We start from the raw sequence: 71,619 nt of genomic DNA on the forward strand, positions 1-71,619 counted from the left end.
ATTTCCTTGTCTTTGTAGGAAGGAAGGGAGAAAGGGAGGGAGGGAGGGAGAAAGAAAAGAAGTCTACAGGTCTCATATCCTTACCTCCTATTATCTCTTCAACCCACCCCAACTCCTACTGGGTTTTTTTATTTTTTGTTTTGAGACAGGATCTCACTCTTTTGTCCACACTGGAGTGCAGTGGTGCCATCACAACTCACTGCAGCCTCAATCTCCCAGGCTCAAACCATCCTCCCACCTCAGCCTCCCAAGTAGCTGGGACCACAGGCATGTGCCACTGTGCATACATATTTTTTTGTATGTGTATAGAGATGGCGACTCACTATGTTGCCCAATCTGGTCTCAAACTCCTGGCCTCAAGCCCCAATTCCTACTTTTGCCAGGCCCTGATCTTATCTGACCTCTCACCAGCATTTCGCATTGTTGGCAGATGTCTCCTTGAAATACTCTCTTCAATCAACTTCCATGGCATCCTGCTCCCCATTCCTGCCTCTGCAATCATCACTTCTCAGTCCTCTTTCCATCCCTCCCATCATCTTCCTCTGGATTTTGTCCTCAAACCTGTCCTTTTCTCAATTTAATTACCATCTAGATGCTAATGCCTCCCAAGCTGCTGTCGTGAACTCCAAACAAACATCTCTAATTGGATGTCCCACAGATCATCAGACTCAGCATGGCCAAAACTTATCTCATCATCTTTCCCCCAAAAGCTACTGCTTCTTCTCCTGCAGTCCAATCTCAGAGAATGTCAGCATCGCCACCTGCCACTTGCTAAAGCCATAATCTTGGATATCATTACTCTCTCCTACTCCCACATCCAGTCGCCCACGAAGTGCTGTCAGTTCTGTCTCCCAAGTCTCTATCCATCCATCCTCTTGTCTGCATCTCCCCTATCCCTGCTTTGATTCGAGCACCACTACATCTCTTGTAAATGACTGAAGCAGCCTGTTCATTCATCTTTCTGTTCACTGCCCCCACTTATCTCCCATAGATGACAGAGAGATTTTTCTAAACCACAGATCTGACCTCATCGCTTACCTGTTTAAACCTCTTTGAGGACTTCCCATTGCTCTTAAGATCAAGGTCAAACTCTTTTAAAAAAGAAGGAAGGAAGGGAGGGAGGGAGAAAGGGAGAGAAAGAAAACTGGCCGGGCATGGTGGCTCACACCTGTAATCCCGGCACTTTGGGAGGCCGAGGTGGGCAGATCACCTGAGGTCAGGAGTTTGAGATCAGCCTGACCAACATGGACAAACCCCGTCTCTACTAAGAATACAAAAAATTTGCCAGGCGTGGTGGCGAGTGTCTGTAATCCCAGCTACTTGGGAGGCTGAGGTAGAAGAATCACTTGAACCCGGGACAGGGAGGTTGCAGTGAGCTGAGATGGCATCACTGCACTCCAACCCAGGAGATAGAGAGACTCCGTCTCAAAAAAAAAAAAAAAAAAAAGTATTATTTATTTTTTATGTTTTTGGTTTTGTTTGTGTTTTTGTTTTTGACAGGGACTCCCTCTGTCACGCAGACTGGAGTGCAGTGGTGCTATCACAGCTCACCATAGCCTCCATCTCCTGGGCTCAAGCATTCCTCCTGCCTCAGCCTCCTGAGTAGCTGGAACCACAGGAGCAGGCCACTCCACCCAGCTAATTTTCTGTTTTGTTTTTAGTAGAGATGAGGTTTCACTATGTTGCCCAGGCTGGTCTCAAACTCCTGGCCTAAAGCAATCCTCCCATCTCAGCCTACCAAGGTGCTAGGATGATAGACGTGACCTACTGCAACCGGCCAAGATCAAACACTTAAACATGATACGTTGGTTTAAGGATATACTCAGCCTCCCCCAGCACATGCCATCTCCAGACCCTGGCCTTTCTCTTTACCACGTATCTAAGAAGCAAGAACACTGCTGTGGGTCATCTTCAAGCGCGAGGGGCGCTGGAACATTTGGCAGAGGTGAGGATGCCTTTTCCTTTTTGGAAAACTACTCGCCAGGTTACTGGAGAAGTGAGAGGATTGAGGTTGCTTCCCCTAGGGTGACAGCCTTCCATCTCCCACTCATCCCTCTGACTCTATTATTCTCAAGAGGTTGGGGCAATGAGCCGGTTGGAGATGACTGACCACAGAGAAGAAAAGCCCGGAGTGGGGATAAAGCCCACTTTTCTTTTGCTTTAGGGAGAAGGTTCTGCACTGGTCCACATTCATAGTGCCCTCCATTTTTTTTTTCCTCGCTCTTGTTGCCGGAGCTCAATGGCAGGATCTAGGCTCACCGCAACCTCCGCCTCCCAGTTGCAAGCGATTCTCCTGCCTCAGCCTACCGAGTAGCTGGAATTACAGACACCTACCACCACGCCTGGCTAATTTTGTATTTTTAGTAGAGATGGGGTTTCTCCAGGTTGGTCAGGTTGGTTCAGTAACCTCCCACCTCAGGTGATCCACCCGCTTTGGCTCTCCCAAAGTGCTGGGATTACAGGCATGAGCCACCGCGCCCAGTCACCCTCCCTTTTTTTTTTTTTAAGACAGTCTTGCTCTGTCACCCAGGTTGGAGTACAATGGCTCGATCATAGCTCACTGCAGCCTCTAACTCTTGCACTTAAGCGATCCTCCCCCATCAGCCTCCTGAGCAGCTGGGACTAGAGGTGTACAGCACTGCACCCAGCTCTCCATTTTAATTCTTGATACCTTGATATAGAGCTCAGGACCAAGGCGGGAGGGCTCCTCTGTTAATAACTGTCCTCCATGCATACACAGCATAGCACTGGGCACATTACTCTGTATTTTAATCTTTTTTTTTTTTTTTTTTTTTTTGAGACGGCATCTCGGTCTGTCGCCCAGGCTGGAGTGCAGTGGCGCGATCTCGGCTCACTGCAAGCTCTGCCTCCCAGGTTCACACCATTCTCCTGCCTCAGCCTCCCCAGTAGCTGGGACTACAGGCGCCCGCCACAGCACCCGGCTAATTTTTTGTATATTTAGTAGAGACGGGATTTCACCGTGTTAGCTAGGATGTATTTTAATCTTTGTCAGTGGAGTCTACAGTACACTTTTCCCCTCAACTTCAAGCTCCCAAACCAGAAGGTGAGTCTTATTAAAGAAAAAATTACTCATGACACTTGTTAAAGACAATAAGGCACACTTTATTGACGAGGGGCCATGACCATAAGTATAGGGACCACTGCAATGGGGTCCTGCAGCCAGGGAGACAGACTGGACTCAACTCTGACTGCAATCAGCTCAAGTAGAGATTTATCGCCAAGGAGCAGGGGGAGGAGTCAATAGAATTTTTGCTGGAGGCAGGCCAGGGTGATAAGATACCGAGGGTGGGGGGTTTTCGCTAAACTGACTTAGCAGGATTCTTGTTCACATTGGATTCTGTGAGGACAGAGAGAAGCTCAAGCTCAGGGCTAGGTGAGCAGAGGGCTCAGAGGAGCCCAGCGATAGTTTTGGTCTAAGAAGAGAGTCTTTGTCAGCCTCAATAGGCAGAACTAAGTAGGGAGAGAGGAGAATGTGAGATTGCAGGCTGGTCAGAGGGCCCCCTCTCCTTGGGGGTACCCCATAAAGTAGCCAAACACTGGCTTTGGGGTCCACCTATAGGTTTTAAGCGCTAGTCCTGAAATAAGAAGCAGGACTTGACTCTGGAGGCAGGGCTCCGACACCAGACCGAATTGAACACTAGCGAAAACAGGGATGGAGCGGAAGCAGCTTTCCATAAGACACGCCCACCAGTGTGCCAGGTTTACTGTTGCCATGGCAACACCTGAAGCTTACCGCCCCTTGCCATGGCAGTGACCCAACGAGCCAAAAGTTACTACCCCTTCCCTAGAAATTTCTGTATAAACTGCCCATTCACCTACATGTAATTAAAAATAGCTATAAATATAACTGCAAAACTGCCCTGAGCTGCTACTCTGCGTATACGGTAGCCCTGCTGTGCAGGAGCAGTCATGGAGCTGCAATCAGCCCTGCACATTACTTACTCTGTAACCTTAGGCCTCAGTAAGACAAGGAGACAGAGCGGTGCTAGAGTTCCTGTGTGTACTCAGGGTTCTAGGTGCTGGTGCCCGCTTTCCAGAAGGTCCCAGCTGGATGTTTCCTAAAGAACTAAAGCGAAGTCTCTTCGGCAACTTTCACATTTACATATAAATTGATACCTAATGGTTCTGCCCTCCTTTATCTTAGCCCCACATTCTAATGAGCTGGAAAAAATGGTCATGTGCCTGGGAACAACGGAGCTTCCAGCCTGAGGGTGGGAGAGAATAAGTTTCTTCGCTTGCTGTGCCTTGGGGAACGGCAGAGAGGGCAGGGGTGAAGGAAATACCATGTCCCTTCTCCACTGGGACCTATGCCACAGTGTCCTAAAGTAAGGGGGAAAAAAGGTTTTGTAACAGTTTGAAACATGGTGGTAAATCAAGCATGAAAGTATGTGAAATCCACTACACAATTTGTGAAAAGTGACTCATAATTCTATTTGTTCTTTCCGGTGTACACGTTGCAGATATTTCACCCAGACAGAAACTGGAAATAAAGATAGCCAGGAGCGCCATCTGGGATGTGATCTGTCACTAAGGCTAAGGCTTAGCCGCTCAAATCCAGAGATCTCTGCAGATACCAGGGATGGGGAGAAATGATAAAAGCGCCTCCAAACACACATTACCGAAACACAACACACACACAAACACACACAAACACACACACAAACAATAAATACCACACACAAACACACACACAAACACACACAAACATACAACTGGAAGCGGCGCACGAAAACGCGAAAAGGTTTCACGATAAATGCGAAACGGTTAAACACCACCTGATCGAACGAAGGTGCCTCCCCCAAAACACACACACACACACAAACACAACACACACACAAACACACACACAAACACACACACACAAACACAACACACACAAACACACACACAAACACACACAAACACAACACACACAAACACACATACAAACACACACACACAAACACAACACACACAAACACACACACAAACACACACAAACACAACACACACAAACACACACACAAACACCACACACACAAACACACACAAACACACACAAACACAACACACACAAACACACACACACAAACAACACACACACACAACACACACACACACAAGCACACACAACACAATAATACACAAAACACAAATAACACACACACACACTCTACTGGTGTCAGGTTCCTCTTAAAGCACTTTAAATACATCCTTTTGTTTAATTCCAACAACCTGTGAAGCTGAGGTTCCCATTTTAGAGACTGAAGAAACTAAGGCTTGCTCACCTAAGTGACTGGCAGACTTGGGCTTCAAAAACCCAGGTCTGATTCTTTTTTTTTTTTTGAGACGGAGTTCCCCGAGCTGTCGCCAGGCTGGTGCAGTGGAAGGACCTCAGCTCACTGCAAGCTCAGCCTCCGGGTTCACGCTTTACTCTTTCCTGCCTCAGCCTCCTGAGTAGCTGGGACTACAGGCTTCACCACCGCACTCCGCTAATTTTTTGTATTTTTAGTAGAGACGGGTTTCACTGTGGTTCATCTCCTGACCTTTGTGGATCCGCCCCGCCTCGCCTCCCAAAGTGCTGGGATTACAGGCGTGAGCCACTGGGCGCCTCGCCCAGTCCCAGGTCTGGATTCTGGGCCAACGAGACTTTATACAATACTCACCAATGTGTCCATCTGAGCATCTGAGCCTGCCTTTCGCCTTCCTTTCTTTCTTCCTTCTTTCCTTTCTCCCTTTCTTCCTTTTTCTTTTTTTTTTGTAGAGACAGGGCCTCACTATGTCGCCTAGGGTGATCTTAAACTCCTGAACTCAAGTGATCCTCTCACCTCAGCCTCCCAAAGTTCTGATTGTACAGGCATGAGCCACTGTGCAAGGCCTAAAGCACAAGTTCTTAATTGAGGTCCATGGACAGAATTCAGGGAGTCCACGGATGAAAAACAAAACTACATCTTTATTTTTTCCTATTTCTAACTCAAATTTAGCATTTCCTTCAAATCTGAAAGTGGGCAACAAAGCAATATCAATAACTTTGCCTCCAGTGGAAATCACTGATTTTCATACTGATTTACAGTTGTTGATATCTCAAAATATCATTTATGGTCATCAATATTTCAAAATAATAGTAGTTAACTGACTCACCACAAGATCTTGTCATTTAGTGCATTAATAAAGAAGCACTACGGTAGCCAGGTAGCTCCCAGAAAATAAAGCCCTTCTATGTAGCATTTGCCAATTTCCATGGTGTAAATATTCCTACAATTGCCAGTTTCAAGGATGGCTATGTTTAACAACTGGTTTGCAAATTTCCTCAAAATTTAGCAATCAATGTTTGGAAGCACAGACAAGACAGCTCCAGTACACCATGGGTACTAGAGTGAATTTTTCTGGGTCTGCAAGTCTTCCCTGAAAGTCCTGTAGCCTTCAATGTAATGACATTGGTAATAACAGTAATAGATTTTAAATATTGATTAAATCCTTCCTCTGTGCAAAGCATAATAATAAGCACTTAACATGACCTATCTCATTTAAACTACCAATAATCCTGTAAGGCAGGTATTATTGGAGTGGTTTAAAATGGGGGAAAGAGGAAGGGAAAAGTTGTGGTTTTGCCCCCTGGGGATGTATGGCAATGTCTGGAGACGTTCTTGATTGTCCTAACTGGGTTTGCTACTGGCATCTAGTGGGTAGATGCTGCCAAACATCCTTCAATGCACAGACACACACACCACCTGAGAAAGAATTATCCAGCCCAAAATGTCAGTAGAACTGGGGTTAAGAAATCCTTTATTACTGTTATTCTCTTTTTAAAAATTGGAAAATTGACACCCATTGAGATTAAGTTGTCCAAGTTCACAGGGTTTTCACAGAGTCAGTTCTGAGTGAAGTCTAGTTCTCACTCCCTGACTCTCCCTCACCAAATGTAGGGAGAGTTGCTTATTAGAAAGGAAGCAGGCCAGGCACAGTGGCTCACGCCTACAATCCCAGCACTTTAGGAGTCCGAGGCGGGTAGATCACTTAGGTCAGGAGTTTAAGATGCTTCTCACAATATGGTAAAACTTTGTCTCTACTAAAAGTTAGCCAAGTGTGATGGCATGTGTCTGTAATTCCAGCTACTTGGGAGGCTGAGGCAGGAGAATCACTTGACTCTGAAAGGCAGAGGTTGCAGTGAGCTGAGATCACACCATTGCACCCCAGCCTGGGCAACAGAGCGAGACTCTGTCTCAAAAAAAAAAGAAGAAAGAAAGAGAGAAAGAGAGAGAGAGAGAGAGAAAGACAGGAAAGAAAGAAAGAAAGAAAGAAAAGAAAGAAAGAAAGAAAGAAAGAAAGAAAGAAAGAAAGAAAGAAGAAAGAAAGAAAGAGAGAGAGAGGAGGAGAGAGAGAGAAAAGAAAAGAAAGAAAAGAAAGAAAGAAAAGAAAAAAGAAAGAAAGAAAGAAAAGAGAAAGAAAGAAAAGAAAGAAAGAAAGAGAAAGAAAAGAAAAGAAAGAAAGAAAGAAAGAAAGAAAGAAAGAAAGAAAGAAAGAAAGAAAGAAAGAAAGGAAGGAAGGGAAGGAAGGAAGGAAGGAAGGAAGGAGGGAGGGAGGGAGGAGGAAGAGAAAGAAAGACAGAAAGGGAAAGAAGGAAAAATGGAGGGGAAGGGAAGAGAAGAGGGAAGAAGGAAGGAAAGAAGGAAGGAAGGAAGGAAGGAAGGAAGGAAGGAAGGAAGGAAGGAAGGAAGAAGGGAAGGAAGGGAAGGGAGGAAGGAGTTTGAAGGAAGGTGGAGTTCAGGGATCGGAAGGAGGTGGACAGAGGTGGAAAGATTCAAAGGGATGGCAGGGACACTTAAATAAATAAATATGAGGAAAAGGGACAAATTTCAGAATTGTTCTCAAATTGAGTCAATGTGATGACCCATTGGGCTGCCTGCAAAATTCATATAGGACAATAAAATGAAAAGGAACGTGGAGACCACTGATTACATAAATATTTATTAACCACCTAGTCTGTGCCAGCACTCTTCTACATGGTTCTTCAGACGTACTCTGTGCCTGCACTCTTCTAGGTGGTGGTGGAGTAGTGAACAGAAGAAAATAGCTCTTGCCCTCATGGAGTCTACAAGGTGGTGGGGGAGCAGAAAAGCAAATGAAGACGTGGGTTAGAAAAATTACAGTTGTGTATAGCCCGGCGTGGCCTGCCTGTAATCCCAGCACTTTGGGAGGCCGACGGGCGGATCACGCAGGTCAGGAGATCCAGACCATCCTGGCGTAACACGTGAAACCCGGCCTGTACCAAAAATACAAAAAATCCAGCCGGGCGCCGTGGCGGCCAGTAGTCCCAGCTACTCAGGAAGGCTGAGGCAGGAGAATGGCGTGAACCCGGAGGGGAGCTTATGAGCTGAGAACTGGCCACTGCACTCCAGCCTACAGATGCAGACTGGCCTCAAAAAAAAAAAAAAAAAAAAAGAAAAGAAAAATTACAGTTGTGATAGATGCTATGAAGGAAGGAAATGCGTGAAGTGCTGTAATAACTAATCTCTGTAGGGTCCTCTTTAGAGAGGATAGTCAGGGAAGACTTCTCTGAAGAAAGGATATGTGAGCTAAGATCTGAAGGATGCAAAGCCAGCCACAGGAAGAGAAGAGAACAGGCAGGGCAGGTGATGAGGCTCTGAGCAGAGTAAGTTTGGTGTTTTCTAGTCACCAAAACGAGGTTATTGTGGCCTGGTGCACTGGCTCATGCCTGTAATCTCAGCACTTTGGGAGCCCAACGCGGGAGGATTGCTTGAGGCCAGGGGTTTGAGACCAGCGTGGGCAACAGAGTGAGATCTCCCACCTCTACAAAAAAGGTAAAAATTAGCCATGCGTGGTGGTGTGTGCCTGTAGTCCCAGCTACTCAGGAGGCTGACAAGGGAGGATTGCTTTAGCTTGAGTTCAAGGCTGCAGTGAGCTAGGATCAAGCCACTGCACTCCAGCCTAAGCAACAGAGTAAGACCCCATCTCAAAAAAAAAAAAAGAGAGAGAGAGAGAGAGATTATTGTGACTGGAGCACAAGGACAGAGGGAAGGGGCAATTGAGGACCGAGGTAAAGAGATCAGCAGTGACTATGCCACACTGAGCTTTATAGGACTATGTTCCACTCATCTGCTTGCGCTCAGGACTCAAAATAGGTGTGACAAAAAGGAAGCCCCAGGCTATAAGGGCTGTGCAGGTAAGTGGCTAAGGAGGGTATATTAGTCTGTTCTCACGCTGCTAATAAAGACATACCTGGCCAGGAGTGGTGGCTCACGCCTGTCATCCCAATACTTTGGGAGGCCGAGGTGGGCATATCACTTGAGGTCAGGAGTTCGAGACCAGCCTGGCCAATATGGTGAAACCCCCGTCTCTACTAAAAATACAAAAATTAGTTGAGCATGATGGCCCATGCCTGTAGTCCCAGCTACTCGGGAGGCTGAGACAGGAGAATCACTTGAATCCAGGAGGCAGAGGTTGCAGTGAGCTGAGATTAAAAAAAAAAAAAAAAAGACATATCTGAGACTGGGTAATTTCTAAAGGAAAGAGGTTTAACTGACTCACAGTTCCATATGGCTGGGGAGGCCTCACAACCATGGCAGAAGTCCAGCGAAGAACAAAGTTAGGTCTCACATGGCAGCAGGCAATAGAGCTTGTGAAGGGGAACTACCATTTATAAAACTATCAGATCTCGTGAGACTTATCCTCTACCAAGAGAACAGTATAGGGGAAACCGCCCGCATGATTCAATCATCTCCACCTGACCCTGCCCTTGACACGTGAGGATTATTACAATTCAAGGTGAGATTTGGGTAGGGACACAGCCAAACCATATCAGCGGGTGGTGGGGAGGGGTAGCTGTAGGTGCCTAGAGGGACTTCTGGTCTCTCCTGTGCTCCCCCACTCACCTCCCTTAACCCGTCACCTCTGCTGACCCAAGATTCCCAGATGCCAGGACCCAAGATGTGAGTGTGTGTATGTATGTATACAATAATGATGAAGATCAGATGGCACTGGAGAAATCCTCAGCTCATGGGACTGGAGGACCAACACGCCTGGCTCTGTGCTGAGAATGTCACACTAATAATTAGTCATTTGATTAGCAGCTGCCCACTTAACCACTGCACTGTTCAACAACAGTCCAATGGACTGGTGCCCAAGAGCTGGATTAACTTTGCAGAGTGGGTGAACAAACTATGCTGTGCTCAGGGAAGCCCAGAATTCCAGAACAGTAAGACTCGTCTCAGAAAGCAGAGAATGGCAGAAGGTGGAGAAAGAGAGGAGGAAACAGACCCTGATTAAATTATCTGTGCCAGCTGCTACGTGAAGCTTCACTATACAGGCATTATCTCATTTCATCCTTCCAACAATACACTTCGGTGGTACCCTTTTCCCCATTCTCCACTCGGGAACTGTATTAGATCCAGTCAAGTCCACGACTGGAATCCAGGTCTCCCTTTTCCTCGATGAAGTGCCCGCCCAATGTCTGGATTTCACCATTAGTGATTCAAGGAACTTCTTTATCTATTCAGAACTTAAAGAAGAGAGCTGAGGAGCCATTGGTGTGCGCAAGACAAAGATGGCCTCTGAAAGGAGAGAAAATATGGCCCCAATGAGAGGAGGAAACGCTAAACAGAATTTGCCGGAACTCTCCAGAAATAATGACTGCCCAGGGGAAGAGCAAAGGTAATGGGAACTTGGGGACCCATTTGACTGTGTAAAGGGGGTAATATTTTTGAAACTATCAAATAGATCCATCTACTTTTCATTCCTGTGAGTCATGATACTCTGTGTCTCTTCTCTCCACCACCCCCAGCCCCATTAAATCAAGAGGAGTGCAGACCCCACCTGAAATAAAGAGGCTATCCTTTAGCTTTGAGTCTGTGCAGAGATCATAGTCTTAAAATTTAGCCTGGTGGGGAATATGGAGAGGTTCTTAATTTCAAAAACTTCCCTTTCCATAGCAAAGGCAAAGCTGGGAGGTCTCAGCTCTGGCAATATTATAAGCAGTCATGATTGGGATTCAGTAAACGAGCTCAGAAGAAGGTGATCTCTTCCAAGCCCAGAGGTGGAACCAAGGAGACAGGGACATTTAGAGAAAATGCAACCAAGAGAAAGACATTGCCTGGGATGCTCAGGGATTCAGTGCCCCCACCTCTTTCAGCCCTTGCCCCAGTGTGGGATGGAAAGAAAGTAGGAATCCGGGGCCGGGCTTGGTGGCTCACACCTATAATCCCAGCACTTTGAGAGGCTGAGACCGGAGGATCACTTGAGGTCGGGAGTTCGAGACCAGCCTGTCCAACATGGTGAAACCCCATCTCTACAAAAAACACAAAAATTAGCCAGGCATGGTGGCGCGCACCTTTAGTCCCAGCTACTTGGGAGGCTGAGGCAGGAGGGTCACTTTTACCTGGGAGGTGGAGGCTGCAGTGAGCCAAGATCATGCCACTGCACTCCAGCCTAGGCAACAGAGGAAGACTCAGTCTTAAAAAAAAAGAAAATAGAACTCCCAGAAGGTGAGAGGATGAGGAGAAATCAGAAGGGGTTTTGCTTCGTTGAAGCTCTGAGACTGTGCCTCTGGGTGCCCAAGGAGCTGCCAAGGCAGCAGAGAGAGATAGTCACAGCCTTGGGGGATCCATCAGGGGCAGTCACAAAAACAGAGCCTCTACAAGCACTGTGGGAATCAGATTTCACATTGAAACAAGAACTCACGCAGATGTGGGAGGACTTAGAGGTGGAAATCAGAGGGCAAGACAAAGAACCTATCATGTCTGCTGGAGCCACTGATGTGAGTGGACACACCAGAGCTTGCAGGATAATCCAACAAGCTATTCCTGTCTGCCCAAAGGAGGCCACGAATGAGGTCCTTAGAGAGGGGTTGTAGCAATGGAGAAAAAAAAAAGACAAATTTGAGAGATGTTTAGAGGTGGAACTGAAAGTCCAGAAATGGTACAGCAGGGAGAGGGGAGGGAAAGAGGGGGGCCCAAGGGGACCCTAGATTTTTGACTTGAGCAGCTAAGTGGACTGAGCACTGTGCAGTAAGATGGGGAAGATGGGAGAGGGAGCAGGGTCAGGACTAGAGTGAGCAAGTGAGGTACTCACTTCAGACACCAAACACAAGGCTGTGCCTCCAAAAAATCATTAATCAAGATAAATAATGTTTTAATGCAATAATTTTTTTAAAAAATCAAAATGAATACAAAAAAAATCCATGAAGAACAAGATCAGGGTTACTGATTTTTCCTTTTGCCTCAGGCTTCAATATGGCTTAGCACAGCACTATTACTGATCCTGTCTTGATTTAAATGTTTGATCTTTTGTTCACCATGAATTTTTTTTTTGCATTCACTTATTCCTTTTTAATATTGCATCAAAATATTATTTGATGGCTGTGTTTCTGGTGCCCCCTCACATTTTGCACCTAGGATGAGAGCTTCACTCATCTCCCCATTTCCAGCCCTTAGGAATAGGTCTGGGGAAAGGAGACTAAGTAAGGTTCAGTCTTGGATATACATGGAGATTAAATTAGATCTCAGGGCTGAGCATGGTGGCTCACTCCTGTAATCCCAGCACTTTGGGAGACCGAGGCAGGCGGATCACCTGAGGGCAGGAGTTAGAGATCAGCCTGGCCAACTTGGCAAAACCCCGTCTCTACTCAAAATACAAAAATTAGCTGCACATGGTGGCAGGTGCCTGTAATCCCAGCTACTTGGGAGGCTGAAGCAGGAGAATTGCTTGAACCTGGGAGACGGAGGTTGCAGTGCACCAAGATTGCATTACTGCACTCCAGCCTGCCCCTGGGCAACAGAGCAAGACTCGGTTCTCAAAATAAATAAATAAATAATCTTAGGTGTGAAGTGCCTGGACCAGTGTTGAGCTTTAACCTGTGTTGTAGCGGATTCTGTGGGTACCTGGCTTGTTCCATAGGTCTAACCATTTCAGGACACAACAGCTGCCATCACCTGCATTTCCTGCCTCAGGACACTCTTGGCTACCAAATGAGAGATGCTGGAAGTGCTAGGTAATTAACAGCACCCCCATCCCCACCCCCCAACCCCCCAAGCCCCCCACCCCACCCCACCCAGCAGCCTTCTGAGGCAGGAGAATAGGGTCTGGAGGCAGGGAACCTAAGGCTCTTTCAGGCTGACTTCCTAGAACTAAATTGAAAGAAAAACTAACTTTCCATACCTAAGTAACAAAAGGACCAGAGTCTACTCCCTTTGCGAACCCCCACCTTTTCTGCAGGGCAGATGGGAAATGAAAGTACCAAGACGTTTGCATAGGAGTGTAACTTTGTGATTTCACTTCAGCCTCCAATTGCGGACCACCACTTCATTTACATGAGGTGAATACCAAGTGGCCAATGGGAAACCTCTAGTGGATATTTGGACCAGAGAAGATTCTGTATCCAGGGCCTGCTCCCACACTGTAGAAGGTACTTTCATTTTCAATAAATCTCTGCTTTTGTTGCTTCATTCTTTCCTTGCTTTGTGCATTTTGTCCAATTCTTTGTTCAAGATGCCAAGAACCTGGACACCCTCCACCAGTAACACTTCAACTAGTGATCCACAGGAGTTGGTGTATAAATACCCCAGCTCCCTCACCCCTCAGATGGGATCATTTTGAGATATATACGTTGCACCATTTCCCAGAGTCCATGTGAGATGAAGCTCCAGTTGTCCAAAGTGTAACTGATTGGATAATATACCCATATGCTCTGTCCCTTCCCCATCTGACTTCCCTCCCCTGTTAATGGCATTTCCTGGGGTGATTTCCCAAGACCACTGCCTGCACTTGAATCCTTGTCTCAGGGCCTGCTTTTAGAACAACTGAACCAAGAGACCTATGTGTCCTTCCTTTTTCTGCCTCTTCCCTGTGGAAACATAGAATGTTCTGCACACACTTGGAAGTCTGAGCATACCCTCTAAGGAAAGATCCCTGACTCCCAGCACTCCCCTGGGGATGGAGGTCTATAGAGTGGTAATCGCCAGCCAGTGCTAGGAGGCCTGGATCTGAAATGGGCTTGGCTGTGTTTCTGTAATCTCTGCACCTTGAGTGGAAAAATAATTGGTAGACACCTTTCTTGGCCATTAATTCTTTACAGCCAACACTGAGCCCTTGAGGCAAAAACTGATTGTCTGCAGTTACTGCCTGCCTGGTCCTGAATTCAGAACAGGAAGCTTGACTCTCCTGCCACCCTCTATTACAGATAACCACTCCTTCCTCCTGCAGAGATGAGATTCCCTCCCTCACTTCCTCCCAGAGTCCAAGACAGGCCAGAAAAGGCTGGTTGTACAGATTGGAGGAGACAAAAATGCTCCTCAAGCCAGAGGAACTAAGGGTTGAGAGCCATGAGTTAAAAATCATGGGAGCCTTTATTCATGCTTTCTTTTTAAAAAATAATTTTCAATATGCACACTTTTTGCCCATTAATACCCACATGACAACTTTATGCAGTAGATGTTACTCTTAACACCCATTTTATAGATGAAGAGGCTCAGAGAAAAGGAGGGGCTTAGCCCAGGCCACATAGAGAATAAATTGATTTGGACACAGGTCTGTTGGACTGCAAACACTATTCTCTTCTTCATGCTATAGGTTGTTTTTCTCCCTTCAGTAAACGTTTCTTGAGCGCCTATATGTCCCAGGCCCCATGCTGGGCTGAAGGAGGACACAAAGACAGGTAAGAAACATTTGTTCCTTTCAGGAGGAAGAGATAAAATCTCCCCGATTCTTCCCATTTCTGCCCATTCCCTACACAGAGGGTAAGCATTTGCTTGTTGTTTGTTTTTTGCTTTTTGTTTTGAGACAGAGTCTCCCTCTGCTGCCCAGGCTACAGTGTCGTGATCTTGGCTCACTGCAACCTCTGCCTCCCGGTTCAAGTGATTCTCCTGCCTCAGCCTCCCCGGTAGCCGGGACTACAGATGCCTGCCACCACGCCTGGCTAATTTTTGTATTTTTAATAGAGACGGAGCTTCACCATTTTAGCCAGGCTAGTCTCCTGACCTCACGTGACCTGCCCGCCTTGGCCTCCCAAAGTGCTGGGACAACAGGCATGAGCCACCACACCCAGCCAGCATCTATTTTTATAAGATGTATATATTGCCTATAGTAGCTTTAATGCTACAAATTTGAGTAGGTGCAGCAGAGACCATGTGGCCCACGAAGCTGAAATATTGACAGCCTGGCCCTTTACAGGAAAAGTTTGCCAACTTCTGGTCTATACCGTGCCAGGCATTGACGATGCACCACCACATTTACTTCTCAATTTGACTCTGGAAGGTGTCCTACTACGATGTCCATGCTACAGATGAGAAATGAGGCTAAGACGCAGGAGATGGCTTGTCCCATTGCTGGAAATGTATAAAGTTGGATAATTCCAAAGCCCCCTACGGCTCCAAGCCACATCACAAATGTTGATGGCCAATGTTTTGAAACATTGGCATTCACTCTTGCAAGAGCTCACAACCGGCTGGGCATAGTGGCTCATGCCTGTAATCCCAGCACTTTGGGAGACTGAGGTGGGTGGATCACAAGATCAGGAGATTGAGACCATCCTGGCTAATACGGTGAAATCCCATCTGTACTAAAAATACAAAAAATTAGCCAGGTTTGGTGGCAAGCGCCTGTAGTTCCAGCTACTTGGGAGGCTGAGGCAGAAGAATCGCTTGAACCCGGGAGGTGGAGGTTGCAGTGAGCCGAGATCGTGCCACTGAACTCCAGCCTGGGCGAGAGAGGGAGACTCTGTCTCAAAAAAAAAAAAAAAAGAGAAGAAAGAAAGAGCTCACAACCTCCATGAGCAGTGGGCCACTGGACTATCCCTGTGACCCCCACTCCCCAAACAGCTGACATCTGCCACATTGTCTTAGAGAGACCTGAACCTGGTCAGCTCCCCAGCCCTGCATGGGTGCCCTTCTCCTACAAGCACCAGAAGACCTTTCACTGTGGTGAACAGGCATTCATGAGTTCATCCAAAATCTGAGGCGGGTGTCATGATTTTATGTTACTCAGCCTTTGTGGGAGGGCAGGTTCACATCTGAACGAGGAGCTAAAAGTCGGCTGGAGTGTGCCACGTGACAAAAGTAGCCCGTTTACAAGAAGCTCCTTTAACTTGGTCTTTGTTTTTCTCTACTCCTGTGAGGCAGGTAAGATGCTTAAATCTACACTTTTTTTTTTTTAAGAGACAGGTTCTTGCTCTCTTGCCCACGCCGGAGTGCAATACCACGATCCTAGCTCACTGCAGCCTTGAACTCCTGGGATCAAGCAATCCTCCCACATAGCTGGGACTACAGGTGCCTGCCACCATGCCCAGCTAATTTTTTTTTTTTTGGTAGAGATGAGGTTTTGCTGTGTTGTGCAAGCTGGTCTCAAAGTCCTAGGCTCAAGTGATCCTACCGCCTTGGCCTCCCAAAGTGCTGGGATTAGCAGGCCTGAGCCACCACACCCAACTACATTACCTAGTTGTTGTTGTTGTTGTTGTTTTGAGATGGAATCTCGCTCTGTCTCCCAGGCTGGAGTGCAGTGGTGCGATCTCGGCTCACTGCAACCTCCACCTCAAAGGTTTAAGCAATTCTCCTACTTCAGCCTCCCGAGTAGCTGGGATTACAGGCATGCACCACCACATCCAGCTAATTTTGTATTTTCAGTAGAGACTGGGTTTCGCCATGTTGGTCAGGCTGGTCTCAAACTCCTGACCTCAGGTGATCCACCCGCCTCCCAAAGTGCTGGGATTACAGGCATGAGCCACTGCACCCAACTACATTAACTAGTTCTTATCAGGAGTTGACCACCTGTAGCAGATGCAATTTGCACTGTTGTCCTCTCAGCACCTACCTTCACAAGCCAAAGGCTTACTGGGACTGCCTCCCAGCCCTGGGGCTTAATTTCTGGCTGTGGAAGAAGATTCAGCCAATCAAGCAAGCAGGAAATGCCAGAGTGAACACTCCTGGAAGAAAGCTTCAACCAAGGACAGCTGGGCAGTTAACATATGAACACCCAGCTTTCTCCCTGCTTGACTGGGAGAAGGCCGTGCTCTCCCCTCTGTCTGAGGTGCATTCTGCACAGTCTCCCAGAGTTCACAGAGGCATGAAGCTCCAGTTACTCTGGGCTGTCCTCATCCCACTAACACATTTGCTGACTTCCTCCCATTCCCTGTCTCATATCTTCTCCTACTGGTGCTTGCTGGGATCACCTCCCATATCAACTACTTGTAAAATAATACTGAGAATCTTGTCTCAGAAGCTGCTTCCGGAAAAACTCAAACAAAGACAAGCACCAAGAGTTCTTCATGCCCTCTCACCTGATCCTGACCACCGCCCTGGGAGCCAGCTTCATCCCCATTTTTCTGAGGTGTGGGCTGAGGGGCTCATGGAGGTAAAGCAAGCACAACCCCAGCCTGCTAGGAATTAGCAAGGGCCAGAGTGCTCAAGAAAAGGTCCTGCATCAGGCGCGGTGGCTCATGTCTATAATCCCAGCACTTTGGGAGGCCAAGGTAGGCAGATCACTTGAGTCCAGGAGTTCGAGAGCAGCCTGGGCAACATGGCAAAACCCTGTGCCTACAAAAAAAAAAAAAAAAAAATCGGTCAGGCATGATGGTTCACGCCTGTAATCCCAGCACTTTGGGAGGCCGAGGCGGGCAGATCACGAGGTCAGGAGATCGACACCATCTTGGGTAACATGGTGAAACCCCGTCTCTACTAAAAGTACAAAAAGTTAGCCGGGAGTGGTGGAGGGCGCCTGTAGTCCCAGCTACTGGGGAGGCTGAGGCAGGAGAAAGGTGTGAACCTGGGAGGCGGAGCTTGCAGTGAGCCGAGATTGCGCCACTGCACTCCAGCCTAGGGGACAGAGTGAGACTCTGTCTCAAAAAAAAAAAAAAAAAAAATTCAAAAACTAAGCCAGGTGTCATGGCTCATGCCTGTGGTCCCAGCTACTCAGGAGGCTGAGGTGGGAGGATCACTTGAGCCCAGGAGATGGAGGCTGCAATGAGCCATGACATGCCACTGAACTCCAGCCTGGGTAACAGAGCAAAACCGTATCTCAAATAACTAAATAAAATAAAAAGAAAGGGTCATGGTGGGAGGGGATTCAAGCCTGTCTTCACCACAGAGTGAAACTGTCCCACACCGAGGCTGCACCCCAACCTTCCAGCTCTTTCTGCTCCAGGTCCAGCTCCCACTTCACATGTCGCCATCCTCTATCCATGAAGACGGCTGGAATGCGACCAGAATCAGCCTGTCATAAAAGATAGAGACCTAAGAGCTCTCCATAAAAATGATTTCCATGGCAAAATTAGGAGGGAAAAACAGCATGGATGAAAGTTGCATTTGTTAAATAACAATCGCAAATGCTCACTTCATGCTTACTGTATGCTAGCTGCTGTTCTAAGTGCTTTACAATAAAATAATTTGTTAAAATTTTTGCACAACTCTTCGAGATAGGTACTATTGCTTTCTTCATTTTACAGTCAAGGAAACTGAGGCATGAGAAAGTTATGAAGTTTGTCCAGGGTCATAAAGCTAGCAGATGAGGGAACTAGACTCAGGCAGTATAACTGCAAATACAGTCATGACAATGAGCCACACAACAGTGAGTGGGCCAAGGAGGAGCCACTTACACAAAGATCCTCCCGTAAGATTATAACCGTATTTTCACCATACTTTTCTATGTTTAGATGAGGTCGGAGGTGGAACTGGACTCCAGAGGTGGAGCTTGGACACCAGACCAGATTGAAGGCTAGCTGAAACAGGAAAGAGGCAAAAGGATGCTCTGAAGACACACCACCAGTGCCCTGTCAGTTTACTGTTGCCATGGCAACACCCGGCCGTTATCACCCTTTCCCATGGCAATGACCCATCTACCCAGAAGTTACTGCTTTTTTTCTAGAAATTTCTGCATAATCCACCCCTTAATTTGTGCGTAATTAAAAGTGGATCTCGACCAATTGCAGTGGCTCATGCCTGTAATCCCAGCACTTTGAAAGGCTGAGGCGGGAGGATTACCTGAGGTCAGGAGTTTGAGACCAGCCTGGCCAGTATGGTGAAACCCCGTCTCTACTAAAAATACAAAAATCAGCCGGGTGTGGTGGCAGGCGCCTGCAATCCCAGCTACTACAGAAGCTGAGGTGGGAGAATCGCTTGAACCCGGGAAGCAGAGGTTGCAACAAGTCGAGATCACGCCAATGCACTCCAGCCTGGGTGACACAGCGAGACTCGATCTCAGAAAAAAAAAAAGTGAATAACAATATGAGTGCAGAACTGCCCCTGGCCCTGAGCTGCTATTCTGTGCACACTGCCTGTGGCAGTACCTCTGTGGCTGCTGTACGCTGCTTCAATAAATGTTGCTAACATCACCGGCTCACCCTTTAATTCTTTCCTAGACAAAGACAAGAACTCTCCCAAACTAAGCCCCAATTCTGGGGCTTGCCCGTCTGGCGTCATTCATACACAGACACTTCCCACTGTGTTACCATCGCCGGTGGTATGGGGTCAGTTGCACGCTGTAGTTTGTAGCCTACGGGTGGCAAGCTGCACCATCCCTAGCGTGTGGGAGGCTATCCCATCTAGGGATGTACAGTGGACCCTATGATGTTCACACAGGGTTGAAATCACCAAATGCAACTTTTCTCAGAACACATCTCCGTCTTTAAGGGACACATGGCTGTACTCCCCACCTTCTTCCCCATAGGGTGCCTGTGGTACAAAGTGGGTTCTTTCAATGATCCGTCGACACTGTGACACTGCAAGAGACAGCGCCCCCTATAGGCCTGGTGGTCCTAGTTTTCGTTTTTATTCAGACGCAAAGGAAGCTCTGGCATCTGCCTAGGGTGGGGTGAATTTTTTAGGTGGGGGGTGGGGAATGGAGTCTCCCTCTGCTACCCAGGCTGGAGTGCCTCTATGTGATCTCAGCTCACTGCAGCCTCCACCGCCCGGGTTCAAGCGATTCTCCTGCCTCAGCCTCTGGAGTAGCTGGAATTACAGGTGTGCACCACCATGCCCTTTTGTATTCTTAGTAGAGACGGGGTTTTACCATCTTTAACCAGGCTGGTCTCAACCTCCTGACCCTCAATTGATCCACCCACCTCAGCCTCCCAAAGTGCTGGGATTATAGGTGTGAGCCACTGCACCCGGCCTTAGGGCAGGGTGAAAGGCTTAACCTAGGCTCTCTGGGGACAAAAACGGAGGCCCAAAACGTGTGATGACCTTCTCAGCTTTTTTTTTTCCCTTGAGATGGAGTTTTGCTCTTGTCACCCAGGCTGGTATGCAGTGGCGCGATCTTGGCTGGCTGCAACCTCCACCTCCCGGGTTCAGGCAATTCTCGTGCCTCAGCCTGCCGAGTAGCTGGGACTACAGGTGCCTGCCACCATGCCTGGCTAATTTTTGTATTTTTTAGTAGAGACAGGGTTTCGCTGTGTTGGCCGGGCTGGTCTCAAACTCTTGACCTCAGGTGATCCACCCGCCTCGGCCTCTCAGAGTGCTAGAATTACAGACGTGAGCCACTGCTCCTGGCCAGCTTTGTTTTTTTATCATCTTTATTGATACATAATTTACATATGGTAAAGTGTACCCATTTTAAGTAGACAGTTCAATGAGTTTTGACGAATACATACATTTGTGTAGACATCGCAGTAATCATGATCTGGAACATTTCCCTCACTCCTTCCTGCCTCTCAGCAGTCAATTCCCTCCTTCAGTCACCAGCCCGGGCAGCCACTTGCCTGCTTTCTGTCCCTTCAGTTCCACCTTTCCTAGTGTGGTCCTCTGAGCATCTGCCTCTCGGCTCTGCAGGAGGATTTTAACACTCAGGGCCCCAGGCCCTGCGTGCACCCAAGGAGCCCAAAGCTGACAATGGGACCCACATATCCGTGTTTCAATGGTGCTCGCCAATGCCTGAGACCACTGCCTTAGGACTGCGATTTTTGGATGGCCCACCTGGGCCTGTCTCATCTGGTTATGTCCTCTGAGACAAGCACTGTGCCCGGGCTAGGCTAGTCGAGGTGCCTGAAAACAACTCATTTCCCCTCGCTCTCCTAAGAGGTACATTCTGTACCTCTGCCATGTGGCAGACCCGCTCAGCTCCTGCCTGTGACATTAGAGGGCCGTCATGTGAGGCAGCTGTTGCTGCCAGAATAAAGGCTGCAGTGAAAAGCACATGAACCCCCGAGGTAATCAGGAACATGCTTCCACTTATATCTGTCCAGATGACAGCATGTGGAACTAATGATGAGTAAAAGGTCTGCAAGGCACAGCCTGGCCAGGCCAGAAACCTGCATGTACCAGCTTTAGGAAAGATCTGAGAGGGAACCTCAGTGCTGCTTCCTGCAGGATTCTGACAGGCTCAAAGACGACGCTGCTAACTGAAGTGTGCTGTGGGCTGTGAGTAACTGTCTCTGATCTTCCCCGTGGCCTCGTGCTCTCCACCTGACACATGGCCAACTAGGATTTTCCTCATCAGCATTTCTTTTGGTTTTTTTTTTTTTTTTTTTTTTTTTTTAAACAGTTTCACCCTTGTTGCCCAGGTTGGAGTACAATGGCGCAGACTCGGCTCCCTGCTACCTCCACCTCCTGGGTTCAAGCGATTCTCCTGCCTCAGCCTCCTAAGTAGCTGAGATTACAGGTGCCTGCCACCATGCCTGGCTAATTTTTGTATTTTTAGTAGAGACAGGGTTTCACCATGTTGGCCAGGTTGGTCTCGAACTCCTGACCTTAGGTGATCCGCCCGCCTCGGCCTTCCAGAGTGCTGGGAATACAGGCGTGAGCCACCGCATCCGGCATTCTCATCAGCATTTCTATCTCCCCACTGCCCCGGAAACCTGAGCAATGATGCTGAGTCTATACACCAGCACCTACTGGATTTCCATTCTGCTGACTGGTCTGCTTCCACATTTGCCACAATGGACAATTTCAAAAGCTTCTATTTTTTTAAGAGATGGGGTCTTGGCTGGGTGCGGTGGCTCACACCTGTAATCCCAGCACTTTTGGAGGCCGAGGTGGGCACATCACTTGAGGTCAGGAGTTCGAGATCAGCCTGGCCAACATGGCGAAACCCCCGTCTCTACTAAAAATACAAAAATCAGTTGGGCATGATGGCCCATGCCTGTAGTCCCAGCTACTCGGGAGGCTGAGACACGAGAATCACTCGAATCCAGGAGGCACAGGTTGCAGTAAGCTGAGATTCAACCACCGCACTCCAGCCTGGGCGACAGAGCAAGACTCTGTCTCAAAAAAAGAAAAAAAGAAAAAAAAAAGAGATGGGGTCTCACTATGTTGTCCAGGTTGGATTTACACTCCTAGACTCAAGTGAGCCTCCCAAGTAGCTGGGACTATGGGTACTCACCACCATACCCAGCTTCTTCCAGGAGCTTCTTGATCCCAGTCTGACTCTAAGCAGCAGGAGACGTAGGACTGAGTGAGGAATTCGGCTCCAGCCACCACCTGTGTAAACAGAGGCTGCAGCTCTTACCTGGCCTAGAGAACAACGTGGCTGTGGCACCAACAGTCATATCCAGACAAGTCCAGGAAGGCCAAGGTCAGCTCTGAGGGCCACACATGAATCTGAGCACATGAGCGGTGAGCAGCCAGGATGAACAGACTTGAAACCAGGTCACAGGAGGGATATCTGGGGGTGTGTTAGTCCGTTCTCACACTGCCATAAAGATAATACTGAGACTGACTAATTCATAAAGAAAAGAGGTTTAATTGACTCGTGATTTGGCATGGCTGGGGAGGCCTCAGGAAACTTAATCATGGCAGAAGGTGGAGGGGAAGCAGGCATGTCTTACCTGGCAGCAGGAGAGAGAGAGAAGAGAGAGAAAGGGGAAAAAGCGGGGAGAAGGAGAGGGAGGGAGGGAGGGAGAGAGAGAGAGAGGAAAAGGGAGAGGGGAGGGAGAGGGGGAGGGGGAGGGAGGGACAGGGAGAGACAGGGAGAGGGAGAGAGAGGGAGAGACAGGGAGGGAGAGGGAGAGAGAGAGGAAGAGACAGGGAGGGAGAGGGAGAGGGGGGAGAGAGAGGGAGAGATAGAGAGGGAGAGAGGGGGAGAGAGGGAGAGAGGGAGAGGGAGAGAGAGGGATGGAGAGGGATGCAGAGGGAGAGAGAGGGAGAGGGAGGGAGAGACTGAGAGAGAGAGAGAGAGAGAAAGAGAGAGAGAGAGAGAGCGCAAAGGGGAAACTGCCACTTATAAACCATTAGATCTCATGAGAACTCCCTCACTATCACGAGAACAGCATGGGGGAAACCACCCCTGTGACCCAACTGTCTCCCACCAGGTGCCTCCCTCCACGTAGGGATTACAATTTGAGATGAGATTTGGGTGCGGACACAGAGCCAAACCGTATCAGGGCACTTAGGCAGGGCACTATGGGCACTTAGGCAGAAGAGAGAACATGAATAGAGCATCTGAGTGCTGACCCCAACATCTGAAATACCCATTTGTGGGAAACAGATGTATTTGCACAGCCTCGGGCACAGCCAGGACCAGGGGGTAGACAATTCAAGGAAGGCAATTGTTTATATAAAGAATTAATAACACACAGTGAAAGATGTCCAACAGTGGACTTGGACCTCCAATTAAGCAGTGAACTTTCCGTCAGGGGTGTAGCCAAATAAGGGCCAGAAAACTTCTAAGTGAATAAGAGGCTTGACAATTAGAAGACTTGGATTCGGGGACCTTCAAGAACCTTCTGTTAATAGCTGTGAGCTTCTTTCAGGCAGGAATGAGCTGCTGTTAATTTTTCTACCACTGTAATCACACTGATAGCCACCAGGTGGCAACAAAGCCACAGCTTCAGCACCACGGAGTATGTCTTAGCCTACCGAAAACCCATCGGAAACAAGCCCGCTGCCCCCTCAACCAAAGCATAAACAACCAACTGATTCCGATAAATTAACATTTCTGTACAAACACTATAAATCAAGTTCTCAGCCGGGCATGGTATAATCCCAGCACTTTGGGAGGCCAAGGTGGGTGAATCACAAGGTCAGAAGTTTGAGACCAGCCTGGCCAACATGGTGAAACCCCACCTCTACTAAAAATACAAAAATTAGCCAGGAGTGATGACACACACCTGTAATCGTATTACTCAGGAGGCTGAGACAAGAGAATTGCTTGAACCTAGGAGGTGTAGGTTGCAGTGAAACAGGTGAATTGCTTGAGCCCAGGAGGTGGAGGTTGCAGTGAGCTGAGATCGTGCTACTGCACTCCAGCCCTGGGGGCAGAGCGAGACTCCATCTCAGAAATAAATAAATAAATAGATAAACAAGTTATCAGTAGAGCTTTAGTTATCAGCATGACAAAGAGGGCTCTAGGTGAAGTGTGTAATTGTAATTTTCTTTAGAGATTTATTATCTTTTTTGTTTTAATTTTCCGATGAAGTACAACATGCATACAGTAGCATGCACAAATCATAAGTGCACAGCTCAGTGCATTTTCATCAACAGCGCACCCTAGTACCCAGTTCAAGGAACAAAATCCGACCAGAACTCCAGTGGCCCCTCATACCCTTTCCTAGCTCTCCCCTCCCTAGGTCACGGTGATAGCCACTACCAGCTTTCAGCGTTAATGGACACCACCATGCAGCTTTCCAAAGTGATTGTGCCAATTTCCACTGCCACCAATAATTTGAGAGTCCCAGTGGCTCCAGAGCCACACTGGAATTTTCTGAATAGATAAATTTTGGTGGAGGAAATGTGGGATCTAGTGAGGACATCCCTGCACCCCTTTGAAGGTGGTGTGTCTGGGCAGCACTAACCAGAAGGTGGAAGATTCCATCCCACCAGCACATCCTGGTGAACCCATCAGCACACTAATATCTGCTGAATGGAGAGTCTCGCTTCACGTGCTCTGCGCAATGTCCCAGAGTGGCGCAGCTCTCAATTAGCACTTACTTTGTATGCTGCAGTTTTGTTTTTGTTTTTGTTTTTGTTTTATTGATAGGGTCTCACTTTGTCACCCAGGCTGGAGTGCATTAGCTCACTGCAGCCTCAAAACCCTGGGTTCAAGCACCTTTCTGCCTCAGCCTCCCAAGTAGGTGGAACTACAAGTGTGTGCTACTATGTCTAGCTGTATGTGGACTTTTCTTTCTTCTTCTTCTTTTTTTTTTTTTTTTTTTTTTTTTTGAGACGGAGTCTCGCTCTGTCGCCCAGGCTGGAGTGCAGTGGCACAGTCTTGGCTCACTGCACGGCAACCTGCGCCTCCCCAGTTCAAGTGACTCTCTTCCCTCAGCCTCCTGAGTGGGTGGGATTGCAGGCATGGGCCACCACACCTAGCTAATTTTTGTATTTTTAGTAGAGACGGGTTTTCACCATGTTGGCCAGGTGAGAGACAGGGAGAGGGAGAGAGAGAGAGAGGGAGAGACAGGGAGGGAGAGGGAGGGAGAGGGAGACAGGGAGAGAGAGAGGAAGGGAGAGCAGTCGTACAATCATGACTCTCGAACTCCTGACCTCAGATAATCCACCCGCCTCAGCCTCCCAAAGTGCTGGGATTACAGGCATGAGCCACTGCGCCCAGCCCGTTTTTGGACTTTTCTAAGAGCTGAGGATGAAGGTGTAAAAAGACAGACAGCATCCCTGCTCCACTGATGCTGACATTCTAGTTGGGGATGGGAGAGGCAGAAAGAACTATCTCAGGTGATGAAAAGTTCTACGAAAAAAAATGGAACAGGGGAAGAAGAGACACAGAGTTCAGGGGAAAGACGCTATTTTAAAATAGATGGTTGAGGAGGCGCTTCTGATAACAGTCTGTTTTCTGCTGATATACCACAAACTGGGTAATTTATAATGAAATTAGAATACCACAAACTGGGTTATTTATTTATTTATTTATTTATTTATTTTTGAGACGGAGTCTCGCTCTGTCGCCCGGGCTGGAGTGCAGTGGCCGGATCTCAGCTCGCTGCAAGCTCCGTCTCCCGGGTTTACGCCATTCTCCTGCCTCAGCCTCCCGAGTATCTGGGACTACAGGCGCCCGTCACCTCGCCCGGCTAGTTTTTTGTATTTTTTTAATAGAGACGGGGTTTCACTGTGTTAGCCAGGGTGGTCTCGATCTCCTGACCTCGTGATCCGCCCGTCTCGGCCTCCCAAAGTGCTGGGATTACAGGCTTGAGCCACCGCGCCCGGCCTAAACTGGGTAACTTATAATGAAAAATTTATTTCTCCTTCTCTTTTTTTAAGGCTAGTCATGTGACACAGTGGAAGTGGAGAAGGAACAAAGAAATCTGTAACTGGTTGTGATCAATTAGTTGCAAACATCATTGTGCTTGGACCAGTCAGAAAAGAAATTTATTTCTTACACAAGATGGAGAGGCACTGGGGGCCAGACTCTCTTTAAAACAATCCACCTCTCAATAACCAATCCACTCCTTCCGTAATAACATTAATTCGTGAAGGCTCCACCCTCATTCATGATTCAGTCACCTCTTATTAGGCCTCACCTCCCAATATCATGCACTGGGGATAAAGTCTCAAACACAGAAACTGTTGAGGGACATGTTCAAGCCACAGCAATAACATTGAGCAGAAACCAAAAGGAAATGAGGGGCGTTAATCATAGAAAAATAGTTCCAGATACAGGGAGCTGTCCAGTGACAAGGCCCTGAGGATGGTGTATGTTTGGCACATTCAAGAGCTGGTGGGAGAAGGAAGAGTAAGGAATGCAGGGAGAGTTGGAGGGACGTGACTGTATAGGACCTACCCTCATTGATATTCAAAAGCCACCACAAACCCATCCAATATACACATATGTAGTCGTATCAAGAGCTGGGAGTTTTAGGCCAGGCGAGGTGGCTCATGCCTGTAATCCCAGCACTCTGAGAGGCTGAGGTGGGCAGATCAGTTGAGTCCAGGAGTTCGAGACTAGCCTGGGCAACATGGCAAAAACCCATCTCTACAAAAAGTACAAAAAATTAGCTGGACGTGGTGGTGCATACCAGTAGTCCCAGCTACTCAGGAGGCTGAGGTGGGAAAATTTCCTGAGCCCAGGAGGTGGTGATTGCAGTAAGCCAAGATGGCACCACTGCACTTCAGCCTGGATGACCAAGTGAGACTCTGTCTCAAAAAAAAAAAAAAAAAAAAAATGGCGGGGTGGGACGGGGGCTTGAGGTGGTGTTATTTACAAAAAAAATGGGATCACGCATATATTAAAACTTGCCTTCTTTACTTACCAGCACCCAAAAGCATCATTAGTGGTCAGTCACACAGACTGAGGTAAGCAAACCTCTTCTGTGAAGAGCCAGCGAGGAAATAGTGTAGGCTTTGCAGGCTGGATAGTCTCTGTTGCGACCACTCGATATAATAACGAAATCAAGACTGCTGCTGTAGCTCGAGAGGAGCCATAGACAATGTGTAAATGAATGGGTGATACTGTGTTCCCATGGAACCTTATTTACAAAACAGGTGACAGGCCAAGATTTGACTGAGGCCCTAGTTTGCAAAGCCGACACATGACGTTACTGTTGTTTTCCCGATGCTGAGAACAGCAGGCATTCAATAAATATTTGAAATGAGAATAATCTTACTTATTTTCATCGTGGAAGAGTATTCCATGGCTTAAATAAGCATCCTTGGACCCATGGTTTTACAAACTGGCTCCTTGTCAAATAGCTTTCTAGGATTAAGCTTACTGGGTCAAAGGCTTATGAACTTGTTTGTCAATTAACCACTACTTCCTTGAAACTCTTTCCACTCCTAGCTGCTGTGACACCACACTCTTTTGGGATGCTTTCCTTACCTTTTTAGCCACTTCCCAGTTGCCATTCCTAAATATTTGGAAGGGAGGGGGACACGTTTTCACTCTGTGGCCCAGGCTGGAGAGCAGTTGCAAGTGATCTTCCTGCCTTTGCCTCCCAAGTAGCTAGGACTACAGGTGCGTCCCACCATGCCTACTAACATTTTTCTTTCTTTCTTTCTTTCTTTGACACATAGTCTCGTTCTGTCGCCCAGGCTGGAGTGCAGTAGTGCAGTCTCTGCTCACTGCGACCTCCACCTCCTGGGTTTAAGCGATCCTTGTGCCTCAGTCTCCCGAGTAGCTGGGATTACAGGCCTGCACCACCACACCCAGCTAATTTTTTGTGTTTCTGGTAGAGTCGGGGTTTCACCATTTTGGCCAGGCTGGTCTCGAACTCCTGACCTCAAGTGATCTGCCCGCCTCGTCCTCCCAAAGTGTTGGGATTACAGGTGTTAGCTACCATGCCCGGCCTTTTTTCATTTTTTGTAGACTTGCTATATTGCCCAGGCTGGTCTTGAACTCCTGGCCTCCAGAGATCCTCCCACCTCATCCTCCCAAAGCACTGGGATTACAAAGCACAAGTCCCTGCACCCAGCTTCCATTCCTGAATTTAACAAAATTTCAGAGTCCCTGTGGTAGTGTGTCCGGAATTGGTTCCTTCTGGCAGGTTCTTGGTCTCACTGACTTCAAGAATGAAGCCACAGACCCTCGCGGTGAGTGTTACAGTTCTTAAAGATGGTGTGTCCGGAGTTTGTTCCTTCAGATGTTCAGATGTGTCTGGAGTTTCTTCCTTCCGGTGGGTTCGTGGTGTTAAGCCGCAGACCTTCTGCAGTGAGGGTTACAGCTCTTAAAGATAGTGCAGACTCAAAGAGTGGTGCAGCAGCAAGATTTATACATGCATATATACCTAAATATGTGTAGAGAGAGAGGCTTAAACAAACAAGTTCATGGAATATAGTTACGGAAGGGAGAATTTGACAATAACATTTTTTACTCATCAAACTCTCATTTTTAAAAAATGTGTTAAAATTCATTATTTGCAAGAGTTGAAGCCGGAAATGACACTTTTATGGTATTGGTGGGACTGGATGTTGCTTCCGGGAGTCAGTGGGGTAGTATTTATTGAAGGATGGGGAATTCGTTTGTCAAAGAGAAAGATGCAGCTGTGATATCATCCGCTCTTCCTCTCCTCTTTCCCAAAGCCCCGTGGCTACCCCTAACAAGAAACCCAAGAGCACTGCTGCGGAAGAGAAAACAGCTTCACATATCATAATTGAGAGAGGTGTTGGATTGTCACCATGCTGTGGAGTCTTCCTGAGGACCCAACGCTGCTGATGTGTTGGGAGAACAAATCAAAGGAGAAATGGTAGATGTGCAGCATGGGAGCTCATTTCTTTTCTTCTTTCTTTGTTTCCTTTCTCTCCTTTCTTTTCTTTCTTTTTTAGACAAGAGTCTTGCTGTGTCACCCAGGCTGGAGTGAAGTGGAGCCATCACAACTCACTGCAGCCTTGACCTCCAGGGCTCCAGTGATCCTCCCACCTCAGTCCCTGGAGTAGCTAGGACTACAAGCATGCGCCGCCACTCTTGGTCTTTTTTTTTTTTCTTTCTTTTTATAGAGATGGAGTCTCGCTATGTTGCTCAGGCTGGTCTTGTGCTCCTGGGATCAGGTGATCCCATCTCTGCCTCTCAAGGTGATGGGATTACAGGTGTGAGCCACCGTGCCCGGCAAATCCCCTTTCGTAGCAACTCAGGTGTATCTGTATGGAGTGAAGTGAATATAGCAGCAGTTGCTCCAGAAACAGAATCCAGAATTGGAAACTGTCAGTGACAGAGTTAGAAAGAATCATGATTCAGATGATTGAAAGATCCTCTGAGGCTCTTCCAACTGGGAGATTGGATTGCATGTTGCCAAGCTAGTCCAAACCTTGTTTTACAAACTTCTGTAGGCTGGGCATGGTGGCTCATGCCTGTAATCCCAGCACTTTGGGAGGCTGAGGATTGAACTCCTTGAGCCCAGGAGTTCGAGATCAGCCTGGGTAACATAGGGAGATCCTGTCTCTATTTTTAAAAAAAAAAGAAAAGAAAAGAAAAAAACTTCTGTACAGGATTCATTTGGACTAGCACTTCTCAACCTCAGCTATTGACATTCTGGGCCAGATAATTCTTCGTGGTGGGGCTGTCCTGCGCCTTGTAGGATGTTTCATGACATCCCTAGCCTCTACCCATGAGATACCAGCAGCTTCTTCCCTCCTCCAGCTGTGACAACCAGAAAGTCTTCAGATATTAACAGATATCCCCTGGGGGGACAGAACTGCCCCCTGTTGAGAACCACTGCGCCCTGTTGAGAGCCTCCCCAGTAGTTGGAACTACAAGCATGTGCCACCATGCCTAGCTAATTAAAAAAAAAAAAATTTTTTTTTTTTTTTTGTGGAGACGGGATCTCGCCATGTTGCCCAGGTTGGTATCGAACTCCTGGGCTCAAGCAATCCTCTCACCTGGGCCTCCCAAAGTGCTGGGATTACAGGCGTGAGCTACCATGCCTTGCTCCTTGTTTTTCTTTCTTTCTTTGAGTCAGAGTCTTGCTTTTTCACCCAGGCTGCAGTGCAGTGGCATGATCATAGCTTACTGCAACCTCGAACTCCTGGGCTCAAGAGATCTTCCTGCCTCCGTTTCCCAAGGTGCAGGGATTACAGACTCATATATTTTATTTATCTAACTTTAAACACGGTCTCTACCTCCCCGAGTGGTGACAAACAACGTTTCCCTCCAGACTGCCAAATAGCTCCAGGAGGGCAACCAGCCACCCCCCCCGCCCCCCCGCCCCCCCGCCGCTTTTTCAACCCGAAGCTGAAGGATATTGAGGTTGCACCACTCAAAACTGAACAGGAATACAAAAATATCTAAAGAGCTGGTGTTGGGCTGGGCGTGGTGGCTCACGCCTTTGGGAGACCGAGGCGGGTGGATCACCTGAGGTTGGGAGTTCGAGATGAGACCAGCCTGACTAACATGGTGAAACCCCGTCTCTACTAAAAATACAAAATTAGCTGGGCGTGGTGGCGCATGCCTGTAACCCCAGCTACTCGGGAGGCGAGGCAGGAGAACCACTCGAACCCAGGAGGCGGAGGTTGCAGTGAGCCGAGATTGCACAGGTGTGAGCCACAGCGCCTGGCCTGGGCTGCATTCTTTCAGGAGGCTTTAGGGGAGAATCTGTTCCCTCCTGTCTTCCAGCTTCCAGAGGCTACTGGCACTCTTTGGCTTATGATTCCTTCCTCCATCTTCAAAGCCATTAACTTCAGTTGTGACTTCCTTACAGTCAATCACTCTGACCCCAATCCCAGCCTCCTTTGTCACATCTGCTTCTCTGACTGTGGCTCTCCTGTCCCCCTCTTGTAAGCACCCTTATGATCACATTGGGCCCACCCAGATAATCCCGGGGCATCTCTGCATCTCAAGATGCTCAACTTAACCAGATCTGCAAAGTCCCTTTTGACATATAAAGTAACATCTTCACAGATTTCAGGGATTAGGATTAGGGGGAACCCTCATTCTGCCTACCCAGAGGTGAAGCCGGTGGGGCTTCTGGGTTAGGTGGGGACTTGGAGAACTTTTCTGTCTAGCTAAAGGATTGTAAACACACCAATCAGCACTCTGTGTCTAGCTAAAGGTTAGTAAAGGTACCAATCTGCACTCTGTAAAAATGGACCAATCAGCATTCTGTAAAATGGACCAATGAGTGCTCTGTAAAATGGACCAATCAGCAGGATGTGGGTGGGGCCAAAGAAGGGAATAAAAGCTGGCCAGCAGGCATTTCTTTTAGCAACCTGCTGGGGTGGCCTTCCGCACGGTGGGGCTGGGGCTGGGGCTGGGGCTGGGGCTGGGGCTGGGGCTGGGGCTGGGGCTGGGGCTGGGGCTGGGGCTGGGCCTGGGCCTGGGCCTGGGCCTGGGCCTGGGGCTGGGGCTGGGCGTCTTATGTTTCAAGGGAGTTGGAGTCTTGCTTTGTCACCCAGGCTGTAGTGCAGTGGCATGATGGTAGCTCACTGCAGCCTTCAACTCCTGGGCTCAAGAGATCCTCTTGCCTCGGCTTCCCAAGGTGTGGGGATTGCAGACTTCTATTTTTTGTTTATCTAACTTTAAGCATGGCCTCTACCTCCCCCAGTCGTGACAAACAACAACGTTTCCCTCCAGACTTCCAAATAGCTCCAGGAGGACAAAACCCCCATTTTTCAACCCGGAGCTGAAGGATATTGAGGTTGCACCACTCAGAGCAGGTATACAAAAATATCTAAAGAGCTGGTGTCATCTCAGTGATATCCCTTCCCCTTTTTTTTTTTTTTTTTTTTGCTTCGGTGACACCCTACTCTCCTGGTCTTCTCCCTACCTCCCTAGTCACTCCTTCCCGTCAGTCTCCTTTCCTGTACTTAAATTTCAAAGTACCCAGGCGTTGGCCTGGGTCTTCCGCTCCCCACCTAAACTTAAACCACAGGTTTTCATCTGGTTCTCCAGCTTTAAATAGCATCTCCCTTGATAAACTCACAAAATAAGGCACTTTCAAGTCAATGGAAGAAATGATAGTATTGGGACAAAGGACTTTTTATATACGGGAGAAAAATTGTTCATCGCTGTAGGAGGGCTGCGGGGTCTCCTCCGCCCTCCCTTTTGAGCACCTACAGTGAGCGTAGGATTCCCACGGACACCCCAATCCACAAGTGAGTCAAGTTGCCAGGGCTCCAAGAAAGACCCATGGAGGGAGAGGGTAACGTCCGGGGAGGCCAAGACTGAAGAAGGCTGCGAGTGAGACTTGGAGAGGCTGATGTCGGCGGCTCTGCAAGCTCGCAACGCGACCCCCGCCCGGTCATCAAGACTTCAGCGCGCGATCCTCGGATTCTGCGAAACCGGACCAGCGACTGGGTCCGAGAGCGCGGTCCCCACCAAAACGAGCACCAACCAATCGCTGGGGGAAACAGGCAGCCTCGTTTTAACCCACCAATCAGAGACCGCGGCGACCCATTATAACCACCTCGAGAACCAATGAAAAACGGGGATTCTCTCAGCCCGCCTCCCGAGCTTCAACCCCAAAGAGATCGATCGCGCAGTTTTATAAAAGGTACAAATTAGAAAACAATTCTGCGGCTGCATTAGAGACATTGTGTTTTCAAAGACGGTGGGGAGGGCTGGAGAAAAATCCTAGAAGCGAGCAAGACCGCACTACACCGAACCGTCGCGGGAAGCTGACTCGCCAGTCACTATTTAGCCCAGGGCAGACGGGGGACGGACGTGCCGCTGCGCGCTGACGTCACGCGCCAGGCCCCGCCCCACTGGCCGCCCATATAGCGTAAGCCTGGCGCGCGCGCGCGCATCATTGTGTGGCTGGACTCGGCCGCCGCTGTGGTGTGAGGCGCGTGTTCGGGTTCTTGCCGTCCCCGCACCCGCACCGCGGCTACTGGCTTGCGGTCCGCCGTTCGACAACCAGCCCTTGGGCCCCCGCCCGCCACGGACATGCCGCGCGTCTACATAGGACGCCTGAGCTACAACGTCCGGGAGAAGGACATCCAGCGCTTTTTCAGTGGCTATGGCCGCCTCCTCGAAGTAGACCTCAAAAATGGGTGAGTCGGGCCTGGGCGCCCGCGCCTAGCGTCCCAGGCCTGGTGGCGGCGGGAACTCTCCAAGGAAAAAGGCGGCCAAGGCCGCGGCGCCGCGTGGCAGGGCCTCCAAGATGGCGACGGCGCGGCGGCGCGGGGGCGCGCTGAGGGGTGCGGGCGCGCGCACGGGCGCGCCCTGGCTAACGACGCCCCCGCCGTTGTCCGGCCCTGGCACCGCCCCCAGGTACGGCTTCGTGGAGTTCGAGGACTCCCGCGACGCCGACGACGCCGTTTACGAGCTGAACGGCAAGGAGCTCTGCGGCGAGCGCGTGATCGTAGAGCACGCCAGGGGCCCGCGTCGCGATCGCGACGGCTACAGCTACGGAAGCCGCAGTGAGTCCCACCCCCGCGCGCTCCGCGCCCTTGGGGACCCTGGGGGCGGGCGGGGGTGGGTGGGTTGGGGCCTCCCATCCCGGGCAGGCGCGAGGGCCGGGGGTCGTTTGACTCGGGCGTCCCCGAGCCCCGCTGCCTTCATGTCTGCCCGGGGCAGCCATGGGACGCCGGAGCGCGGGGATTGGGTTTGGGTGTTCGGTTTTATTTGCGAAGTTGGGCGGGGGTTGGCTTCTTCTGGCCCCTTGTCAGCACTGTCACAGGTTCTAACCACAGAGGAAGTAAGGACTGGCTGTATTTGTTGTATTCTCCTTACTTACCTATCAGTGCATTAGTTAGAGGTTCGGGGGCAGGCTGGGGTGGAGGTGGGGTAGGGGGCGGGGGACGGGGAAGGGAGGAGCTTAAAGTATGGGTCTAAAGTTATGGAACTTGATGGGGGCCGAAGAATGTACTATTTTTAAGTAATGTGGTATTGTACCACAAAGTAGATCTAAATAAGCTTTATGCTGTATTTGAACTAACTGGGGCATGTTACTGGGAGGAGGTTGGGGGGATTTTTGGTTATGTTAAATGTTTGATGTTTAAATTGTTGCATGTTGAATTCAAACTTTTTAACAAGTCCTTGATGTTTCAATTTGAAAGTGACCAATGGGGCTGAGGCTGTGTCCACTGAGGCTAAGATGACTGCCTTTCCTGATTGGCCTTGGCTTTTCCATACATTGTGTGACCCTTGCCCTATGACCCTTTGGCTGACCTTACCGGAAGCCATGACGACAGCAGCCTTTTGCCATTAGACGCAGGGTGATGGTGAGGATTCCAAGGGTTAGACAAAACTGGTTAATCTGAACTAGGTGACTGTTACCTTGCGTGTTTTGTGGCCAAACCACCACCAAAAACCTCACACTGTGATGTAAGTACTTAGTGTAAAACTAGTAAACATTTTTGTAAAATGTAGAAATGCATGTAATCAGTTAAGTTTTATATTTTACAATGTTCTGTAAAATAAAACTTAGCGAGGTAAATCGAATAAAGGAGCAGTCACTCTCTAACAGATTGTAGGAGAGGTTTAGTTGGATTTAGTCTATTTGACTTGCCCTTAATTTAATTTTATGGCAAATCACAAATGTGTCGAAGGTTTAGCAATATAATAGCAAAGTCCTACTCCAGTAAATAAAAGTTGATATGTTTGTACTAACTTTCAAAGACATTATGCGTTTTTATCATTACAAGGCATCTAATTGTTCCCTTCATGTGATAAAGGTGGTGGAGGTGGATACAGCAGTCGGAGAACATCTGGCAGAGACAAATACGGACCACCTGTTCGTACAGAATACAGGCTTATTGTAGAAAATCTTTCTAGTCGGTGCAGTTGGCAAGATTTAAAGGTATGTGCTGTAATTCAAGATACAAAGGATACGACTAATGCTTTAAAGTAAACTCTTTTTACATTCTTATTTCTGGGAATTTATTATAGTATATAGATATTTTAAGATTTCCGAGTCTGACGAATCTTATCATTTCAGGATTTTATGCGACAAGCAGGTGAAGTAACCTATGCGGATGCCCACAAGGAACGAACAAATGAGGGTGTAATTGAGTTTCGCTCCTACTCTGACATGAAGCGTGCTTTGGACAAACTGGATGGCACAGAAATAAATGGCAGAAATATTAGGCTTATTGAAGATAAGCCACGCACAAGCCATAGGCGATCTTACTCTGGAAGCAGATCCAGGTAACTTGTTGAAGGACACTGTGGGGAGGAAACAGAATATTTGACAATAAAAAAGGGAAGTAATGAAGTAATTTCAATTGTTGCCTACTTGAATTAAAGCCAGCTTTTAGTTTGTTTTGGCTGTGCATCATTGGGTTTTTTTCTGGATGTTTTGAACGTGTATTTAATTTCGTAGTAAAGAAAAACATTATTCTTTGGCTTATCTATTTTTGCCAGATGGCACAGATGTATTTAAGATGGATTGAGATTAAGACTTCATTGTTTTTCTCTTAATAGGTCTCGATCTAGAAGACGGTCACGAAGTAGGAGTCGGAGGAGCAGCCGCAGTAGATCTCGAAGTATCTCAAAAAGTCGCTCCCGGTAAATAATGTTGTGTTGAGTCATTGTGAATATTACTGTACTTGTTTATGGAGTACGTGTATGTTCTTACAAAGTATTGAGAGAATCGGTCTTTCCTTGTCCAGTTCCAGGTCGCGGAGCAAAGGTCGATCACGTTCTCGATCAAAAGGCAGGAAATCTAGATCAAAGAGCAAATCTAAGCCCAAGTCTGATCGGGGCTCCCATTCACATTCTCGAAGCAGATCTAAGGATGAGTATGAGAAATCTCGAAGCAGGTCTCGGTCCCGATCCCCCAAAGAAAATGGAAAGGGTGATATAAAGTCAAAATCCAGATCAAGGAGCCAGTCCCATTCCAATTCGCCGCTACCTGTTCCACCCTCAAAGGCCCGTTCTGTGTCCCCTCCACCAAAAAGAGCTTCAAGATCCCGTTCTAGGTCTCGTTCAAAGTCAAGATCAAGGTCCAGGTCGAGTTCCAGAGATTAACTCAGAACTCTCTTGTTCTTTGCACACTATTATGGAACACTTTCCTATTTAGGCAGTTACTCTTTCATGTTTATACTTGGCCTCTTCTGCAAGAGCAATCTCCTGAAAACAGGGGCACACAGAAATTTGATTTGTGGCCAAATTTGATGAAAAAGAGGAGGCTCTAAGGAAATGGTGGCATGAAGTCAGACACCCTGTCCCTTCTTTGTAGAATTAAGATAACTTTGATTTTATAGCTTTTGAGCTAAAATAACTTTTGTAAAGAGTAAGCTCATTTAGTTGTTTTTTTTGTTTTTTGTTTTTTGTTTTTTTTTTTTTTAAGTATTTCAGCAGGATCTGCTGGCAGGGTTTTTTTGTTTTATTTGTTTGCTTATTTTTAAATTAACTTTCAAGCTTTGAATACTTAAGACTTTAGAGGGAGAACCCAATTTTCAATTATGTTGGCTTTTTATAAAGCTTGAGTTATGTAAGATTTAAATAAAACTTTGCTACCAAGATGATTGCCTTATTGAATAGGTCACTAGTAAATTCCTTTAAATGTTGGTATCTGCCATTTGTGGAAACATGTAAATCCTACTGAAGTGTAAACAAGGCAAGCCTCAGATCAGCAATAAATTATTCAGTTTGGATAACATTATTTTGTGCTGTTAATCAAATTTGCCAAAGTCTTTATCTGCCCCTTTAACAAGTTGAGTAAAAATAAAAGGTATTTTTTAGTCAATCTGTTCCATGATTTTGCTTAAATTAATTTTAAGTAATGGAACTTTTTTCAAAGGCAAATTTAAACTCTAAGAAATAACTCCTAATACTTGGGATCTTGTTTAGATAATCCAGTTTCTGGAAGTTGTCAGCGTAATTAGTGTTAGAGAGTGGTTTAGTTGTCTTTAATGTTTGTCATGTGGAAATGGAAGTAGCCTCTTTTTGATCTGAACTTGAGTTTATTCAAAGTGTAAAAGCACATACTGCATTTTATGCTGAAAGATAATTATGTTTAACAGGCACTTAATCTCAGTAAAGTCTGTTGCCAGTTAAGTTCCACCCAGTAGTCCCCTTCGTAGTTAGTGGGATTATGTGACAATTGGTTAGATCATACTTGTAAATTTTAATGCATTGTGTAATTGCTTTGAAAAACAGTGAAATGGGTAAGCCCAAACTTTTGTACTTTATTACGAGTGAGGTGTAATGAGTACTGTGGAAACCAAATTTGAATACTGCAAATTTGTACGAGTTACTAGGTTAGCAATTAGTCCATACTTCCATAAGCCTGATGAGTTGAAATTGCAGTTGGAGAAGTGAATTAACCTTACATTCCTTTATTCAGATACTTAATTATATAAAGTAATTTTATTTAAAAGCATTTATTGATCTTAGTCTGAAATCAAAATATAGATTAATTGGCTTAGCTTTAATACCTTTCCAGGAGCTGTCACAATGTAGGGTACCAAGGGTTGGATTGTGTTGGAGCATGGTCGTACAACACTCATTGTGCCACAGGTGTGCCTGGAAAGCATGATATTCTAGGGTTGGTTTTTAGGTTCAAATAATCCAGAAATATGCCTAATAAGATAGAGTTGAAAAACTTGAGTCAAATATCTAGGGCATTCACAGAGTGGCTGTGAGTTCTTGGTAGTGTGAAAAAAACCTGTTTTTCAGAAATTCTGGGTTTCCTGTTAAAAAATCTTAAAGCCCAACCTTAGGAATATAGTGCCCCAAAAGGCAGATGCTTCTTCCATTATCTTATTTTCTTTGATACTTTAAATTAGATGTTTATAAAGAAATGGGTTTATTTTTCCAGTATAAATCTCAGAATTTAAGGAAAGAAAGTGGTGTGTGTTACTGTAGTTCATTGTTTTGCCTACTCAGCAGAAGTGATGACTCTTAAAAATTGGCTTTGACCAAAGTTCTCTTGTTTTCAGGGAAAGAACATAAAAGCTTTTTGAACCACAGCCTTTTTAAAAGAGGGGTGGGAGGATATTATAGTAAGAAATTTGGCTTTCTAAAAATATGAAACATCCTTCAACTGGGCTTTCTTGTTAATAGGACATCATATGATAATAGACTGGTTTGACTACATTGTTAGCTGCCCCAGTAAGCAGGTCATTGTATAGGTAAATGCCTGCATCCATAATTTTCTAGTAATAGCCACAACCAATTTATTAATAGGGCCTATCCTTGCCTGTAGTTCTAAGTCACTGGATGCATGAAATCACTGTGTAACATTGGCTCGCTTGATGAGCATAGGGTTGACTGATAAAATGTTTAGTTCCCTTGCTAACTTGTGAGAAGAATGAGTCCACGACATGCTCCATACCAGTGGCTAGATAGAGTATTAAGGTGGAGCAGAAGAGAAGTGAAAACATCTTGATTCCCCTTTCTTTCACTTGATGGTGTTTATGAACATGCCGTAGTGCCTTTATGGCCAGTTTTGAGTCCTGCCTACTTTGACTTTTACGTTCCCATTCCTGTGTTACCACCTTCCTCCCGATTTGTTAACCTATTTTGTGCTTTAAATCTCAATAAAATACTTACTGAGGGAAAGACTTGTTTTGAGTTTATTGCATATGCCCACTTAGGACCAGATTCTTAACAAATGGTTTTTTGAATTGGAGTTGGCATTGGGAAGCCATTCCTATCTTGAGTATGAGAACAGGATCTTGTTTTCACTTCCCCAGAAACGTGAGTTTGGGGTTTAGTATATGGTTTATCTTGGGCAAGTCATTAATCACTGTGCTTCAGTGTCGTCCTTGAAACAATAGGGATAAAACATGGCATGGGATGTGAAGACTAAAAGTCAAGAATATGAACAGTAGAAGAGAGTACCATAACAAATACAATTTTATTTACAAATATACATGGTTGGACCATACCTTGGAATCTGCCTATTAATGCAGCTACTGTTGACAGTACTTGTATCTGCTCAGAGATTTCTATGGTTATATAAAAATGACCTTTTAAGTTTTCAGTGTTCATGCCCTGAGTCTGCAGTTTGTTTTAATATATACTAATACAGAGATCAGCTTAAAATGGCTGGCTGGTTACTGTTGAATGAATGTATGATAAATTTTTTTTCAGAACCAACAGTATGAATAATCCTTTGACTTGTGTATCAGCATGAATTTAAAAATTACTTTCAGGACTCAACATTTAGAGTTCTTGGAATAGAGCACCTAGTGTAGTAATTACCAATTTATATGCTAATCTTTAAGTTTCCTCAGTGACCACATTTTGAATATATTAGTATCCCGAACATGTATGCATCTATTTACTGAAAGTCAGTGCAATTGTGCAGTTGGTCTTCCTAGATCCTAAATAGTTTGTTTACATATGCCTTGTTATCTTAGAGCAATCCTGCAGATGGCCCCCAGTATAGCACTTAACACAGTCATTAACTTTTTATAGCTTTTGAATAGAAAGGAATCATGGTTCAAAAATTGGAAGAGTGGGTGCGGTGGCTCATGCCTGTAATCCCAGCACTTTGGGGGGCCAAGACAGGAGGATCACCTGAGCTCAGGAGTTCGAGACCAGCCTGGCCAACATGCTGAAACCTTGTTTCCACCAAAAATACAAAAATTAGCCAGGCATGGTGGTGCGTGCCTGCAGTCCTACTACTGGGAGACTGAGAGATGGGCAGGAGAATCGCTTGAACCCGGGAGGCGGAGGTTGCAGTTAGCCAAGATCACACCATGGCACTGCAGCCTGGGCAACAGAGTGAAACCCTGTCTGAAAAAAAATAAAATTTTAAAAATGTGTTTTCTAGGAACAGGAATATTATCTTCTACAGAATTATCAAAATCAGGAAATTAATGTTGATAAAATACTGTTGTCTGATACACAGTTCATACTGAAATTTCATCAGTTGTCCCATAATGTCCCTTAACGTTTTTCCTCTTGGTCCAAGATTCATTGGTGGCATTTTGTTGTCATGGCTCTTGAGTCTCTTAATTTCTAATGCATCCTCAGACTTTTTCTTCATCTTTTTAAGAAGTAGTTAATATAGGCTCCAGTTATCCCCCTCTCAAAATTATTTTTTAAAATGACTTTATAGTGATCCAGGTTATTAAGATGGATCACTGGACATATATAATATATCGAGGACAGAGTGTCATTATTGTGATATTCCTGCACAAAATGCTGTCATGTAGAAACGAGACAAATCCAAGATGAGGGGAAAACCTACAAAATAAACTTTTTTTTTTCTGAGGCAGAGTTTGACTCTTGTTACCCAGGCTGGAGAGCAATGGTGCGATCTCAGGTCGCTGCAGCCTCTACCTCCTGGCTTCAAGCTATTCATCTGCCTCAACCTCCTGAGTAGCTAGGATGACAGGCATGTGCCACCACGCCTGGCTAATTTTCAATTTTTTTAGTAGAGACAGGGTTTCTCCATGTTGATCAGGCTGGTCTCGTACTCCCGACCTCAGCTGATCCGCCCGCCTTAGCCTCCCAAAATGCTGGGACTACAGGTGTGAGCCACCTCGCCTGGCCGCCTACCGTAAAGGAATTGCTTTGGAGGGGTGGCGGGGTCCGTGTACACTATATGGGTTTTCTTTAAGTTTTCTGTTTTTGGAGAGATGGCGTCTCACTCTGTTACCCAGGCTGGAGTGCAGTGGTGCAGTCATGGGCTCGAGCGATGCTCCCACCTCAGTCTCCCAAATTGCTGAGACGAGTGTGCACTACCACACCCAGCTAAGGGAGTAGACTATGTTTTTTGTTTTTTGTTTTTTGTTTTTTTTTTGAGACGGAGTCTCACTCTGTCGCGCAGGCTGGAGTGCAGTGGCCGGATCTCAGCTCACTGCAAGCGCCGCCTCCCGGGTTTATGCCATTCTCCTGCCTCAGCCTCCCGAGTAGCTGGGACTACAGGAGCCCGCCACCTCGCCCGGCTAGTTTTTTGTATTTTTTAGTAGAGACGGGGTTTCACTGTGTTAGCCAGGATGGTCTCGATCTCCTAATCTCGTGATGCGCCCGTCTCGGCCTCCCAAAGTGCTGGGATTACAGGCTTGAGCCACCGCGCCCGGCCGTGAGTAGACTATGTTTTAAAGGTAAGGTTTAAAGAAGGTGGTTTTTTATTTTTATCTTTAGGAGGGAGTCAATTTGGAGATTAAGAGCTTCTGAAGGCAAAGGTTTGATGGCATCAGATTGAACCCCCATTACTGCTGAAAGCAGGAGAGCGAGTCCCCTAGCCCAGGTCCAAAAGGATCGGGAGGCAAATAAGTTGCACCCTCATCTATAAAACAAGACCTACTAATATGGAAAGTAAATACTAATATCAAAGCATTTGGCACAGTCACTCATTAAATAGTAACTGCATTTAGGAAAACATTCTAAAATAGAACTAAACTCTCCAGGAGCGATGGTTCATGCCTGTAAAGGTGGCCAGGGCGGGCAGATCACTTGAGATCCGGAGTTGGAGACCAGCCTGGCCAATGTGGTGAAACCCCATCTCTACTAATAATACAAAAATTAGCCTGGTGTGGTGGCGCAGGCCTGTAATCCCCGCTAGCTTGGAGAACAAGGCAAAAGAATCGCTTGAACCTGGGAGGGGAGGTTGCAGTGAGCCAAGACCACGCAACTCTACTCCAGTCTGAGCAACAGAGCGAGACTGTCTCCAAACACCAGTGAGAATAGTAGAATGAACCGCCCTTGTGCTCCACTGGCTTTAACAATATATACCTGTCTACTTCCTCTCCCAAATAATTTTGAAGGAAATCCTAGACATTTTATCTGTAGATTCACTATATACCTCTTTAAAGACATCTAAACTCTCTTTAAATCTAGAGTCTCTCTTTTTGTCCCCTTCAATATATTTATTGGAGAAGCTGTCTTTGTCCTGGAGAGTTTCCCAGTCTTGATTTTGCTGATTGCAACCTCATGGCATCATTAAGTGTATTCTTCTGTATGCTGCATTTCCTGTAAATTAATAGACCTAGAGAAGCGGTTTTCTTTTTTTTGAGAAGGGTTCTCACTCTGTCACCCAGGTTGGAGTTGCAGTGGTACAATCGCAGCTCTCTGCAACCTCGGCCTCCTGGGCTCAAGTGATCCTCCCACCTCAGCCTCCTGAGTAGCTGCCACAATGCCCAGCTAATTTTTTGTATTTTTGGTAGAGATGGTGTTTCACCATGTTGCCCAGGCTGGTCTCAAACTCCTGACCTCAAGCGATCCTCCCGCCTTGGCCTCCCACAGTGCTGGGATTACAGGCATGAGCCACTGCGCCCAGCAAGAAGTGTGGTTTTGCCAAGGCACAGTGGCTCACGCCTGTAATTCTAACACTCTGGGAGGATCAGTTGAGCCCAGGAGTTTGAGACCAGCTTAGGCAACATAGTGAGACCCCATCTCTACAAAAAAATTGTAAGTTAGCCAGACATGATGCTGCCCACCTGTGGTCCCATCTACTCAGGAGGCTGAGGTAGGAGGATCACTTGAGCCCAGGAGGTTAAGGCTGCAGTGAGTCGATCATACCACTGCACTGTAGCCTGGGTGACAGCAAGACCCTGTCTTTAAAAAAAAAAAAAATGCGGTTCCCAACCAGCAGCATCAAAATCATCTCGGATTTAGATGTTAGAAATACAACTTCAGTCTTCACCCCAGACTCTGAATCAAAAACTGTGGATAGAGTCAGGCACAGAAAGACAAACTTCGCATGTTCTGACTTATTTGTGGGAGCTAAAAATCAAAACAATGGAACTCATAGAAATAGTAAAAAGATGGTTATGAGAGGCTGGGAGGGTAGTAGTGGGGTGAGGGGTAAGTGGGGATGGTTAATGGATCCAAAAAAGAATAAAACATAGTTTGTGATAGCACACAGGGTGACTATAGTCTGTAATTTAATTGTACATTTTAAAATAAAGACTATATAACTAGATTGTTTGTAACATTAAGGATAAATGCTTGAGGGTATATCTGTGTACTGTGGGTAATTAAAAAAGAAAAAAAAATAACATACCAAAAATGCTTGAGATGATGAAGACCCCATTTTCCATGTTGCGATTATTACACATTGCATGCCTATATCAAAGTATCTCATTTACTCCATGGATATACACACCTACTATGTACCCACAACAATTTTTTTTTTTTTAAGATAGAGTCTCGCACTGTCGGCCAGGCTGGAGTGCAGTGGCACAATCTTGGCTCACTGCAACCTCTTGTCTCCTGGGCTCAAGCAATTCTCCTGCCTCAGCCTCCTAGGTAGTTGGGATTACAGGCGTGTGCCACTACACCTGGCTAATTTTTGTATTTTTAGTAGAAACAGGGTTTCACCATGTTGGCCAGGCTGGTCTCGAATGCCAGACCTCAGGTAATCCTCCCGCCTCAGCCTCCCAAAGTGGTAGGATCACCAGGGTGAGCCACCGCACCCGGCCAATATTTTTTTTTAATAAATAAAACTCTGGGCCAGTTGTAGTGGCTCACGCCTACAATCCCAGCACTTTGGAAGGCTGAGGCGGGCAGATCACCTGAGGTCAGGAGTTCGAGACCAGCCTGACCAACATGGTGAAACCCTATCTCTACTAAAAATACAAAAATTACCCGGGCATGATGGCACATACCTGTAATCCCAACTACTTGGGAGACTGAGGCAGGAGAATCTCTTGAACCCAGGAGGTAGAGGCTGCAGTGAGCCAAGATCATGCTCCAATATGGGGACAGAGTGATACTCTGTCTCAAATAAATATTTAAAAAAACTGAGTAGAACGCAGCCATAGGTGTTTTTAAAAGCCCCTTAGGTGGTCCTGGCACATACTAAAATTGAAGACCCACTATTCTAGCAGTTTTATCAAATTCCAATTTTTAAAAAATTTTGAATAGGATGTGCGAACGCAGGTTTGTTACATGCATATATTCTGCCTGTGAGTCTGGGCTGTCAGTGTGTGCATCACCACCTTAATTTTTTTTCTCAAAACTTCTTGGGGACTGGACACCATGGCTCATGCCTGTAATCCCAGCGCTTTTGGGAGGCTGAGGTAGGCAGATGACTTGAGCCCAGGAGTTCAAGACCAGCCTGGGCAACATAGGGAGACCCTGCTTCTACAAAAAAATAGAAAAATTGGCCAGGCATGGTGGCAGGTGCCTGTAGTCCCAGCTACTTGGGAGGCTGAAGTGGAGGATCACCTGGGCCCTGGAGGTGGAGGCTGCAGTGAGCCAAGATCGCGCCTCAGCACTCCAACCTGGGCAACAGAGCAAGACTCTGTCTCAAAAAAAAAAAAAAAAAAAAAAACTACATGGGGGCGGGGGCGGTGTCCCACACCTATAGGAAGCCAAGGTGGGAGGAGTTCAAGGAGTTGAAGGCCAGGAGTTCAAGACCAGCCTGGGTAACTTAGCAAGACCCCATCTGGATGTCTTTTTTGTCATAATGGCAACCATTGATTATTTATTCCTGGATACATTAAACCATGGACTGTGGCTTTAAACATTTATTTCAATCCATGGCAGCTCGCCTTATCAATGCTACCTTTTTATTTTTTCGAGTTAGGGTCTTACTCTGTCACTTAGGCTGGAATACGCTGGCGTGATCATGGCTTACTGCAGCCTCAACCTCCTGGGGTCAAGCCATCCTCCCACCTCAGCCTCCCAAGTAGCTGGGACTAGAGGCACATGCCACCAGGCCTGGCTAATAATTTTTGTATTTTTTGTAGGGACGGAGTTTCGCCATGTTGCCCAGGCTGTTTTTGAACTCCTGAGCTCAAGCAATCTACCTACCTCCGCCTCCCAAAATGTTGGGATCACAGATGTGGGCCACTGTGCCTGGCCTTCTAATCAGTGTCACCTAATTCTGTCTTCAGTCAGTGGGACTCAACTCAATTTGCCTCCTGAGTCCTTTTGAAACAATTCTAATCTTGTCAGTTTCCTCGCTTTCTGGTATGGTAAGATTTCCAGGCTCATGTCTTACATTGTCAGTCCAGATCTGAAATCAGCCATTTCTCCAAGGAGCCCTGGTTTTGTTGGAAATGGTGTTTAGCAACCAGTCCGGGCAATAAGCAAATTTATTGCCACTTGTTTGGTCATTAGGCCTTTTCAGTGGACAGAGCTAGGAAAATATTGCCTGATTCTCCCTCTAGCCACACAAATCATGTTACCTTCTGGTCATCTGAAGGTCCTCTCTTCTCCAAGCCGAAACCCTTCCAACCCTGCCTCAGTCAGTGCCACAGTTTTGAATCTCTTAACCATATGTTGTCTTCCTGTACTCTTCATCTGTGAGTGCCACTCACAGAGTGATGTCCACTGGTAGACAAAGCACTCCAGGTTTGCTCCAACCTGTTCAAAGCAGAGCAGTACATGACTTCCCTGCCTTGATATATGCTTCCTCAGCTGACTTCTGGGCCGTTTCTGGCAAAGGGATAAGAGGATTAAAAGGAAACTGTTTCTCTAAAATCCTGCAGCCTCTTTTCCGCACCTTCAGAGGGTTTAAAGCAGATAATGTGTCATCTTGCTTGGAGTAGTGAGTAGAAGAAGAAGGAAAATTCAGAGCCTAACTTTCACTGTGATTCTGGAGTATACAACAGCACTATAAATGGAATGAGTAAATAAAGACCTTAAATTATAGTTTTCATCCACCTTGACCATTGCCTGCAGACCCAGCAGTAACTCAAGCCCAGACAACAGTGTGGCTGTGATCATAAGATGATCAGTGCTCACTGGTGTTTTCAGGAAGTTTTTCAGGAAGCCCTCGAAAAGTGTAGCACCATGAGTCATCATAGTCCAACTTATATTCAGTAAGCTTTTGTTAAAAATTTTGGTTGGGCACGGTGGCTCGCACCTGTAATCCCTGCACTTTGGGAGGCCAAGGTGGGCAGATCACTTGAGGTCAGGAGTTTAAGACCGGTCTGGCCAACATGGCAAAACCCCATCTCTACTAAAAACACAAAAATTAGCTGGGCACGGTGGCAGGCTCCTGTAATCCCAGCTACTCCAGAGGCTGAGGCAGGAGGATCACTTGAGCCCAGGAGGCAGAGGTTGCAGTGAGCCGAGATCATACCACTGCACTCAAGCCTGGGCAACAGAGCAAGACTCTGTCTCCAAAAAAAAAAAAAAAAAAAAACCGTACCAGATGTGTGGTAGATGACATTACTGTCAGAAATATTTACTATCTCCCCATTCTGCATTTACGAGTACTTCCCTCTCTTGTGTTGGCCAATGGAATTTAGCAGGGATGATCTATTTGGTAGGCTGAATGATGCCCTCCCCCACCCCCCAGAAGGGGGACGCTCAATCTCCAGAACCTGTGAATATGTAACAACATTGGAAAAGACACTTTGCAGATGTAATTAAATAACGTTCTGGAGATGCAATTATCTGGCTAGGCCCAGTGTAATCACAAAGGTCCTTATAAATAGGGAGGCTGGAGAGTCAAAAGTCAGAAAAAGTTGGTGTAAAAATGGAAGCAACAGTAGATTGGAGATGCTCTACTGTCAGCTCTGAAGATGGAGGGAGCCACGGAACAAGGAAACGGATTCTTCCTAAGGGAGCGCAGCCCTGCCGACTCCCTGACTGGGCCCCTGCCTCCCTCCCTCGACTGGCCCAATGAAACCCATTTCTGACTTTTGATCTTCAGAACCATAAGACAATAAATTTGTGTTATTAGGTTGGTGTGAATGTAATTGCGGTTTTTGCCATTACTTTGAAAATATTTTAGGCCACCAAGGTTGTGGTATTTTGTTACCAAAGCTCCAGAAAAATTAATACAACACAGCTAAAGCCTTAAGACAGTTGCACAACTGGGCTTGCTCTCCTGCATCCCAGCTGTCTCCATGAGAATAATACACCTCAGCCAGCCCACTGGTCCAAGAGGACAAGAGACAAGCTGGCTAGAGCCGCCTGTTAGCCTTGGCCACCAGCTTGAAGCAGAACCCAGCCCAGATCAGCCAACCTGCAGAAATGTGAAAAGTAAAAACAGTGTGTGCTACTCAGTTTTGGGGGTTAGCGACAATGATAGCTAACTGATACGGGGTGCTAGGCAACACCACATATGTCTCTACAATAACTATACGTGGTAGAGAAACTGTTATCCAGCATTTTACAGATGATGAAACAGGCCAGGTAAACAAGTCACACACAAGGCAGCATTCTGAAGTTCAGTTGTTTCATTTTGCCTAAATGAATATGAGAGAGATCTTCCATTTTTCCTTCCCAATTCCCTATTCGCCTGTCTGAGCCTCAGGAAACTAGCCTCGTGACTTCATCCACACACTTCCCTGCCCTCTGGTTTCTGACTGGGATCAGCCATTAGGAAGCAGCAGTGGGATGTGGAAAGCGGGAGAAGATGGAAGTTGGGGTCTTTATTCCCACAACACCCCAGCCCCACCCCTGCAGACTTAACTAAGGCTGGCGGTGGCCTTCAACCGAAGGCCGTAGTGTCTGGTGTACACAGCCCTCTTGTCCAAGTCCTGGTAACCACTGCCTCCCTTTGTCGTAGCCTCACCGTCTTATGCTAACCGTTGTAATTTTCCTACACCCTGCCCACGCCATTATAACTAAGTTAATGATTTATTAGATTACCTTCAAATTACTCAAGTGGGAGTGCGCCTTCTGTTTCCTGTCGTGACCCTACAGATAATAGCAAGTAAGTTAAGCAGTAAGTAAATATTTCCTGTTTCAGGGGACTATAAAACATCACACTTAGTGCTTGCTTCGGCAGCATATATACTAAAATTGGAATGCTACAGAGAAGATTAGCATGACCCCTGCGCAAGAATGGCATGCAAATTCATGAAGCCATGCATATTTTAATTAAAAATTATAAAAATAAATATCGGGTAGATATGCAGGCAGGGCGGGGCAAAGCTCTGAGGGGTAGGGTATGCAGGTCAGCATTATCTAGTTGCAATGGTTATGTTGAGTAATGGGCCACCTGGTGGTCTCGCTGGAGGCAACAAGGCTGTAAATCAATTCTTCAGCATTCTTTCCTGAGATGGGACACTCTCAACCTTGGTTTGATATTCTGGACCTCCTAAGGCCAGTTCCTGGAATTATTTAAATAAAAGACATGGTTAAACATTAAGAGGGCACAGAAGAACAATACAGAATGGCTGGACTAGGTGTGGTGGCTCACACCTGTAATCACACACTTTGGGAGGCTAAGGCAAGAGGATCACTTGAGCCTGGGAGTTCGAGAGCAGCCGGGACAACATAGTGAGACCCTGTCTCTACAAAAAAATTAAAAATTAGGCAGGTGTGGTGGTATGCGCCTGTAGTCCTGTATGTCTAAAACTGGCCTGTTTGGAGATTTGGTTATTATTTCACTCTCTCCTGATTTCTTGGAAGGTTTGATAACAATCTTGGTTATCAATCTTGGTTTCAGGCCAGGTGTGGTGGCTCACACCTGTAAATCCCAGCACTTTGGGAGGCCAAGGCAGACGAATCACCTGAGGTTGGGAGTTTGAGACCAGCCTGGCCAGCATGGTAAGACCCTGTCTCTACTAAAAATACAAAAATTAGCTTGGTGTGGTGTTGGGCGCCTATACTCCCCAGCTACTCAGGAGGCTGAGGCAGGAGAATTGCTTGAACCTGGGAGGTGGAGGTTGAAGTGAGCCGAGATCATGCCATTGTACTCCAGCCCGGGTGACAAGAGCAAAACTCCATCTCAAAAAAATATATATCTTGGTTTTGGCTTGGTGGTGTGGAACTTCAGCATTTGTACTCCATTTTAGTTTGGTCCGTTGGGTCTAATGCCAGAGCCCATTCCAAATAATGAACTTCTGAAAATTGTATTTAACATAAGGGAAGGAAGGAGATAGAGGGAAAGAGGGCAAAAGAAAGAAAGGAATGGGGCCAGGTGTGTAACTCACGCCTATAATCCCAGCATTTTAGGGGGCAGAGGCAGGAGGATTGCTTGAACTCGAGTTCAAGATCAGCCTGGGCAATATAGTGAGACCTCGTCTCTTAAAAAAACAAAAACAAACAAACAAAAAGACTGAAGAAGAAAGGAAGTAGAGAGAAAGGAAGGAAATAACTCTTCATTTATATTTCCTGGCTGTAGAATTGCTGTATATATATTTTTATATATATATATTCTGACACTTTTAAAAACAGTTAAGAGGATTTTATCCAGCACTGTTGGAAGAGGGGAGAGAGGTCTGCCTCAACCAAACAGCAAGGGCAAGAAGTAGGGATTTATAGGCAACAAGAAGAGTGAGGGGGTCATAGCTGAAAAATTACTAAGAGCAGACATCATGGGTAGGGAGATTCTAGCTAAACTGAACTAGCAGGATTCTTGCTAGAGGCAGACCAAGGACTTATATATCAGAGGTGAAGGAGCAGAAACTTGATCAGATATCAAGGATGGGGGATAACTTAGCAGGATTCTTATTAAAACTGGGCCAGGCAGGCCAAGGACAGGAGGGAGTAGAGGCCAAGTTTGGACAAGGAGAGAGCCTTTTGTCAGTTTTTTAAATCACTCTTTGAGTATGAGCCTGGGGAACTGGAGAATTCATTTTTTTCTTTTTTAAATATAGCTATGGGGTTTTGCCACGTTGCCCAGGCTGGTCTCGAGCTTCTAAGCTCCAGCAGTTCGCCTGCCTCAGCCTCCCAAAGTGCTGGGATTATAGGCATGAGCCACTGCACCTGGCTGAGAATTCAAAAACACTAAAAATTCATAAGATTAGAGTACTTTAATGTGGTGCTTCACAGTATACAATGTTTTAAAAATCAGGGTTGGGTGTAGTAGCTCACATCTGTAATCCCAGCACTTTGGGAGGCCAAGGCTGGCGGATCATCTGAAGTCAGGAGTTCGAGACAAGCCTGGCCAACATGGTGAAACCCCATCTCAACTAAAAATACAAAAATTAGCGGGGCCTGGTGGCGCACATCTGTAATCCCAGGTACTCGGGAGGCTGAGGCACAAGAATCACTTGATCCTGGGAAGTGGAGGCGGTAGTGAGCCGAAATCACACAACTCCACTCCAGCCTGGGAGACAGACTGAGACTCTGTCTCAAAAACATAAAATAAAAATAATAAAAATAAAATCAGTAACCTGAGGATACCGGATATCAACTCCTATGTCCAATTTATTTCATTAACCACTTTAGATTAATAAATATTAGAACGCTACATAGAACTGTATCATCAAGTCGAACCACACTCCAATTTTCAGGGCAACTGCAGTTTTCAGGGCAATTGCAATTTTCAGGGCCGCAAGCAGTCTGCACCATTTTCTTGGGCCTCAGTTGAAGCCACATTGCATACATCCCACAAGTCTCTACTAAAAATACAAAAACTAGGCATGGTGGCACAAGCCTGTGATCCCAGCTACTCAGGAGGCTGAGCTGGGAGGATGGCTTGAACCTGGGAGGTGGAGGCTGCAGTGAACTGAGATCGGGCCACTGGATTCCAGCCTGAGCAAGAGAGTGAGACCCTATCTCAAAAAAAGAAAAAAGAAATACCCTTTAGCTCTCCCCTGTTTTTGCACATACCAGCAGTATAACAAAAGTCACACATAGTTAGCTTAAAAATTAATAATAATGAAATCAGTAGGCACTGCAGCATGCACTTGAAGTCCTAGCTACTCAGCAGACTGAGGTGGGAAAATTGCTTGAACCCAGAAGTTTGAAGCTGCAGTGTGCTGTGATCGCACCACTGAGGATGCCAGCCTGGGTGACAGAGTAAGACCTTGTTTCTTAAAAAAAAAAAAAAAAAAAAAAAAAAGTGTCTGCAGCTCCATACTCTAATTGATAGAAACAAGAATTAAGTTCCTACAGCATATTTGGCGTATTCCTGCTTACAAAAATATCACCAAACTTCTAAACAAGATCAAAATACTTCTAATATTAAACATCAAAATAAATGTGAGCTACACATACCTTTTACAAAGATTAATAGAAACAAGAGAATAATTGACCCAAGTTTTGGTTAATCAGTGAGTGAGGGCGGTCGTGGTGGTGGTGGGTTAAATCAAGGAATAAGTGTTTGTAAAGCGAAAATTTTCAGGAGCATGTCCTCCCACTATACAGTTCAAAAACAAACAAGAACCAATCTGGCAGACTCACTGAGTGCTTTTGGATCACATCATTCATTGTCCTGCATTTGTATGATTATCATGTACTGTATGGATTTTTTATTTTACAATAATTTGTATTCACTCATTTTCGTTCATTCAGTTTCCAAGCTGCTTATTCCAATTCAGGGTGTCAGGTGGCAGCCTGTCCTAGCAGCTCAGGACGCCAGGTGGGCGTCCCCCCAGACAGGATGCTGTCCCATCACAGAGTGCGCGCGCGTGCGCGCACACACACACACTCCGACAGGAACCATTTAGACATGCCAGTTCACCTAAAGTGCACATCCATGGGATGTGGGAGGAAAACAGGGTACCTGGAGAAAACCCACGCAGGCATGAGGAGACCATGCAAACTCCACATAGACAGTGACCCTGGCTGGGAATCGATTTGTTTTCTCAACAATGTTATAACAAAAGGATGTTGAATGTAATGATGTTATCTGAGGACTGGCTGTAATTAACCAACTGACCAGCAGACTGCATCCTCATAGTTACTATTATTCCATGTGCAAACGAGATCCAAAGGAGAGAAGGGTTAGAAATCCATTTTTTTCTTATCAAACGTATATTCTTTTATCCATTTCATTACAGTATTTTATCCATTGCATTACAGTCTTTTCTGAGCAAAGTGGAAGTTCAAGTCAAAAGTTAGATGAAAGTCGCTTTAAAGTTCAAAGAGGAGAAGAAATGAACTTTTCTTTTGAGAGCCTCTTTTGTGCTAGATGCTTGCACCTTGCTATGAGAAATGCCAAGATCTTTGCATCTATTGAAGTAGAGAGTAAAACATTTTTTAAAAACGCAAAGGTGAGTATGATGAGAGTTTGTGACCGCATGCCACATACCAAATCAGGACAAGGCTATCAGTAATAGCACCTGAGATTCTCCAGGCTAGAATAAACCTCCATCATCATCTTGTTCTATCCCCATCTGATGCTTGAGTCAGATCTTGCTTCTTCATACCCAGTCTGCTTAGCTTTTTTTTTTTTTAAGACAAGTTCTCAGTCTGCTGTCCATACTGGAGTTCAACCGTGCAATCTTGGCTCACTGCAACCTCAGCCTCCTGGGCTCAAGCAATCCTCAGGCACGCACCAGTATGCCCAGCTAATTATCTTCTGTATTTTTTTTTTTTTTTTTTGAGACGGAGTCTCGCTCTGTAGCCCAGGCTGGAGTGCAGTGGCCGGATCTCAGCTCACTACAAGCTCCGCCTCCCGGGTTCACGCCATTCTCCGGCCTCAGCCTCCCGAGTAGCTGGGACTACAGGCGCCCGCCACCTCGCCCGGCTATTTTTTGTATTTCTTAGTAGAGACGGGGTTTCACCGTGTTAGCCAGGATGGTCTCGATCTCCTGACCTCGTGATCCGCCCATCTCGGCCTCCCAAAGTGCTGGGATTACAGGCTTGAGCCACCGCGCCCGGCCTCTTCTGTATTTTTTGTAGAGACAGGGTTTTGTCATGTTGCCCAGGATGGTCTCAAACTCCTGGGCTCAACTGATCTACTCATCTTGGCTTCCCAAAGTGTTGGGATTACAGGTATGAGCCACCACACCCAGCCTGCTTAGTTGTTTTAAAATAAAAACTTTAGACAAATTAAATGTAAGAGTTTAATTGAGCAAAGAACGATTGGTCATTTGGACAGCCTCCTAAACCAGAATAGGTTCAGAAAAACTCCAGGCTTACTGCATGGTCAGAGAAGACCTGTGGACAGAAATGGGAAAGTGACATACAAAAAATAGGAATGAGATACAGAAACAGCTGGGTGGGTTACAGCTTGGCATTTGCCTTATTTGAATACAGTTTGAACAGCTGGCCACCTTTGATTGACCAAAACTCAGTGATTGGTATGAGAGTAGGTTACAGTCTGTTTACACAGTCAGCTAGACTATACTTCACTATGTATGGAGAAATCTTTAGGCTGAACATAAGGAGGCAGATTTAGGCTAAACTTAATTTAACAATTCTCCGCTTTTTGTCAACCTCTCAAAACTTTAGGCATTGATATCATTCTGTCGTCATTGTAAATGTACTTATTTGGGCTCAAATCCCACTTGGAAACAGCAGAAGAGTGGGTTTTGTGAGGGCTTTAGATTCCTTTTTTGTAAGGGTTAGAGTAGAGGGGACCTCCTTATGCTAGAATCTTGTATTTTCTATTCTACAATCTCTTCATCTGTTTTAGGATCTATCTGCTTCTTTAAAGTTTTAGTTTGATTATTTCGCATCTAGCATGAATTACTCCACTTTGGTTTAATCTGTTCTGGTCTGTTGGGGTCTAGTACGTGAGCTCACTCCAAAATTATGACTTGCCATAATTTTGTTTAAAAACCCTCCCCTTTTGGTTAAGTTCTCACTTAGGCAGGAATGTGACCGGAACTCAGGGCTTCAGCAGCCATCTCAGTTACCATCATCTGGGTTTCTAGTTTCAACACAAAACTTATAGGTTACAGTGTCCTCATGGTTATGTTTTTTAAAATGTTGTTGTTCCAGTTGAAGAGAGACCATTTGACATTATCTGATGGCTGCATGCAAACATTTAAAATGTTTGAGAGAATACAGTGTACCAGGGAGACTACTATCATTAATATGACTATCAGGAAGATAATATCAAGAGTTTGGATTATGTGCCTTAGACAGGGTCCCCATGAACCAAACCAACAAAAATCAAATAGATCAAAGAATCAACTAGATAGTCAATTCATTTCAACCAAGCACAAAATGAGTTATAGGGGATTTGTTAATTTTCTGTAACTGAACCTCTGTAATACCAAATGTATTCTTCTATGTACAAGAAGTGTCAGCAACTGCACAGATATTTACATGTTCAGCCATTAAGTAATCTAAAACCATTCTATTATATAGCACAACCTTATTTATTCAATTTTTTTTGAAACAGGATCTCACTCTGTCACTCAGGCTGAAGATCATAACTCACTGCAGCCTCGATCTCCCAGGCTCAAGTGATCCTCCTGCCTTAGCCTCTCAAGCTGCTGGGACTACAGGCACATGACACCATATTTGGCTAATTTTTGTGTTTATTTTTTGTAGAGATGGGATCTTGCTATGTTGCCCAGGCTAGTCACAAACTCCTAGTCACAACTCACAAGCAATCGTCTGGTCTCTGCCTCACAAAGTGCTGAGATTACAGGCATGAGCCCAGCCTAGTACAACTTAGCAAGAGAATTTAAAGTCTGTTGCCTGATGAAAACCTTTGTAGTAGAATCTGTTATAGAGACTATTATAAGGGATAAATTTCTAATTATTGCCTCATTTACTCGAAACAATGGAAACAGAGATCTAACAAATAATGCCCATCTAAAAGAGTGAAAGCCCCCCTGGCGATATTTTCTTTTTCTTTCTTTCTTTTTTTTTTTTTTTTTTTAGAGAAGCAGTGAAAGTTTATCAAAAAGTTTTAGAGCAGAAATGAAAGGAAGTAAAGTATACTTGGAACAGGACCAAGCAGGCAACTTGAGCAATCCAAGTGCCCTGTTTGACCTTAGACTTGGGGTTTTATACATTGGCATGCTTCTGGAGTTCTGCATCTCTCCTCCCTTGATTTTTTCCTTGGGGCAGGCTGTCCGCATGTGCAGTAGCCTGCCAACATTTGGGAGGGGGTGCGTGCACACTACTTACTGAAGTAGTGTGCATGCTCACTTGAGGCATTTTCCCCTTACCAGTCGAGTGTTCTTAGAGAAAGGTCATGTACCAGTTTAACTCTGCCATTTTGCCTCTTAGTGCACATGCTTGGACCCACTCGCCCAAATCCTGAGATCTTATTGGGAAGCTGCACGTCACCAGCTTCAGGTGTTTTCTATCTATTGGGAGACTGATTTTTTTTTCCCTAGATGCCAGATGTGACCAATTATTATTTTAGAGAGACAGGTTAACAACTGCCTGACCATTACCTGATGGTTGCCTTGAGATGGTACTTGTTCCCTTGACCTTGACCCCCTTGTGGGCAGGAACTGGAGTGGCTCATTTCACTCAGCTTGCAGTCTGTGGACAGCTAAGTGTTAACAGCTCAGCGAAGGGTCAAGCTGATTGCCTCTTGTACCTGCCACAATGTTTTCTTTAACCTATGATGTAGGTTAAGAGTGGACCAGTGTTCTGTTTCTGACTGATTATGATGCAACAAATGTACTATTAAAATTTCTCATCGACATTGGCCCTTTATCTTCCATCTATCAAGGCATAAGATTGTCCATGTATAAGGTTGGCTGCAAAGTCCTCCGCAAATAAAAGTATACCCCACAGGTGCATATAAGACCTCTTTTCCAGTTCTATTGTTCATAGAGGCATAAGTAAGGAAAAATTAGGAGAAGTAAGAATCTCATGATGGCAGAGGAGTGTTGATCCCTGATTTTGGGAAAGCTGTCCACATCTAGGATGTCACCTGCTTCTGGGGAGAACCTTCTGTGGTTAGCTTTATCTTATGTTTTCCAATAGGCATACAGTTTGGAGGGGCTCTTCTGAGTTGCAAGATCACAAACCCAAAGCTCAAAGTCACAAAGTTTTGCTGCAGTGTGGGTGGCAAGGGCAATTCTTCTCTGATGGTATTTCCAAAAGTCTCAGTCTCTATGAGTTCTAGATAGTGAAGTCTTCAACTGTCCTTAGTCAGTGGATCATGAAAAGTTTCTTTTACCTGGTGAAAATATACTTTGGCAGAATGTATTAAAGCCTTGAAAGGCTGGGTACAGTGGCTCACATCTGGAGTCCCAGCACTTTGGGAGGCTGAGGCAGGAGGATTGCTTGAGCTCAGAAGTTGGAGACCAGCCTGGGCAACATGGTGCAACCGAGTCTCTACCAAAAATACAAAAATTAGCCGGGCGTGGTACTGTACGCTCACTGCTGGAGCGTACACTGGAGTGGACACTTTTGGGCTCCAGCCCCCCAGCAGTGTCTAGGGGTGGCTGTCTGCAGTTCCCAAAGCCCAAGAGGGAATATGTTACAGTGTGCTCTTCTAGCCTTGCCATCCACAGATGGCTTAAGTGTTAACCAGCTGAGTGGATCCTCTGCCTTTTTGCAGGGGTGGAGGGCCAGTGTGACAGCTTTCTGTATCCTGAGTTCTTGTCCAGCGTCCTGGAAGAATCAGGTAACATGTGGACTTGAAGGATAAATGCAGGGGTTTTATTGAGCAGCGGTGGTGCCTCTCAGTAAGATGGATGGGGAGCTGGACAGGGTATGGAGTGGGAAGATAATCTTCCCCTGGAGTTTGGCCATCCAGTGGCCAATTCTCTGAACATCCACAGCCAAACTCCTCCAGACGTTCCTTCTCTGCTGCACTGTTCTGCTGTTCATCTACTTGTCTCCTTGTCTCCTCGTCACCTCATCTGCTTCTGGAGCCTGGAGTTCAGGGTTTATATGGGTACAGGATGGGGGAGTGGCAGGCCAAAAGGCAACTTTTTGGGTGTGAAAACAGAAATGCTTGTCCTCACTTAGAGCCGTGAGTATCCAGGTTTGATGGTGGGGCCTTTGCTGGGGAACCACCCTCTTCTACCCAGTATTTCCCTGTCTCCTGTCTGTATCAGTGTTGTTTATTTGGAACATTTCATTGTGATTTTATTTATTTATTTTTAGACAGTGCCTCATTCTGTTGCCCAGGCAGGAGTGCAGTGGCATGATCCCAACTCACTGCAACCTCCGCCTCCGGGGTTCAAGCAATTCTCCTGCCTCAGCCTCCCAAGTAGCTAGGATTACAGGCATGTGCCACCACACCTGGCTAACTTTTGTATTTTTTTAGTAGATACAGGGTTTTGCCATATTGGCCAGGCCGGTCTCAAACTCCTGGCCTCAGGTGATCCACCCGCCTGGACCAAAGTTCTGGGATTACAGGTGTGAGCCACCACACCCACCCTTCATTGTAATTTTAAATTACCGTTAGTAAGATTTTGCCATTTCTGTAAGTGCTTGCTTCTTCTGGGGTCTAATACATGTATATAGGTAGGCATAGCCAAAAGGTAGAGTACTTCTTTCTTCAGAAATTAAGGGTGCTATTTTTATACTGAATCTTGACTTTGGCTCTCAGATTCCCTTGATCAACTTACGCAGTAATTTTTCCTTACCTGAACATGCAAGAAGAAGAAACAAATGAGATGGAACATACACACAAAAAAAATCCTGTAAATTTCATGCCAGGTACGGTGGCTCACACATGTCATCCTAGCACTTTGGGAGGCTGAGGTGGGTGGATTGTCTGAGCTCAGGAGTTCAAGACCAACCTGGCCAACACAGTGAAACCCCTTCTCTACTAAAACACAAAAAAATTAGCTGGGCATGCTGGCACGCACCTGTAGTCCCAGCTACTCGGGAGGCTGAGACATGAGAATCGCTTGAACCTGGGAGGTAGATGTTGCAGTGAGCTAAGATTGTGTCACTGTACTCCAGCCTGGGTGACAGAGCGAGACTCTGTCTCCAAAAATTCCTGTAAATCTCTGAAAACTGACCTTCTTATTCTCTGAAGTACTGCCATTTACTGCCAGTTTTCTAGCATGACTTCCAAAGACAGCTTGGATCAAGAATTTGCTCAAAGAAACTTAGATAGTTAGAACCCCAAATTCATGGGGCTTTGGAATCTGAGAACTTACCCACAATCCTCTTGCTATGAGAGAGGAATGGACAAAATGAGTCCAGCACATCACTCATTTCATCACTCAACGCTCCTGGGAGACCCTAGGAGCTCCACTTTGGTTCCTACTTCTGACACCAAATTGTTCTTTGCTTAATTAATCTGTTTAATTTGTCTAAAGTTAAATGAAAAACTTAAGACAAATTAAACAGATTAATTAAGCAAAGAACAATTTCGGAATCATTCAGTCCCCCAAAGCAGAAAAGGTTCTGTGGCTGGGCACAGTGGCTCACACCTGTAATCTCAGTACTTTGGGAGGCTGAGATGGGAGGATCACTCAAGCCCAGGAGTTCAAGACTAGCCTGGGCAACATAGCAACATCCCATCTCTCAAAAAAAAAAAAAAAAAAAAAAGAAAAAAAGCAAGAAAAGAAAAACAGAATAGGTTCTGAGAGTTTCCAGTGCTGCCACATGGTCAGAGAGAATTTATGGACAGAAAAAGCAAAGTGAGGTAAAGTAACAGCTGGATTGCTTACAGCTTTGCATTTGCCTTATTTGAACACAGTTTGAACAGTTGGCCATATCTGATTGGCCAAAACTCAGTCATTGGTACGAGGGTAGGATGTAGTCTGTTTATATAACAGTTAGGTTATAGTTCACTCTGTTCAGAGAAACATTTAGACTGAACTTAAAATATGTAAGTAAGCAGATTTAGGCTAAACTTAATTTTAACAGCTTCCTTATCTATTTAAGTATCTAGAATTCCACTGTGTGTTTTTTTTTGTTTTGTTTTGTTTTGTTTTTTTTGACAGAGTTTCTCACCCTGTTGCCCTGGCTGGGGTGCAGTGGTGTGATCTCAGCTCACTGCAACGTCTGCCTCCTGGGCTCAAGTGATTCTCCTGCTTCAGCCTCCTAAGTAGCTGGGATTACAGGCATGCACCACCACACCTGGCTAATTTTTTTATGTTTAGTAGAGACAGGATTTCATCATGTTGGCCAGGCTGGTCTCAAACTCCTGACCTCAAGTGATGACTCGGCCTTCCAGAGTGCTGGAATAACAGGCATGAGCCACTGCACCCAGCCCCCCAGTGCATTTTTAATGGACCTGAGTTATTATAAAGGGCTTTGTTGTACTGAGCATGGCTGTCACACCATCGTCTGTTTCTTTAATTCCTCTGTTCCTGATTCATGCATCCTGTACTACACTAGGCAAGACAGATAAAGAGCATAGATCCCCAGGCTTCAGCAGCCTGTGCTTTCAAACAAGGCAATACAACATCTTCAGTATGAGTGCAGGCTCTGGAGCCAAAGTCTGGTTTTACTACCCACAGTGACCTAATCTCACTATTAAATGAAGTTTGTGGGGCCGGGCACGGTGGCTCACACCTGTAATCCCAGCACTTTGGGGAGGCCAAGGCAGGCGGATCACGAGGTCAGGAGATTGAGACCATCCTGTTTAACACGGTGAAACCCCATCGCTACTTAAAACACAAAAAATTAGCCCGGCGTGGTGGTGGGCGCCTGTAGTCCCAGCTACTCGGGAGGCTGAGGCAGAATGGCGTGAACCCAGGAGAACTCACTGCAGAGCTTGCAGTGAGCCGAGATCGCGCCACTGCACTCCAGCCTGGGTGACAGAGCGAGACTCCATCTCAAAAAAAAAAAAAAAAATGAAGTTTGTGGGAAGCCATTATTTTGGACTGAGCTTCTGCGTTGGGCCCCAACAGAAAAGATCAAACCAAAATGAAGTATTCTTGCTAAAGTTCTTTGTCACCAAACCAAACAACTAAACTGGTTTTCTGATCTTCAGAGAAGTCAGGAGAGAAAGATGACAACCAAATCCCTAAACCGACCAGTTTTAGTCTACATGATAAGGAAATTCCATTTGCTTTAATCCTTATAGGGAAAGTAACCTGAAGTAACCTGATGGTAACTGATCTGCTTTTCGTATTATGCTATTTCCTTGTTTTTGCTCAAACTATCTTATAAAAACTGATCTTTCATGCCCAATGGAACATGAAATCTTTAGAGGAGACACTGCCCAATTTATGATTCACTAAGAAAAGCCAAATAGATTTTTTTTTTTTTTTTTTTTTAGACAGTCTTGCTCTGTCGCCCAGGCTGGAGTGCAGTCGCCCAAACTTGGCTCACTGCAAGCTTCACCTCCCAGGTTCGAGTGATTCTCCTGCCTCATCCTCCTGAGTAGCTGGGACTACAGGCATATACCACCACACCCGGCTACTTTTTGTACTTTTAGTAGAGACAGGGTTTCACCATGTTGGACGGGCTGGTCTCAAACTCCTGTCCTCAAGTGATCTGCCTGCCTTGGACTCCCAAAGTGCTAGAATTACAGGCGTGAGGCGCTGTGCCTGGCTACATCTTTAAACTAAATTTGTTGAGATTTTGTTTTTTAATGTCACTAAACTATAAGAAACAGAAAACCAGGAGCTGGCCTGGCAATCACTGCTAGGCCTTGGTGTTCTGCGGAACATACATGTTTTCACAGAATACCAACATCAGACAAGACTGTTGTAAGACCACAATGGAACAAGACAAAAGCAAGTCTATTCTCCAATCATGTCTGAGCACAAACAAAACCAATAACATGTCTAAACCTCAAAAGAACCAAACATACCCTTAGACTGACTGATATGAGTCACAAGCTGTCTTTACCAATTATAGGTGTATCTCTACTCTAGATTTCCTGCCTTCTAGCGAAAATGTTATTAAGATTCCAAGTCATAGTACTCATACTTTTGCTTCCTGACAACACTCAATCCAGAGCAAAGCTCTGCTTCCCTGAACCCTCTCCAAAATCATCTTACAGAAGCCATATTTGCCATTTTTAACTGATTTTTTATTTATGAGACAGCGTCTCACTCTGTGGCTCAGGCTGGAGTACAGTGGCGTGATCTCAGCTCACTGCAACCTCCACTGCTGGGTTCAAGCGATTCTTCTGCCTCAGCCTCCTGAGTAGCTGGGATTGCAGGCGCCCGCCACCACGCCCTGCTAATTTTTGCAGCTTTTGTAGCAACAGGGATTCACCATGTTGGCCAGGCTGGTCTCAAACTCCCGACCTCAGGTGATCCCCCTACCTCAGCCTCCCAAAGTTCTGGGATTACAGGTGCGAACTACCATGCCTGGCCAGTATTTGCCATTTTTAATACCTGTATTTTCCTGGGATATGCCTCACACCAGCTAACCTAGGATTTGCATGTTTCTGGAAGTCCTTGAGAAGAACCTTCGATGTGCTATAATCCTACGGGTTACTTGCCTGCATTGCTCCCTAGTGGTCTGAGGTTTCAGCTGAGATAGTGAGGATGGAGAGGGGAGGGTGTGACAGTGATGGAAACACACCCCATGTAGATCAGAGACAGCAGAAGAGGGCAGGGAGAAAGTTGGTACTGGCTTTGCTGTGTACTAGTTTGTAAGGCCCTGACAAGGCTGGTGACCTCTCTGAACCTTATAGTTCTTACCTCTAAAATGGAGCTTCCTTCTTCAGGGGACTGGTAAGAATTAGAAGCACAAAGTACATAAAAAGCTTTGTAGAACTGGATTCTTTTCCCTGGATCCCGGTACCAAGGCAAGATCATGACTTTCCCAGGACCCTTAGCAAAATGTCCTTTTTTAAAAAAATTTAAACCGATTTTTAGGCAGGGTGTGCTGTCTCATGCCGACAATCCAAGCATTTTGGGAGGCCAAGGCGGGAGGCTCACTTGAGGCCAGGAGTTCGAGATTAGCCTGGGCAATATGGTGAGATCCTGTCTCTATAAAAAATGAAAAAATTAGCCAAGTGTGGTGATACGTGCCTGTAGTCCCAGCTACTCAAGAGGCTGAGGTGGGAGGATCTCTTGAGTCCAGATGTTTGAGGCTGCAGTGAGCCGTGATTGTGCCTCTGGGCTCCAGCCTAGGTAACAGAGTGAGATCGTTTCTCAAGAAAGCAAACAGATTAAAAAAATAATAATACAGCTGCTACCCTGGTTGAAGTAGGGGAATTACTTGGAATTCTCCCTCCAGGGACCACCAACCCCTTACATGCATCCTGTTTTTCTTTTATGTCCCTGGGGACATAGCCCAAAAGTTCCTGGTTTATACATTGTGCTATTCAAAATACTGCAGTCTCCCACAAATGAAATCTAATCCCATACATGTCATTAAGTCTCATAGATCCAATCCTGTTACGTAAAAGTTGAGGGAGTTACACAGTCCTTTTATGAAACAAGAATTTGTCAAATCAAATGCTGCTTCAGTCTTTGCAGTGGCCTTGGCTGCCACGAGATTCACCCTGCAGTACAAAGTGCTCCAGAAAACCACTTATGTGAGCTGAGCCTCCTGAGTTGCCACGAGCTTCTGGGGCACACACTTCAGAAGCATCCTGATGTGGCGCTTTGCACTCACTCCCTGTTTCTGCTGTTTTGGTGATTGCTGCACATACATTCCAAAAAGAATCACTTACATGTGTTACAGGAAAGGGGTCCTGATCCAGACCCCCAAGAGAGAGTTCTTGGATCTCACATAAGAAAGAATTCAGGGTGAGTCCACAGAGTAAAGTAAAAGTAAGTTTATTAAGAAAGTAAAGCAATAAGAGAATGACTACTCTAGGCTGGGCACGGTGGCTCACGCCTGTAATCCCAGCACTCTGGGAGGCCAGGGCAGGCAGATCACCTGAGGTCAGGAGTTCGAAACCAGCCTGGCCAACATGACAAAACCCTGTCTCTACTAAAAGTATAAAAATTAAGCCAGGCGTGGTGGCGGGCATCTGTAATCCCAGCTACTTGCGAGGCTGAGGCAGGAGAATCAGCTGAACCCAGCAGGCAGAGGTTACAGTGAGCTAAGATCGCGCCACTGTATCCCAGCCTGGGTGACAGAGTGAGAATCTGTCTCAAAAAAACAAACAGACAAACCAAAAAAACGACCCTACTAAGGGCTGCTTGTTGCCCATTTTTATGGTTATTTATTGATGATATGCTAAACAAGGGTTGGATTATTCATGCCTCCCCTTTTTAAACCATATAGGGTCACTTCCTGATGTGTCCGTGACATTTGTAAACTGTCATGGCACCGGTGGGAGTGTGGCAGCGAGGCATACCAGAGATCACTCTTGTCGCCATCTTGGTTTTGGTGGGATTTGGCCGGCTTCTTTACCGCAACCTGTTTTATCAGCAAGGTCTTTATGATCTGTATCATGGGCTGACATCCTATCTCACCTTGTGACTTAGAATGCCTTAACAGTCTGGGAATACAGCCCAGTAGGTCTCAGTGGCATTTTACCCAGCCCCTACTAAAGATGGAGTTGCACTGGTTCAGATGTCTCTGACACATGGATTTACCTCTCCAAGTTGCCGCCTGTAACCCTAGGATCAGTACTATGACGTTTACATGACCAACCCTCCCAATGCCTGCACAATTTGCCTATTCTGGAAAAAAGTTATTTTAATTCTTTGTTTCCTGTGGGGTTTTTTTTTTTCTTTGTTCTTTTTTTTTTTTTTTTTTAAGTGAGTGGCTACTTCTAATGTATATGTATCAATAACTTTTATCAGCTTATCTCAGTATACAGTAACACCATGAAAGTGAATGTGAATGCCAGACACTTCATAAGAGAATCAGTTACTTGACCAACTGTATTAGTCAGGGTTCTCCAGAGGAACAGGACCAATAGGATATATGTATATATAAAAAAGGGTTTATTAGGGAGAATTGGCTCACATGATTACAAGGCAAGTCCTACCATAGACTATCTGCATGCTGGGGAAAAAGAGAAGCCAGCAACATGGCTCAGTCCAAGCCTAAAAACCTCAAAACCAGGGAAGCCCAAGTGTAGCCTTCAGTCTGAGGCTGAAAACTTGAGAGCCCCCAGGATGCTACTGGTGTAAGTTGCAGAGTCCAAGATCCAACAAACTGGAATCTGATGTCCAAGGGCAGAAGGAGATGAAGCAAGCATTGGCACAGGAAGACAGAGAGAGCACGCTAGAGGACACAGCCAGCTGAATATCCCTTCTTCTGCCTGCTTTGTGCCAGCCATGCTGGCAGCCCATTGGATGGTGCCCACCCACCTTGAAGGTAGGTCTTCTTCTCGCAGTCCACTTACTCAAATGTCAATTTCCTCTGAAAACACCCTCACAGACACTCGCAGGAAGTGTTTCACCAGCCAGCTGGCATCCCTCAATCCAGTCCAGTTGACACAATATTAACCATCACACCAACTTTGTTGTTACCTTGTATGCTAGGCAGAGTAATGATCCCCCAAATGCATTCACATTCTAATCCCTGGAACCTGTAAATATGTTGTTTTATGGCAAGATGGAATTAAAGTTGCAGATGGAGCTAAGTTTGCTGATAAACTGAGTTTAAAATAGGGAGATTATCCTAGATTATTTGAGTGGGCCCAATGTAAGCACAAGCATCCTTAAAAGATGAAAAGAGAGGCCATAGAGTGAGTGTCACAGTGATATGATGTGAGAAAAACTTGACCGGCCATTGATAGCTTAGACGATGGAGAAAGGGGCACAAACCAATAAATGTAGACAGCCTCTCAAAGCTAGAACACACAAGAAACTAGATTCTCTCCTAGAGCCTCCAGAAAGGAATGCAGCCCTGCTGACAACTTAAGGCTGAATGAGACCCATTTTGGACTTCTGACCTCCAGAACTATGACATAACAAAAATATGTTAGGTGTTTTGGCCGGGCGTGGTGGCCCACGCCTGTAATCCCAGCACTTTGGGAGGCTAAGGTGGGCAGATCACGAGGTCAGGAGATCGAGACCGTCCTGGATAACACAGTAAAACCCCATCTCTACTAAAAATACAAAAAATTAAGTCAGGCATGGTGGCGGGTACCTGTAGTCCCAGCTACTCAGGAGGCTGAGACAGGAGAATGGCGTGAATCTGGGAGGCGGAGCTTGCAGTGAACCAAGATCACACCACTGCACTTCAGCCTGGGTGACAGAGCAAGACTCCGTCTCAAAAAAAAAAAATGTATCTTAGGTGTTTTAAGCCACTAACTTTGTGGTAACTTGTTGCAGCAGCAATAGAAAACTGATACAGTTCAATTTTTTTCATTGGGTTCCTCAGCAAGGAAGACATGAATTCTAAGGGTGTGTTGAAAGCAAGATTCAGATATTTAGCAGGGTAGGAGAAAAGGAAATAATTGAGGCTCTGGCCCCGAATGACACAAATTTTCCTAGTGGATATAGACCTATTTTTTCACAAATGTAAGTGCAACAGTAAATTTCCAAAGCCCATTGGAAAATGTGTCAGTCTCTGATGTTCTGGATAAGGTGCAGCCATACCCACACTGTAAAGTTACTAATCTCCCTCCCCATCCCTTGCCATACTGTAATCTTTCGAAGGAAGTCGCGCTGTGCAACCCATACTTGAAGAGCAGTGCTATGGTTTGAATGTCCCCTCCCAAACTCATGTTGAAATTTCATCACCAATGCAATTAAGAGGCAGGATCTTCAAGAGGTGATTAGGTCAGGAGGACTCTGCCCTCATAGTGGATTAATGCTGTTATCTCAGGAGTGGGTTAGTTATCACAAGAGTGGGTTCCTGATAAAAAGAATGAAGCTGACCATCAGCTGAGTAAGAACCTACAGCTCCAGCTACTTGGGAGGCTGGGGCAGGAGGGCTGCTCGAGCCTAGGAGTTCAAAACTGTAGTGTGCTATGATTCTTGTGAACAGTGATTGCACTCCAGCCGGGTAACATAGTAAGACCCTAATTTTTTTTTTTTTTTTTTTTTTGAGAAAGAGTCTTGCTCTGCCACTCTCTCCCCAGGCTAGAGTGCAGTGGCGTGATCTCGGCTCACTGCAACTTTTGCCTTCCAGGTTCAAGTGACTCTCCTGCCTCAGCCTCCCAGGGATTACAGGTGCCTGCCACTACACCTGGCTAATTTTTTTTCTATTTTTAGTAGAGATGGGGTTTCACCATTTTGACCAGGCTGGTCTTGAACTCCTGACCTCAGATGATCCACCCACCTCGGCCTCCCAAAGTGCTGGGATTACAGGTGTGAGCTACAGTGCCTAGCCGCAAAACACTATCTTTAAAAAAAAAGGGAAAAAGTTGAGATCAGCCAAATTTCCTCTTTGTCCATGTTCACCTGCCCTTCTGCCATGTTATGATGCAGCACAAAGGCCTTCACAAGATGCTGGTGCCATGCTCTTGGACTTCCCAGCCTCCAGAACCATAAGCCAAATAAACTTCTATTGTTTATAAATTGTCCAGTCTGTGGTATTCTGTTATGCACCAGAAAACAGACTAAGACAGGTGGTGAATTGTGCTTCCTTTTCTTTAGGGTGGAGTATCTAATCCCTTTCCATTGGAATCCCTCTGCATGGGAGATTTGTCTTATCTCCCCTATTTATTAGTTTATTCAATCTTTTTTATATCAATATGGACTCCTGGATATTTATTTTAATCTTTAGCTTATGATTCAATATTACTTTATTTGATTGTGCACATTATTCCAGTGTTGGCCATTTGGAGCACTTGTTGTTTCCTCTGACCCTTTGATTAATGCCCCTCATTGTGTTTTGTTTTGTTTTTCTTTTCCTTTCTGGCACTATAAGATGAATCCTGTATATTTTTCATCTCAAACATTGTATTTTTTATATCTAGAAGTTTAATTTGGGTCTTTTAAAAATTATCTTCTTTTTTCTTTTTTTTTTCCAGGATGAAGTCCCACTCTGTCACCCAGGCTGGAGTGCAGTGGCACAATCTCGGCACAACCTCCGCCTCCCGGGTTCAAGCGATTTTCTTGCCTCAACCTCCTGAGCAGCTGGGATTACAGGCACCCGCCATCATGTCTGGCTAATTTTTTTGTATTTTTAGTAAAGACAGGGTTTCACCATGTTGGCCAGGCTGGTCTCGAACTCCTGACCTCAGGTGATCCACCCTCCTCAGCCTCCGAAAGTGCTGGAATTACAGGCATGAGCCACTGCACCCAGCCTCCTCTTCTGGCCGGGCACGGTGGCTCACGCCTGTAGTCCCAGCACTTTGGGAGGCCGAGGTGGGTGGATCACGAGGTCAGGAGACTGAGACCATACTCGCCAACACACGGCAAAACACCGTCTCTCAAAAAATACAAAAAAATAGCTGGGCGTGGTGGCGGGTGCCTGTAGTTTCAGCTACTTGGGAGGCTGAGGCAGGAGAATGGTGTGAACTCGGGAGGCGGAGCTTGCAGTGAGCCAAGATCACGCCACTGCACTCCAGCCTGGGCGACAGAGAGAGACTCGGTCTCAAAAAAAAAAAAAAAAAATTATCTTATGTTTCTCTGCTTAACATGTTCAATTCTTCCTCTAGCTTCTTGAGCATATGGAATAGAGTTATAATAACTGTTTTTAAAAATTTCTCCAGTAATCATGGGAATCTTGAAAGATTATTTCTCATCTTTCAAGAATTTCTATTCTACCAGCCTAGGCAACATAAAATAATTTTTTTAAATAGCAGGGTGCGGGCCTGGCACAGTGGCTCACATCTGTAATCCCAGCACTTTGAGAAGCCCAGGCGGGTGGATAATGAGGTCAGGAGTTCAAGACCAGCCTGGCCAACATGGTGAAACCCCATTTCTACTCAAAATACAAAAATTAGCTGGGCGTGCTGGCAGGCACCTGTAATCCCAGCTACTTGGGAGGCTGAGGCACAGAATTGCTTGAACCCGGGAGGCAGAGGTTGCAGTGAGCCAAGATCGCACCACTGCACTCCAGCCTGGGCAACAGAGTGAGACTCCATCTCTAAATAAATAAAACTGGGTGTGGTGGCAAATGCCTGTAGTCCCAGCTACTTGGGAGGCTGAGATGGGAGGATCACTTGAGCCCAGGAAGTCAAGGCTGCAGTGAGCTATGATCATGCTACTGGACTTTAGCCTGGGCAACAGAGTGAGACTGTCTCTGATATGGTTTGGCTGTGCCCCCACCCAAAATCTCATCTTAAATTGTAATCTCCATTATCCCCATAATCCCCACAATCCCCATGTGTCAAGGGAGAGGTGGAGGTGATTGCATCTTGGAGGTGGTTTCCTCTATGCTGTCCTTGTGATAGTAAGTAAATTTTCATGAGATCTGATGGTTTTATAAGAGGCTCTTCCCCCTTTACAGGGCACTTCTCCTTCCTGATGCTTTGTGAAGAAGGTGCCTTGCTTGCTTCCCCTTTGCCTTCCACTCTGATTGTAAGTTTCCTGAGGCTTCCCCAGCCATGATAAACTGTGAGTCAATTAAGCCTCTTCCCTTTATAAATTACCCAGTCTTACCAGGCTCGGTGGCTCACGCCTGTAATCTCAGCATTTTGGGAGGCCAAAGTGGGCAGATCACTAGGTCAAGAGTTTGAGACCAGCCTGACCAACATGGTGAAACTCCATCTCTACTAGGAATACAAAAATTAGCCAGGCATGGTGGCACGTGCCTGTAATCCCAGCTACTCAGGAGGCTGAGGCAGGAGAATTGCTTGAAACCTGGAGGCAGAGGTTGCAGTGAGCTGAGATCGCATCACTGCATTCCAGCCTAGGTGACAGAACAAGACTCTGTCTCAGAAAATAAATAAATAAATAAATAAATAAATAACCTAGTCTTGGGTATGTCTTCATAGCAGTGTGAAAATGGACTAATACAGTTTCTAAATAGAAAAGAAAGAAGAATATGTCTTTTGTTACTTGATGGCCAGTGTCTTGAGAAACATTTGCTATGTGATTTCCCTCTTCTCAGTTGTTTCAGTAGAAAGAGTAAATCTAAATCCAAATCCTCATGTAACTCCCATTCCTTTTAAAATGGTTTTAACACATTTGCTTTTGTTTTTTGTTCTGGTTTTTGAGAGACAAGGTCTTGCTATGTTGTCCAGTCTGGTCTTGAACTCCTGGCCTCAAGTGATTCTCCTGCCTTGGCCTCCGAAAGTGCTAGGATTACAGTCAGGAGCCACTGCACCCAGCCCACATTTATTTTACAATCTCTTTATAAATTATGCTATTGTCTCAAGTTATTGTGGGTGCTAATTTTCCTGTTTATTAGGTCTGCTGATGGTTAAATATGGTAGATCATTTCCCTGACTACTTTATGTTTTTCTACTGTGAGCATTCCATTTGGCTTGGGTTGTAACGATGTCTCTACAGAGAAGTTGTGCAAGGATATTACTTGCCCAGGACCAATTTTTGCATTGCTTTCCTAGCTGAAGCTATCAATATCAGGAGGGCAGCACAAATCCCTGCAAATCTAATCTACAAATAGGGTTCCCAAATTTGTAGGTTTACAGTTGTGTAGGCTTACAGTTTTGATTTTCCATGGTTGACTTGCCCTGATCGTCACTTCTATGCATCCCAGGCAGAGACAAGCTTCCTTTCTATTTCTCTGGACTGTCGTATTGAGTTTTTCTAGAACTCTCTTTAGTGAATATATACTCTGGGAGGAGTATCCAGTCTTTTTTTCTTTCTTTTTTTTCTTAAGACAGCGCCTCACTTGGGTGCTGAGGCTGGAGTGCAGTAGGGCAAACATGGCTCATTACAGGCTTAAGTGATCCTCCTGCCTCAGCCTCCCAAGTAGCTGGGATCACAGGAATGTAACCACACCCGGCTAATATTTTTATGTTTTGTATAGATATGGTCTCACTTTGTTGCCCAGGCTGGTCTCGAATTCCTAGGCGCAAGCAATCCTCCCACCTTAGCCTCTCAAATTGCTGGGATTACAGGTGTGAGCCACCACACCCGGTCCTCCAGTCTTTATACATGGGCTTCAGTTCCAACTGTCAGGGCAACATGGACCCAAGGTTCCATCTTGCATCATTACATGTGTGGTAAAACTCAACTCTCTAGCAGCTGGGTCCTGTCTGTATCCAACAACCACCTCCAGGACAAGAGAGACATCAGGCCACATCCTGTTGCTCTGGTTCCCTTTTTGGTTTGGACTCCTGAGGATTTCCTCTTACATGTTCAGCAATGAATTTACTTTTTTTTTTTTTTTTTTTTGAGATGGAGTCTTGCTCTGTCGCCCAGGCTGGAGTGCAGTGGTGCGATCTTGGCTCACTGCAAGCTCCGTCTCCCGGGTTCATGCCATTCTCCTGCCTCAGCCTCCCGAGTAGCTGGGACTACAGGCGCCCACCACCATGCACAGCTAATTTTTTTGTATTTTTAGTAGAGACGGGGTTTCATCATGTTAGCCAGGATAGTCTCAATCTCCTGACCTCGTGATCTGCCCACCTCGGCCTCCCAAAGTGCTGGGATTACAGGTGTGAGCCACTGTGCCCAGTCAGCAATGAATTCACTTTCTTTCCCTGTGTGCTTGCTTGCTTCCTTTCTTGTAATATGATAGGCAGGGTTTTTTGGTGTTTGTGTTAGAAAAGGTTCCCAGCCAGGCATGGTGGCTCACGCCTGTAATCCTAGCACTTTGGGAGGCCAATGCAGGAGGATCCCTTGAGCTTAGGCATTTGAGACCAGCCTGGACAATACAGGGAGACCCTGTCTCTATTTTATGTAACTATATTTAAAAGATAAAAATAAAAATTTTTTTTAAAAGGTTCCATACTAGCTTAGTCTGACGTTGGAACCAGAAGAGGTTTTATACATAAAGGGCACATCCTGATAATTTCCCTAAAAATCTGCAGACAGTATCAATGGTGAATGAAACTCTACTATAGGAACAGAATGGTGTGGGCTGCTTAGAAACAAGTTTTCTTTTGTTTGTTTGTTTTACATACAGGGTCTTGTTCTATTGCCCAGGTTGGAGTGCAGTGGTATGATCACAGCTCACTGTAGCCTTGACTTCCTGGGCTCAAGCAATCTTCCCAGCTCATCCTCCCAAGTAGCCAGGACTATAGGCACGTGCCATCACACCCAACTAATTTTTAAATTTTTTGTAGAGACTGGAGGGGGTCTCTCATTGATAGAGGAGGGGGGCAGGGAAGTGCTGGGTAGAGAAAGGCAGGGTCCCCGGCAAGGGCCCCACCCACAGACCTAGGTGAAGACAAGCACTCCTGTTTTTGTGCCTAAATGTTGCATTTTCCAAGACCACTCTGGCCCGCACACCCCCATCTTGTGCCTGTATAAATCCCAAGACCCTAGTGGGCACACAGACGAGTGGCTGGATATCGAGAGGAACACATCAGAAGAACACACAGATGCTGACAGGCCATCAACTGCAGAAGGACGCGGATGCCTAGGTAAATTCACCTGAGGGTGGTTGAAGGAGAGCCCGGCAACTCCAGGGGAAGACCAGGTTCCCACTCCATCCTCCTTCTGGCTCCCCATACACCTGCTGAGAGCGACCTCCACCATTCAATAAAACCTTGCACTCATTCTCCAAGCCCACGTGCCATCCGATTTTTCCGGTACACTAGGGCAAGAACCCAGGATACAGAAAACTCTCTGTCCTTTCGATAAGGCAGAGGGTCTACCTGAGCTGATTAAAACAAGCCGTCTTTGGATGGCTAAACTGAAGAGCACACAGTAACACACGCCTACTGGGGCTTCTGGAGCTGTAAATACTCAACCCTAGATGCTGCTGTGGGGTTGGAGCCCATGCTCCCCACAACCTGCCCGTCTGTACGCTCCCCCTAGGGTTTGAGCTGCAGGGCACCGAAGAAGCGAGCCACTCCCCAGCTGTCGCACACCCTGCGAGAGGGATAAGGGAACGTTTCCTGTTTCATTACTATGTTGACCAGGCTGGTCTGGAATTCCTGGCGTGAAGCAATCCTCCCACCTTGGCGTAAGTGCTGGGATTACAGGTGTGAGCCACTATGCCTAGCCTAAACAACAGTCTTCTTAGTGCTTTGACTCATCAACATTTCAAAATATTTTGGGTCCATGCTTGAGCAGAGGGTTAACATGGAGAAGACAATGGGGGCTGTGAACTTGCAGAAGACGGGGCTATCACTTGAGAGGAAGATCGGAC

At 46.1% G+C, this 71,619-nt stretch overlaps 1 protein-coding gene and 1 non-coding gene across 2 annotated transcripts; both read left to right on the plus strand.

Moving 5' to 3' along the window:
* Positions 1 to 32,999: 32,999 nt before the first annotated feature.
* SRSF6 (serine and arginine rich splicing factor 6) lies at positions 33,000 to 38,760 on the plus strand. Its single transcript, XM_003904729.4, has 6 exons — positions 33,000 to 33,302; positions 33,523 to 33,671; positions 34,929 to 35,053; positions 35,192 to 35,400; positions 35,677 to 35,760; positions 35,865 to 38,760. Exons 1-6 carry the CDS (start codon positions 33,196 to 33,198, stop codon positions 36,220 to 36,222), a joined length of 1,032 nt encoding a protein of 343 aa, XP_003904778.1. The 5' UTR covers positions 33,000 to 33,195; the 3' UTR covers positions 36,223 to 38,760.
* Positions 38,761 to 47,832: 9,072 nt separating this feature from the next.
* On the plus strand, positions 47,833 to 47,939 carry LOC116270941. Its single transcript, XR_004179236.1, has one exon. It is a non-coding gene; the product is annotated as a U6 spliceosomal RNA (small nuclear RNA).
* Positions 47,940 to 71,619: the final 23,680 nt, after the last annotated feature.

This window comes from Papio anubis, chromosome 16, assembly GCF_008728515.1.
Source record: "Papio anubis isolate 15944 chromosome 16, Panubis1.0, whole genome shotgun sequence".
NCBI classification, from domain to species: domain Eukaryota; kingdom Metazoa; phylum Chordata; class Mammalia; order Primates; family Cercopithecidae; genus Papio; species Papio anubis.

What these genes read in the sequence shown, in the direction of transcription:
- SRSF6 (XM_003904729.4), top strand. Translation starts at nt 33,196, where the DNA reads ATGCCGCGCGTCTACATAGGACGCCTGAGCTACAACGTCCGGGAGAAG. An exon ending in GAAGTAGACCTCAAAAATGG is followed by an intron (nt 33,303 to 33,522) that starts GTGAGTCGGGCC and finishes CACCGCCCCCAG; the next exon opens with GTACGGCTTCGTGGAGTTCG. An exon ending in ATCTCAAAAAGTCGCTCCCG is followed by an intron (nt 35,761 to 35,864) that starts GTAAATAATGTT and finishes TTCCTTGTCCAG; the next exon opens with TTCCAGGTCGCGGAGCAAAG.